Genomic DNA, 72,089 nt, shown 5'->3' on the forward strand with positions numbered 1-72,089 from the left:
CAGTAGCAGTGGGTGAGGACACTTTTCTTACCAGAAAATCCTCATTTTGCAATATGTTGATACTGTAATCAAACAAGGTGTGTTATCTTGATATTCCATGGCTCTGCAATCTTGAAGAACAAAGAGCCCCTTTTTAAAGGGTAACTGTAGCTTTCCTTTGTGTAGACAACTTTGATTTTTTCCTCATTCTGTACTTTGTGGGCTGATTTGTGAAAACAGTTGGGAGGGGAGTTTAATAGACCATGCTATGGCTGTCAGGAGTCTTTGAACTGTTATTTCTTAGGATTTAGGAGTTACTTGGAACAGCCATGTGTGTGGTGAGAACACAAAATCTCTGGGATGCCAACACAGTAACTTGGCATGGAAATTCTTGAGTCCCCCTGATGTTTTGAAAGCCATATTCTTAGAATACAACAGGTCCTCATTCCTATGATTACACCCAGTGTTTACATAGTGCTTTGATAATTCTCAAAGTGCTTTCACATAGAGTATTTCATTCAGTCTTTTTATTTGGTGCCCTTTTAAATAAAACTGTCTGATAGAGGTGTCTATATTTGTTGTCTTACATTTCCTTCCTCTCATTCTCTACTAACCCCCCCCCCAATTATGCTTTTTGTCCTACCGCTCTACTGAAAATCATCTTGTGAAGGGTTACCTTGACTGACATGACTAAATCCAGTCATCAATTCTCAGTCTCTGCATCTTACCTGGTGATTTCACCAAGTCCTGTGCTTTTAAATGTCACTGATTTGCTAAAGGTACGTAAACTTTTATCTCCAGCCTAGACCTCTCCTCTGAATTACAGATACAAAGATCCAACTACCTACACAACATCTCTATTTGAATGTCTAAAAACCTCTCCAAATTGAGCCCTTGAACTTCCCCTCCAAACATGCTCCTTCTGCATCTCAGTGGATGCCAGTTCCATCCTTCCGTGTGCTAAGGCCAGAGACTTAGGAGTTGGCTTTGACTCCCTCCTCTCACAACCCAGAGTTGTGACCCCATCCCACCACCTCCCTTGCCCTCATCCTGATCTGAACCTACCTGGATCATCTCAGTCACCTTCACACTGGTTTCCCATGCCTACCCTTGCTCAGCACAGTTTGATCTCGCTGGAGTATTCATAGCAATCATGTTAAAGTACAAATCAGATCATGGGCCTCCTTTACTCAAATGGATCCTGTTTATCCAGAGCAAAAGCCAAAATCCTTTTGCTGGCCTCAAGGACCCTGTGCCAGGTGGCACCCCCTCTGACCTCACTGACTGCTCTCTTCTACCCCTTTCTATACTAGCCCTACTGACCTCCTTGCTGTGCTATTCAAATCCAGGAGACATGCCTGCCTCGGGGCTTCTGCTTTTCTTGTAGACGATCTTGTGCTTTTCTTCCTTCCCACTCTTAGCCTGTACTCAAATGTGTCCTCTCCATTGAAGCCTTCCCTCACCAGCCCATTTCAACATGCAACCCCTGTCCCCTAACTTTTCTTTTCTCTCTTCCCTACTTTATTTTTTTCTCCATTGAATTAACATCATCTAATATGCTGGATATTTTACTTATTTATATTTTTTATTGTCTGACTCATTTTAAACTCTTAAGCTCCAGGAGGGCAAGGATTTTTATTTTTGTAGTTATATCTCCCAGCATCTAGAACATGCTCATGAAATATTTGTGAATAAATGAATGAACAATTCTATTAAAGAAGCATTGTTATTATTATTTTGTCCATGCTAAGAATGAGAAAATTGCGATCTCAATAAGACCTTAAGCAAAAACAAGCATACACACACACATGCTCATAGACATATACACATACAAAATAGAACTTAACTAAGCACAGGTAAAGCATAACTAATGTGTCTGAACTGGCAGAGCTGGGTCAAGAGAGTATAGGCTATTTGATATGGTAATGGTTGATCTGGTCACCAGAGGGTCATAACTAAACAATAATCTTAATACAAAATTCAGGTTAATATTTTATTAATGTTACTTATTTTTAAACAAACTAGGAAACTTTTCATTAAATATTAGCTTTCATGCTGTCATCAAAGCAATAGTTACCAACAGTCTAACTCCAAGTACAGTAGCCAGCTTTACCTACTATGAGGAAAGTAGAAACTATAATACATTGTTATAAAGCAATTAAAGTACAAAATTTTAAAAATCAAGATTAAATTAGTGAAACCTCAGGTCCTTCAGGTTCCAACAGTTAACTGCTGATTTCTGATCTATAGACATTGGCAACAGCCTGAAAAGTACCTCTTCCATCCTGATGTCATGAACACCCATTTTTAGATGATACAGATTAGAAAATAAGCTTCCAAGTCTCCTCTTAGAATTAGCAGTTGGCTCTTCCTGTGGGCTAGGCTGGCTTTCAGGGCATGCAATTTGTCTGGTCACACAGCATCCCCCACCTAGCAGGGCCTCAGTCTTGGTTAAGGCTCTGCTGTCACCATCTTAAAATTCTTAATAATTTTCCAAAAAGGGGCCCATATTTTCATTTTGCACTCAGCCCCACAAATTATGTAGGTGGTCCTGGCTGTAGTGCCCATTCCAACCATACTGACACATCAAGGCCAGGTGAAGTACAGGAGGTCAAGGACAGTGATGAATGAGACAATAGCCAGCTCCAATGATGTTTAAATGATTGTAGATGAGGTTGAGTTATTTGGTAGTGTGGGCCTCCTCTTTGCATACATTTCTTTCACATGTTTGTTTGTTGCTTTATTAAATGATTCATTACATTTTGTTCCATATGAATAGCAGTTTCAAAGTTTATTTCAATGTGTCCTGTTTCCCAAACCTCATAAATCTAAATTTTGTGATACAGCATGTAATCCTTGGTAATACATTTTGACGTTAGGCTGTAATTCTGATGAAATAGGGCAAATGCAACATCCAAATTGCCATATTCTTTTTTAAAAAAGAAACTTGTGTTTGTCTCTGAAAGTAGCTTTTTCAAAGTTGAAATCTTTGGAACAGGAATCCCACACCTAAGGCCTATAAAAGCTAGTTGGGTCATGTGCATAAAGGAAAGAGACAGGCTGGGTGCTGGAGAATACAGCCAATGGGCACTGTGTGTGCCATTTAGAGGAGGCAACTGCTCCCAGCTCCAACTCATCCTTATTGTTTCCATTTCCCCCTAAAGGAGCCCCAAATCCAAAAATTTATGTGAAATCTCCGTAATTTTCAGTGTGGGCTCCAATGAAACACCATGTGTCTGCCGTTTTCGAGATATTTCTTAACATGATTCCTCTACTTTGTTCCAAATCTCTCTCAAATATTTTTCACTTCTCTAATGTGATGAGCTTTTTTAAAACAAAAAGCAATCTGTGATTTCATTTTGACCCTCTTTAGAAAGGATTTCTGTAACATTTAACACTTATGAAGAAATGTTAAATTTGAAATCCAAGTACAGTAACCCACCTGGTTAGCTGATCTCCTGTGCATGGGAAGAACCATTTTGGTACAATTTCGATGTTTCAGTAACTTCCAGAAGCTTCTCCATCATAGCTACTCATGCTAGAGGCTCCAACAAAGCAATGTAAAATAGAAATGCATATGTAATTAAGATTTTTCAAGTAACTGCATTAAAAAATAGAGGTCAAATTAATTTTAATAATGTATTTTATTTAATGCAATATATCTTAAATATTCTCTTTGAACATGTGATCAATATTAAAATTATTAACAAGATATTTTATATTCTTGTTTTTCATACTCAAGTCTAAAATTCATGTGCATTTTATACCCACAACACATTTCAGTTCTGGCTAGTCAATTTTGAGGGCTCAATAGCTCGTACGGCTAGTGGGTACTATGTTGGAAAGCTCAAGTCTAAATTCCCTATGCTTGTATGCCCAAAGTCACCAGTAAATTGGTAGAGACAATAGTTTTCCTCAATTTTTCAGACTCTGCCTTTCTTACTGCATTGATGTGACCATAAGTATTACGTGCAGAATCCTGGTATCTAGCTTGGGTCTGGCCTTTGCAAAGTTTGATAAGATTTGGGTAGGGAACCAATGGAAATGGAAAAATAAAAGATGGGACTAAATTTGAAAATACTGCAGTCATGACAGAGGTCACATTTAGAATTTCCAGGTGACATATTCTCATCGAAGCAGAAAGAGTTTGCCTCTTACTTACAGTGAGAGGTAGATGGGGCTAGACATGTGCAACCATGGAGGAGACAGGGATAGCTGAGAACCCTGAAATTATAACTCAGGTGGTTTGGATGTGAAGCAAGCAGAGGCTTCTGCAATGGGGCAGATAAGCAAGAAGAGCAGGCACCTTCACCTCTGGTTCGAGAAACCAGCTCACCTTGTCTTTGAGGTTGTACAACTGGGTGAATTACAACATCTAAGATGTGTGGAAAACCCAGGTGTTGGGGTGGAGGTGAAATGGAGGTGCGCCTCAATGCAGTGGTCAGGAGGTGACAATAGGAACTTGGGTTGGTGGGGCAGCAGCCCTTGGTCCTCTGTCTCTGGGTAGAGACTCCATCTAGTGGGGTCTGGGGAGAAGCCTGTGGTTTGGTATCTCTTGGATCTCTCCACATCTGGTGCAGATGGTGGGGTGTTCTCTGACTCCACACTGACATCCCTGAGAAAACACTTCTGAGTGCTTTTGTGGTTCATTAGTCTAAACAGTTGAACATTAATGCCTCCATGGAGGAAGCTTTTTCCCTTGTTCCAAAAACATGAGTACATACTACCTTTCAACACTTTTTGCTGTTGCTTTCAGCATTTGCACAGTGCTGTGCAATAGTTCCCATTAGTTGTGCTTTTTACTAACTTCCTCCTACCTTGTGCTGACATTAATGGTTTTGCTGCAGACTGAAAACATAAGTATTTGCTGAAAATACCTTAGTTGGGTGTTTGAATCCTCTAAACCCTGATGGAATGGCTAAATCTAGGTAATTCCTGATATAGGATATGCTTAGGGGGTTAGATGTTGATCTGGGGTTTTGGGTCAGGCTGAGGAACAACTCGAGGAACTCTGATCCAAGGATGAGCCACTAGAGTTGGCCACATGAGGTTGCAGGGGAAGGGGCATTATCATGACCCCAGAGAGAATTCAGGTTTCCTGAGTACTTTCACCCCTGTGATTTCTATTGCTTGGGTCTCCCTCCCTTTTCTCCAACACTAATTTAAGAAATGTGTATTTTCTCCCATAGCAATTTAAGAATTTCCTCTACAATTCTTGTTAAATCCACTCATTCATTCCCATATTTATGCAATATATTCCTTTACTCTGCAAAGCTCTTGGCTTGGTCCTAGAGATTTGAAGCTGACAAGACCCTGGTCTCCATCTTCAAGGAGCTCACCACTCTGTGAATTCTTCCTGCATGAACCCAGTCAATCCAGTCCTTCCTCAGTATTCACGTAATTGGTTTTAGGGTCAATTTGTTATTTTTATTCCTACCATATTCCCTGGAATAGCCTGCCTCTTTTAATTGACTAGACATGTTCATTAGCAAAAAGAATGCTTTCTTTATAACTCTCCATAGGACCTGATACAGCACTTTGCACAGAATGGATTCTAATGTTCACTGTTAACTGAAGGGCTGCTTTTCAGGGTGTCAGTGGACTTCTATTTTCCCACATGGCTACTGATATCAGTCATAAAGATCTGAGGGTTGTTGGAGAATAGAGGCAATTGGTATGAAAAGGGTCACCCCAATATAGCCTCGACTGGCAGCCTGTAGACTGACACAGCCTCTGTTGTCCCAGACATACCAAAGTCATTCCCTTCTGGAAGTACCTACCACCATATGTTTGGTATAGGTTTTTAATGATGGGGGATTAAATGAAGGCTCTAGCTATATGTGTATCTGCTCCAGGTGTTGCAATGTTCAAAAAGTACAGCTCTAGGGAGTTCCCCTATGAAATGCATCAACAATAACTTTCCTTTCATCTGTCAGTGAGGACTGCTGTATTACTCAAATGAGTTTCAGTGACCCCTTACTCCAGAGAGAGCCAATTAAAAAAAATAATAATCCACTGTTTGCTTTGCAGCATTAATAATTTTCTCCCATCTCTGAGTCTGTCAAATAACCAGGAGGCTTGAGCTTAGGACAAAGGTATTTGCAGAGGAACTGGTCAAACTATTATTATTAATAATCTCATTACTGAAGTATCACCAATGCTTTGTGCACTGGAGGCTACTAAATAGATTAAAGAGTTATTCTGAAAACCAGGGAGACATGCAGGAACAAAGCAGCTTGCAAGTGCAGTGGGGTGGAGGGTCTCTCCTGGCAAAGGCACATGTGTGTTTGGAAGAATTGCTGCCCTCTTCCTGCAGGAAGGCAGCTCCTTTGGTAATGGGTCTTCTACACAATTGACTATGGAAACCTCTAAATGTGGTCATTACTATTGGCTACCATTGTAAATAGCAGGGGCACTGGCATGCTTCTCGACAAAATGGGTGGGGATGGCTCATTATAGCCCTAGGCTGAGGCTATTGGCAAATGCAGAGAGATTGTGGCCCTTATTTTGATGGGGATCATGAGGAAGAAGGGAATGGTGAAGGGATGTAGAGAAAAGCTCTTTTCTCCATTTCCATATTGATAGTATCCACATACACAAACAGGGTAATGGACTCAGTGGACCAATTCTCATTCTCACCCGGGGATGACAGATAATGGAGACTCAGGGCTAGTACCTTCTTGGGCTAGAAAAGGTCAATCCTGCCCTGTGTTTTCCCTGTTTTGGACAGGTACCTAGAAGATGGGGTCAAAGAGGCTGAGCTGAATTGCCTTCCATAGGGAATGGTGAATGTCACCTGCGTCCTGCCCCAGGAGGCTGCTCCCACGTGGAGCAAGCAACCTTCAATAGAAGGGTGGCTGCGTAAAATACAGGATGCCCTGTCCAATTTGAATTTCAGATAAACATTTTTTTAAAATAGAAGTTTGTTCCAAATATTTTGTGGGACATCTTACACTAAAGAAAAAATTATTTATCAGAAATTCAAATTGAACTGGGTGTTTTGTATTTTTACAGGCTAGATCTGGCAACCCTACATAGAGAATATGAGAGGTGAGGGCTTTAAATGCACTCTCACCCCCTAACAGCTGGCCATGGACCACCTGTTGCTGACCTCAATCTTCACTATACATTGCCTTTGGAGCGGATGAGGTAGGCAGACCCTCTTGTCTCCAGGAAGCTTCTGTAAAATACCCTTGTGTTTCTTGGGCTTCCTCTCACTACTCATCACCACCTCCATGTGAATATGGGTGAGAGATTGGTTGAGAAGGCACCTGGCATGGCTCAAGGTCTGGCCTTCTGGACAGGTGTTTCAGTGCAGAGGGTGGGTGGAGGCAGCAGTGACAGCCTGGGTGGCTGGGGCAATGCAGACTGTGAAGTTGGGGAGGCTGATCTAGGTGGGTGTCCACTCAGCCCACTGAGTCTGGGGGCAGTGGGGGGCTTTGGGCCAGGGAATGCAGCCCGAGAATGCCTTGGGTGCATCAAAAAGAGACAGACCTATCTTCCCTCCCCCCTTTTCCCTCACTTTCCATTCATCCATTTGTACTTTTCCTCTCCAGTCTTTTTTTCAATGTGCAATGAGTACCTGAAGAGTGGATCCCAGGGTTTAGGGAAGACTCTGTTTCAATTCAAGCTCAGTGTTCATTCCAAAAGTTTGTAGAGCCCATGGGGTGGGGTTGGATGGAGTGGGACTTGGAATTTCTTTTCACTATTTGAGCCCTAACTCCCTTACACAGTGAGCCTGGCTTTACAATGCTAAAAAATATAACTGGACATCTGTCCAGCCCTTCAAAGCTTATAAGCCAATCCCCCATATAATATTTCATTGAATTCTACTGATTTAGGAATTCTTCTTTAGAAGAAGGGGTTAAGTGACTTGCACAAGACCATCATCAACTTATGAGTGGCCTGGCCAGCTGATTTAAAATATTCAGGCCAATATCATTATTCTCCAGGGAGATGGGCAGAGGCTGCAAAGGGGTGTGAACTGTTGGAGAGGTGCAAATGGAGCCTGAAACCCAGGGTCAGGAGGGCTGGGCAGGAGAAGGCATCCCTATTTTCAGTTCCATGTAGAGTAAGCCTTGAGCTCTTGCACACCTGGCCAGCTCACAAGACCGTCTCGGGCAACAGAGGTCACGCAGAGTCTTCTAGGGAGAGAGACTGCTCAGCATGGGCCTCCTTGACTGACTTGGAGCAGCCCCCTGGCTCAGAAGGGCCAACACTGGGTCATCTGGAGAGCAGTTACTTGTTTGGGTTCTTTTGCACCCCTAGATGAAGCTGACAGTGGGATCCCAGGGTCCTGTCTGGATTTCCAGGGCAACAAAACTTTGGGGTCTCTCCTTCAGAGTGGGATTGTTGAGAGAACTCTTTCTAGAAGCAGACCTGGCCGGGGAGAGAGCAGAGCCATCCAGGGCTCTCTGTCTTACTCACAAAGCCTCCTTTGATTCTGTTTCTTTCAAGGAAGTACCAGGTTGGAAACCAGATTTTGGGGCTTGGAAAAGCACCTTGCAGTTAATATTTGGCAGGAGCTCTGCAGAGATAAGGGCTGAACCCAGAGTGGGGCCAAGCAGCAGGGTGTGGATGTGACTCAGGTTCCTGGGGGCTCCGACCCTCCCTGCTTGGTCACGTGCCCCTTGGTCGCTTCCTCTTTCCTCATAAATGGGCCTTAGGGAAATCCCCCCTGGGCACTTTAAAGAAGCTTCTGGGCTTTGTGCAGAAGCCAGCAGCTCCAGACAAAGGGTCAAGATGAGGCCCTGCCTCTCCTGCCTGATGGCCCTTCTGTTGCTCCTCAGCCCGGCTGCTGGAAATTTGGGGGGTTTGAAGCTTGTGACACCCAACTCTGACTCCAGCTTCTTCCTGGGCTCTGGCTTAGGCTTCAACTCCAGCTCCCACTCTGGCTCCAGCTCTGGCTCCCACTCTGGCTCCCAGGTGAGACTTTCTGGGGAGAGCCTGAAGGGACTACATGCATTCCCTTCCTCTCGCCTTTTGGGGCCATGAATGTAATTTCACGGATGGCCGTATCTGGACACTCTAAAGATTTATGATTTCTATTGATAACTGTTGTAGGTGCCATGGGAATGAATGAAAACCTGGGTGAAATAAATAAATAGTTAGGAAGAAAGACAATTCTGGGTTATCCACCTGGGGGCTTGTAGGAAAGAATCTGTGGTTTAAAGAGGATCCCAAACTTGGCTGCCCATTAGAATAGGTTGGGAGGCTTGCAAAAGTACAAATGCCAGGTCTCCACCCCCCACAGATTAAAAAACATCAGATACTTCTAAAAAGCTCCCCTGAGGTTATTCTAATATGCAATCCAGGGCAAGAACTGTTAGGGAAAGTCCTTCCAGTAGTAGCTCCTGGAAGGTCTGTCAAATTAATTGATTGGCTGCTCAGCAGGGACCCTGTGGGGGTCACACAGCCTTCCTAAGGCCAGGGGGACAAGCCCTTGTTTTTGTCTCCCATTCCCCTCATTGTGCTCACATTTAAGCATTCACCGCAGAGAGAGCCATCACCATTAGCTTCATTGTCTTTGAGTTTCAGGAGCAGAAATATCTCTAATGGGAGACACTGATCAAACTTATGGACCATTTTGATGTCAGCTGAGCATGCTGGGCTGATAAGCAGGATGGAAGCCAGGGAGTCCATGGCATTGAGACAGAGAAGTGCAATAGAAGTCAGGTGGAATGGCTGTCAGCAGGGCTCGTAATTATTTGCCTGCCTTTCAGGTGAACTTCAGGATGGAAAGTTGCTAGCTAGTGGTTCCTAGTTGCTTGTCTAGGGTCTGCTTGATGATATCCACTGGTTTTTGAGTTGACAGAGGTTTTCAGAGAATTCTAAGAATGGTCCAACCCATCTGGTGCAGCTAATTAACCTCCCTTTGTCAAAATGCAATAGAAGAATTTTTTTTTGCTAGACAGTTATTATAATAAGTTATTTCTTCAAAAGTCAATGATATGTTGGTCCTTCCTGTAAAAGTCTTGGCACCCTTCAGAGGGAAGGATGGAGCTGGTTCCCTGGGAAACCAACCTCTCTGACAGCTCCCAGTGTATCTTGTCCAGTCTTTATCTATTGCTGGCTTTCCCAGTCCTCCTTGGCCTGGAAGCCCCCCATCCCTTGTGTTCAACATAAACCTACTTGTTCTACCTCCTTACTTTTCAGTTCTTGCAGGTGTGGCGGTGTGATTGGAAAAGCAAATTGAGACAAATGTCAAGAATATACCTGGAATAAAGAATTTGGAGAGACATATGTATTTCTTTCTGCTCATCTTAAAGCTTAAATTAAAAAGCAACCCAGTTGCCAAAGACTTGAACTTGTCCAGAGGTCCCACATGGAATAGGTCTTGATTATAGAAGCATGATATTCCAGCTCATTCTGGCAGCATGGAGGCTGGCAGACATGAAATGCATGGAACATACAATCTCGTTTGCAGCCAGCTGACCTCCTGAAATTGGAGATGTGTGGCTGGAGTCCCTTCAAACTCTGAAAGCCACTGCTCTCTCCTTAGTAGTCTCACAAAGAGACCCTTCAGGCTGATGTCCTATGGGGTGAGATTTGGGCTGGCTGTCAGATGAGATCATTGAAAGGCAGAGCCAGTGGGCTGCCAAGAGTTACTCTGGAAGTCAATAGTAGTAAGAAAAAAATGTTAATTGTGGCAGGATCCCCTTGAGGAAGTTCAAAGGGCACAAGAAAAAAAAAACAGCATCATTCAAACCTGTCATTTAAAAATATGCAGTGGCATTGAAGTGTGAGCCTGCATATCTTAAAAAAAAAGTCATATATTTTAAAATGATTTTTCTGCAGGTGGCAACCTGCAAAACTCTCATTTACAATTTCTGCACCAAATTTTCAGGTGCACTCATTGTACTGGTTCTAACCATTGGCTGGTTTGTCGCTTCCCTTTCCATTTTGAAAGCTGTTAATGATACAATCTCCCAGGTCAAGTAAGGATATGGATTTGCATTTGTTGTGACATTTGCCCCATTTCCATTGGGAGGAATTGGGTTGGGGTTGGGGTAAAGGTAAGGGAGAGAAATGAGTAAGTAGAAGGAGAGGGAAAGTAACATTTACTGTGCACCTACTATGTGCTAGGAACTTGGCCCTTATTACTCCTGCAATCCTCAGGACAAGCCTGTGGAGTAGGTTATCTCTGTTTTACAGATGGCAATGCTGAGACTTCAGTGAGCTTTCATTCTTGTAGGTGAGAGAGTAGGAATTCAAACTTGGGACTCTCGTTGCTTCTTTATTTCCTTTCCTTACACAGAGGCAGTAACAGTTTCCTTTAAGACTCCTCAAGAACAGAGAATTTTCCTTTAGGTAAAGGCTGCTGACACAGTTGCCTAGTCCAGCAGCTTTGCCTGCAACTAAATGCAACACAGAGTCACCACCTGTGAAAACCTGGGTTTTTGCCCTTTTCTATGAGTCAATTCATTTATATATTGAACTCTGCTTGCTTCTAAGCATTATTTTGACAAGCCAATTTTTACCATGATGGTTGCCAAAACGAACATTTCCAGATTATTACTGATGTCAGACTTATTTTTATTTGCAGCCTTTTTCCAATTTCACTGGCTCCGTGGATGACCGTGGGACCTGCCAGTGCACCGTTGCCCTGCCGGACACCACCTTTCCCGTGGTGAGAGTGGAGCAGTTGGAATTCACAGCTCACACTCTCTCCCAGACGTTCAAGACAGAGCTCTCTAAGGTGAGCATTTTCTTCTTTTCTCTTCATTGTCTTTATGAAAACAAACTATGAAACAAGCAAGGAACTTTCTTTTTTTAAGAAAGAAATGCCTGGGATACACAATGCTTGTATCCCAGGCATTGTGTTTGGAGTTCTGCATAGGGAAAATGAGAAGGGGAAGAAAATGCAATTGAGTACCATGGATGATACTTACTTCAATATCCCACAATCCGTGTGGTTTAAAAGAAGCCTCAGACTCTGCCTGCAAACCCCAACCCTGCAGTTTTGATTTTGCTTTGTTGTTTCTTCATTCTTTTTGTCTTCTTCTGGTCTTTCCTCCAGTTTTGCTATTTTTTTCCCTCTCCCCTAGCCTCTTTAAATTCTATTCTCTCATCCTTCTTTTTTACCTTTCCTTCCTAGTTGTCTTAATTCCTCTTTCTTTTAGTTTCTTAATTCTCCCCGGTCCTCAAACCTTTTCCTGGCTCCTAATCATTTTTCCCTTTCCTTCTTAATTCTTTTCCTTTTTGACCCTTTTTGGTCTTCTCTTACTTTTGAATGGCACCTTCTCCTCTTCTTCCACCCTTCCCCAAATCATCTTCCTCTTTCCCTCCTCCTCTGCCTCCTTGTTTTCCTTTCTCTTTCTGTCTCTCTCTCTCTCTTTTTTTTGCTCTTTCTGATTTGCTCTCTTGCTTCTCTCTCTCTTTTCCTTGATTGTGTCAGCAGGAGCTTTGCATTAGTGGCATCCGGCATTAGAGCAAACCCAAAGTCTGCCCTGGGAAGTTGAATCAAGACTTGCCTTTATTGAGTGCTCATCCCTGGTGAAAGCCCTGCCTGAAACCCTCCTATTACTGCTTTCCTCCGGCCACAGAAAGCTAACTGATGGTGTGCCAGAGAAATGTAACTCAGCCTTCCAGTTTTGACCCCTTCCACCTTCTCAGCCAAGCTAAAAATCAATTAGAAAAGCTCTCATTTTCTGCCCAGGTGCAGTCCAGGCAAGGCTAAAATCACATTATGCATTATTTAATACAACTGCATGAATTTACAAGGAGCTGCAGCTTTATTGTAAGATTTGAAATATGGGCTCCTGAGAAATTTAAGCATAGACACCTCAACATTCACCAGAGATTCCCTTTAAGACAAAAAAATTATTGTGAGCCTGAGACCCTGCTTTCAACATGAATTGGTAGGTAAATATTCTAAGTTTAAATGAGGGTACAGGAAAGTGTGTTTGACTATTCTAGGACCAAAGCTTCTTAAGAAATAAAATGTCCTTGAATTAATCAGAAGAAAAGGCATAGCACTAAATTATAAATTCCATCCATTAATATTCATAGCCTTATTCCAGCATAATCAAGCACAGATAAGAACTTATGCATAAAAACATAACAAGTGGAGAATAATCCTAGGTAAAGATATTTTCAGTTAGAGTGATTTGCTTTGAAATAGCAGAAGCTACTGATTTGCATGTCTTCCTTGCTGGCAGGAGTGTGGAGGGCAGTATGAAACCCCATGCTGCTTCCAGGGAGCTTGTAGCTTGGCAGGTTTGTGAAACATTGAGTTTCAGTCCTGTGAGGGGGGAAGGTGGCATCTGCTTTGGTAATAATTGGCAGGAAAAAAAGGTGGTGTAGGGTAGGTGGGAAAACTTAGTTTTCAAAGTGTCAGTAGCTGGTCTGGAAAAATCTGAGATTGAGACCCAAGGAAGGAACTGACTTCCAGCTGATATTTGCAAAATAGATTAGGAGTGACAGTTGATGAAAGCAATATTACTAGTGAGATTTGTGGTTTTCCAAATATTACAAATTCTATTCTCAAGCAGCCCATTAAGGTAGATGGACTAGGTGCTCCCTTTCCCATTTTAGCTATGGAAAAACAGGTTTTTCTGAGGTAACTGAGGTAAGGGGACCCACCCAAGGTCACACTTCTGATGGTTAAGCCAGATCAAGAAGCAGAGTCTTCAGAATCATCTGCATTCTCTTCTCTCAGCCCTGCTGTTAGCATCATCCAGCACAGTCCCACACAGAGGGGCAGTATATCAGTAAAGCCTTCAAATCAAAGTTATTTTTCAGCTGAGGGCTTTGGAATTTCCAGGTGAGTAATTATGGCTGTCCCCAGTTTGCCTTGGAAATCGCCCTTTCTCTAAAGGCCCTGGGGGGAATGCTGTCTTGGGCAGGCAGGTAGGAGAGGATTTTGACTGCCTTACATTGATTCGCTCTCTGTCAGTACAAGAGAAGACAGTGTGCTACATTGCTCAGGAAGCTGAAAGCATTTTATGCTTTTCTGTTGTATATGATATGTCCTCTCCCAGCTGTACTTAGGAAGGGTATGACCCAAAAGGCCGCTAGGGATGTTCTCTTTCCCCAGAGGCTTATGGTCTTTGGGGCAATGTATTTAATAGGACACATTTGCTAATAGATCCTCAGGCATGAGAAAGTTGAGGCAGTGCAGGAGACATTTAGGCAGCCCATAAACAAACAACACTGATAGAGCAACTGTTATGTGCAGTGAAATATAATTAATGAAAGGGCAGATGGAGAAACATGGAGATCACTGGTTCTATATTAATTGCTGCAACTGGAGGGCATCCATTATGCCAGATGCTTAATTTGCTTTCTCTCTGGTCTTTACAATAGTCTTGCAAGTTTGGTATCATGAACCCCAGTTTACAGAAGGAAATGAAGGCTTAAAGGAATTAAGCAGTTTGCCTACTGGGTGCCCAGGTAGTCTAGCTCCAAAGCACTGTGTGCTTTCACCATGCAGGCACGTTGCTTCCCCAGTATTTTCACTTTCCTTGATGGTCACTTCCCAAAGGCTCAGGTAACCTCATGTATTTATTTAATTAATTAATTTATTTATTTATTTACATTATAGTAATGTTATATGCCATAAAATTTCCCCATTTAACCACTTTCAAGTATACAATTCAGTGGGATTAATTACATCCATAATGTGCTACCATCACCATCATCCATTAGCAAAACTTTGTTCAATACCTTGAACAGAAACTCTGTACCCATTAAGCATAACTTCCCATTTATTTTTAAAGATAGATCAAAAATAGCAGTAGATTGCAAAGTATATTTAATTATTTCAAGTAACTGGCCACAGTTGTGATCACAGGTTTTGAGGGATCAGCAGAAATACGAACCAGACTGTTTCTTTAGCTCCATCACCAGTTAGGCTATACTCTTATTTATTCAGAGACCACATTTATTGTAAGGAGCAGCAAAAACAAGAAACCACCAAGCAAACTTTGATTCTTAGAACACATCAATGGCATGGCAAGTGCATCACAAACAAAATAAAAGGGAAGCACTGGAAGTTAGGCCCATGGTTTGAAGGCAAGAGATTTCTAGATGTGTCTTCTAATGCTCAAACCTGTAGTGAGGAGGAGCTTCCAGGTGAGGATGCTGACACCAGGTTGTGTCCTCTCAGGGTTAGACCCATATTCTTGCTTCACCTCCCTGGGCAAGTTTGGCTCCCTCTGCTGAGACTGCACAACCCAGGGAGAGTTGGCACCTTCTCAAAATTGTCCACTCTGTCTCAATGCTCAGATTCATTCTGGTGATACATTTATATACTAGTAATTGGGTAAAATTAAAGTTCATGCTGTGAAGTCTTTCTTGCCAGTCTCAGATTCCCTCCTGCCTTTACACAACTCCATGGTTGAATCTGGTCTTCTAGAATTTCACTGAGCTTTCCTTTAAATGTCAGCTAGGAAGAACCTCAAGTCTTTTTCCCCAAACAGATCTTTAGATGCCCTTCACTTCATGGCTGATATGGGGCAGGCACACTGCACATTCCCACAGGCAGCAAATTACCGCTTATGCCTTGGTTGCCTGTGAGAATGTGGGAGAGCCACATTTTATGTAGCAGAGATGATGATTGAATCACTCATTTTTGTAGAACAGCTGTGATTTGCCACCAAAATATTCCAGGAGAGCTGAGGGTGTTTCATTTGTTCCAAGAGTTGGCAAGGCCAAATGCCAACAAGCATTATTAATTTCTCAAACTTCCATTTCTGCAAAGCACTGGCACTTTTTTTTTTTTGTTTGTTTGTTTGTTTGTTTTTTGTCATAGGCAAGGTTTTGTGGCTGATTTTTGTAGAAATTGAAACCAGGGCCCCTTAAAACTGTATTTGTACATCTGAGGAAGATGTGCTACATTTTATACCTACCAATTATCTATCTATCTATCTATCTATCTATTACCTATCTTCCCACCAAAATGTCACCAGCCTTATCAGCCTCAGAGTGATGGCACATCTGATGGCAGTGAGATCAGTTACCCCAGAAGATATACTTGCAGGTGCCAAGAGCTGCATTTTCAGTTTTCATTAAAATCGTCTTTGCCTGAAGCTCTTACCCTTTAGATCTGTGGCCTCTCAGTTGGCTCTAATTTGCACAGTGGGGTTAAGTGGAAGGGCTGAAATGACAGAAGTTAGGGTTGCCTTGGCATTACAGGGGTTAGATGCCAACATCTGGCTCAAAATTCATCCAGGCACTGGGCATCGGCTACTTGACATAAGTGCAGTTTGGGAAAAAGTGTCGCTTATGCTCTGATACTTAATAAGGTTGTAAAACCAGTAACTTTTAATGAGCAGACCCTTAAAAAAAAGCCACAGTATTTCTTTTCAAGATTAGATACAGAAAGAATCATTGTGTTTATTGAAATATCTCTTTGGAGACTCCAGTTATACCCTGAACTACCAATGGAATTTTTGGAAATATTTTAATGTAATGATCAGACTTCAAATATATGCAACAAATGTGTAATTTAAAGGTCTGATTGCAATAATCAGTTCTTGGCATAAATGCAGGTGCACTTAATGAAATGTGCACTTTACAGCTGTACGTACACTTACACATTGTGTTTAAAGTTGGGTCTTTATGCCACTTTGTAAAAGATGATGTCACAGCTCATGGTGTGTTGTGTCAAAGAAGGGATTTTACTTAGTACATCTCTCCCTCTTCTAGAAAATACATAGATTTGGAGCAGTGGTTCTACTTTTCCTCCCACCCCAGGGGTATTTAGCAAAGCCTGGAGACTTTTTTAGTTGTCACAACTTGCAAGGCATGGGGAGGTGTGCTACTGGCATCTAGAGGTCAAGGATGCCACTAACAGTCTACAAGGCAGAGGGCAGCCCCCCAAAGAAAGAATGATCTATCCCCAAATGACAGTAGTGCTGAGATTGAGAAGCCCTGATTTAGAGCATGTTTGTGGGGGAGGAGGGAGATGGGCAAGAAACTCTGACTCAAGGCAGCTTAGTTTGGGGAGCTAATGCTCTCAAACATTGCTGGTTTCAAAAGGCACTCATGAACGATGAAATAAGTAGCAAAATTATTTTCAAACCAGGAAGTGCAAACTCTCCCCTCCAGCCCCCAATTGTAGTAGCAAGTTCTTTTTAATTCTCATTTGGATAGATAAAAAAATCTAGTTAGATATATTTTTGATCCATTTCTTTACAATTAAAATCACTGGCAGGAATCAGTCCTTGAGAGCCCAAGCATGGTATTAGTTTGGGAATTGACATGGGCTTTTTGATTCCCCTTCAGGTGAGGGAGTATGTCCAACTAATCAGAGTATATGAAAAGAGATTCTTCAACCTCACTGCCCGAGTAGAGATCATGGAAAAGAATTCCTTTTCCTACACTGAACTAGACTTTGAGCTGATCAAGATAGAAGTGAAGGAGATGGAGAAACTAATCATACAGCTGAAGAAGGGTTTTGTTGGGAGCTCAGAAGTTGTTGACCAGCTGGAAGTAGAGGTAAGCAGTGAACTCACTTATCAGTATGCCGATAGTAAATTCTCTTAAGTGACTGAGCGAGTGTTGGGACTGAAATATGAATCTCTCTCTTCCAATTTCTAATTCTGTTCTCAATCATGACCACATGGCATATCCCGTGTTCTGCTTTGGATGGGTGCCTGTCTGCAAAAGATGCTAAACATGTTGAGAACATATTGACTGATGAGTATTGTCTAGTAGTCAGAATCCTGCCCCAGAAGCAAATGGCCTTTCAAAATCTCTAGAAAGGAGATGACATATCTGCATAATCATCCACGGTCAAGCCATGATCAGGTACCTTCTCTGCACTGGCTTTACCCTCATGGGATTAGAAATCCCCAATTTACCTGATTGTGGAATTGACAGGTCTATTTAAACTCCTGAATAATTATTTAATCCTCTATTCTTCTTGGAATCATTCTCCAAAAACTTGCAACCCTATTTAAATGTTTTTTTTTTTTGTTTTTTTTTTTTGTTTTGGCAAGCATGTTTTGGTGAAGCCATTTACAACCTATGAATAAAGACCATTGCTTGAACATTATGGGTGAGGAATTTACACGAATGAGAATTTACTAGCACAGTCATGACATTGGCTGTAATTGAAAATTCTTGTTACATAGCTTAGAATTTAAGTTTTCTGTGGCTCTCAACATTCATTAGAAACTTAATTAAAATACAGCATGAGTAATATGAGTTTACTGGGGAAGGTTATTAGAAATGAAAGTTAATGGACATTTGTGGATGCTTGCAACAGGCCTGTGCTCTGTTATTAAAGCTGTTACAATCTTTGCCATTTTCTTCTTGTCATACACATCTGTCTGAGATCTGACAGGCATTCATGCTAAGCCATAATATATATACTTCCAAATGAAACCATTTGGAACCATCTCTGGTGTATTCTTCGGAGATGTTTCACTAAATGACAAATTCAGCCCCAGAATGTTTATGAAAGAAATTGTGCAGCAATATAAAGTTGCTCCAAATTTTTATTTCCTTAGATAAGGAATATGACTCTCCTGGTAGAGAAGCTTGAGACCCTAGACAAAAACAATGTCCTGGCTATTCGACGAGAAATCCTGGCACTGAAGAATAGACTAAAGGAATGTGAGGCATCTAAAAGTGAAAATGCTCCCGTGATCCTGCCTCCTGCTCCAGGTGAGCATGCTGTATTTTTGCCCCTTGAGCCAGGCCCTGTAAGGTGTGGGGTGAGGGGAGGGACTTGGGATTGCCAGGGTGAAGGAAGGGTGGGAGTTTTGCAGTTCTGAGTTTACTCTTAGATGTTTTAAATCTGCTCACCTAGCAGATAGTTCCAGGTATGATCACATTCTGGGGTCCACAGAGGAAAAGAGCAAACAATGAGTTGATTTAAAACAAAATTCTCAAATTACATGTATTCCCTTTGCAACTAATCACAGGAAGTGCATCTCTATGGTGATATGGGAGCTACCAGTGGAATATTTGTGTAAGACCTACTCTCCTGTGGATTGTAAGGGCTGAAGGGCTCATTTGTCTGATGAGCTGAGTTTATTCCTTGCATCCTCCTTCCTTCCATCTCACTTTGCCTGCCACCCTCCCTCCCCTACCTCTTTATTTTTCCTTTACTCTTTCCTTAAATGCATATTGAACAACAGCTATGGTCTGTGTCCTGGGGTTCAGTGGGGATTAAAGGGATGGCCCCCTAAATCTGGTCACTTGTGGGGGTGTCTGGTTGTTCCTCTTGCCCTGGACATCAGGGACTGTGTCTCTGCTCTCTGATGAATCACCTCAGGTTAAGTACAACACAAAGCAGGGTGCTCTGTAAATATACCCTTGAATGGAGGTGGCGTACATAGGGGTCAAGAGCATGACTTTGGAATCCCAAAGACCTGAGCTCCCCAACTAAATGATCATGGGCAGAGTTCTTAATCTCCTCATCTGTAAAATGGGAGGATAAGAGTGCCTGCCTTGCAGGGTTCTTGTGAGGAATCACAAGACAAAGATTTGGAATGCTCCAACCTCTATGGTCGGCACTCATGCACTGGCAATTATTATTATTATTAATGATGAGTAGTGAGGTGACAACCTTGCAGTGAAAAAAAAGTGGTGCTAGCTCCCTGCACTTGGAAGGACAGCTTTCCAAGTGGTTCTTGGCAGCCTCTTGCCATAGCCTTCTGCTCTGTACTTCTGAGACATCATCCTGTCACCAGGAAGCTCTCTCTGCACCTCAGCCTGCACGGGGCTGTGTCTTTCCATCCCATTGCACTGCCCTGGTTATTTTTATTAATCCCTATTGCTCACAACCTGTTTCCTTTTGGAGCGTGGGTTTCTGGATCCTTGTCAATGTAGCTGGTTTCTTTGAGGCTTTAATTAGATGCTGCTATTTAATTAAATTATAAGCCTCTTGGTGTCATTCAGGGGACTCTTTCCCTTCCCTCTGCTTCTGAGAATCTGCCACCCTATGACATATAGAGGCTGTGTTCTCTCCTCTGTAATAAACTAAGGCTAAATTTGGGCTGGGAGCAGGAGTGCAAATGTGAGTTGGAAATGAGAGTCGGTTCCACTGTGCCACAGAGGGTTCAGAGCAGTGACAAAGACAACCCAAAATGAGAACCCCAGATAATACCTGAGCAAGTGTTTCTTTCCTTACCACAGCAAATCTTCCCCATGGAATAGTTTTTTCTGGCACAGATTTCTATGCACTGAGGAAGGAGCTTGCAGGACTGTCTCACTCAGCCCCTTCAGGTCACAGGGGAGGGGGCTTGGAGGGCAGGGGCACTGCCTTTCCAAGGTCATGCAGGTAGCTGGTGACCAAGCAGGGGCTGGTATGCAAGATCCTTCTTGGCTTTCTCAGGACTTAAAGCATCAGGCATCAGCCTCCCAAGGGGAAAATTCCCCACTTGGTGTCTAGGGAGAAAAACAAGTGAGTCTACTGGGTCATTTTTTTTTTTTTTTCATTTTTAAATGCAATTTCATTGAGAGATATTCACAAACCACACAATCCATCCAAAGTATACAACCAGCGTCTCACCTGGGTCATTTCTGTTAGATTTTCCTTTTCTTTTGAACTTTCCCCTAGGTCCTCACCCTGAGACTTTTGTGAACCATCCCAGCCCAGCAGTGTTGTTTAAGCAAATTGGACCCAGATTTCCTCCCACTTTCCCACAACCTTGGGTGTACTTGAATCCCCACCAAGCCACTTGGCCCCACTCCAGCTTTGTTCATATGTTTATATTAAACTGACTTTTTGTCATTTTTAAAATCAATTTTCTTTCACTTGTTCCTTTTCTGTTTGGATTGGTTGGTAATGCAGAACTGGAAAATCCCCAGGCACCAGAAAGTTGTGAGCCTGTGGAGACTTTAATTAAAGTTACTCACTATTATGGGACTTAAAATCTGGCCTGTCTGCTTTTTTTCTCACTGCAGAGTTGTACAGAACAAAAAAGACTGTATGCAAGTCTCAGCTATAAAGTAATTCTGTGCTCTCTCAGCCCCTCCCTTGCAGCTGCAGTTTGCTCACCCTGTAGTCAGCTTGAATGTAGGACCAGGACATGTATTTAGGGCTCAACAAAATGTGCTTTCTATTTTGTTTTTGCTCCAGGTGACATCTTTTTTCTGCTTCATTTCATAGAACTTTCTAATTGAAAATAATTAGCCTTCTACTCATTAGCTTTTTTCCTTTAAAACAACTCTGTTTTTCCCCTGAACCTGCATGACTGTGTATAGGCAAAATGTGATTGGAATGCTCAAGGGACAATGACCATTTTGCTTGGGGATTCTAAACATCTGCATTGGCACATAGTAAGTGATCAGGAAATGGTTGGTGACTGGATGGGGGATAAAAGGCACAGGGTGACCCACTCAAATATCAAGTCTAGAGAGAAAGAGTGTGAGTCCATATATCTAATAATTCAGATTCAATTTCATCTCAGTCATTTTATGGTTATGATCATTTAAATGATCTAATTCTCACAAGTCAATAGTATTCTCCTCTTGGCTCAAATAAATTTCAGTGACCTACCCAGGTGAGAGTGTATATTGGCATATTCAAGATTAAGTTTCCTCTTTAGATACATGATTTTTGGCTTTCTTTTTTTAATGCTACTCACCATATTTTTAAAAAGCCAAGTTAGCCTATTTTAAAGTCCCATGATGGTAGCTTGCCAGGTATTTTCAGAATACTATGGCAACCAAATGTACACTTGTGTAGAGGGTTCCTTGCATTATGCTCTGTGGAGTGAACACCAGGCTGTGTGAAAAATTCAGATACCTGACAGGGTGGAGGACTGGTGTTTATAAATAAGGGTAAGCTGGATTTAGGAGATTTGTTTAGCCTTTCATTCCTTTATTCCACAAGCATAACTTGGTACTACTGTGTGGCTGGCCCTGTTCTGGGTATTGGAGTTACCAGGGTGGGTAAAGAAACTTTGAAGAAACTTCCAGCAGGGGAGATAGTCATACAAACCTCCAATTGTAACATGGTGTGACTATAATGATGATAGTGACTGTTTTTGGGGTTTTGTTTATATGCCTTCTCTCTATTCTTCATAAGAGCACTGCACATAGTTATTTTTTTTAGCATGAGGAAACTGAGGCTCAGAGAGGTTAAGTAACTTACTCAAGGACACACAGCTAGTAATTAAAGGAGCCAGGATTTGAATTGGAATCTGTCTGACCTCACTGCTGGTAATATTTTCACCATACCAGGCTGTCTTCCATACATGCTCTAATTAAGGGATGCACATGTGATTCCTGGAGTGACAAGAAATGTCCAACAACACACCAACCTTGTTAGCACAAAATTATCTTTGCTTCCTTGCTTGTGAAGCAGCTAAAAGGGTACTTTTGCTCCTGATGGTTCTATGCTGGAATCTCTTCCACCAGAAAATGCAAAATGATTCATTGGTCTTTCCCAGTTCTTGGATCATGGCTGGGCCATGGGACACCATCCAAGTGTCTAGGAAAGGTTGGGATGGGAACTGGCTAAAGATGGGAATGTACCATCTCTGAGACTTGACTTGAAGGAACAGGCTGAGAAGAGGTGCAAGATAAGGCATGAGATGGGGTGGGAGTGATGGGGGCCCTGGCTGTGCTAGCCAAGAAGTGGGCACTGGGCTGGCTGTCAGTTTCAGTATCATTTCCAAGAGGGTTTTCTGCCAAGAGCCAGGGAAGCCACCATGGCCTTTTCATTGGACTGTCACTGCTGTGGCCACATCTGTAGACTTGGCAACAATGCTTCATTTTCTTCCGTGTTCCTACTTCCTTTTGAACATAGCCAGGACCCTAAAAATATACCAAAGGGGATATAGGTTAAAGGGGAAATAACAAAAAGGACCAGAAAGTGTTTAGGCATGGTTGGGAGATGAGGAAAAGAGGTTAAATTTCATTCAATTTTAATATTTATACCAGGTCCAATTTTAATTTCTTTGTCAACTTGTGAAATGAGGAGCTATTATTATTTTTATTAGTAGTACTACTGGTAATTTTTAAAGAGGAGTTTTCTTTGATTCCTTCATAACCAAGGATTTCCACATCTGGTGACAGAATAGCTTATTACCTACAATCTCATAATAATGTCTGAATAAGTTATATATATCCTAAATTTTCATTAAATATTTAGCTGCTATTGATTTGAGATTTTCCTATCCAGGAAGGCAAGATTCAATTAAACAAACAATTCCTAAGTCTTCCAGCCTGAAAGAAAAATAGTTAGTTTTTTTTCATTTCCTCCAAGTGAAATGCAGTTCAATAAATAAATTCTTGGGAAGATATTTTAACTAGAAAACCCAGTTTGTAGCATATGCAAATGTGAAATGTTTTTTGTTACCATTAAACTGAACACACTGCTAACTTTATTTTAATAATTCATGCATTGTTTCATAAACAAAAGCAAACAAGCATTCATGTGAGAGATCACTTTTAGGAGAAGAAATAATAATTTATAATTTTATTTATTATTTCTTTAGTGGAGAGCAGTCTCTTGGCTGAAAACACATTGCTTGTTTTTTTAATTTATGAAATGGTGCATGCATTATTAAAATAAGCCTGTGACCATGTTCTATTTAATGATATGCAAAATTATTTGAGTTTAGGTACAGAGTGGTTTCACTTCCCTACCTGTGGTATGGTTGGCTGGCTTTTCCACCAACTGCAGATTTATGGGAGCATTTAAGGAGCACATATTGAATTCTGGGACCAAAACACATCAGTAGATTGAAAAAATAAAAGCAGGATTTCTAGTAGTGTCTTCACTTCTGAGCTTTTTTGAGGGAAAAGGGTACAGAGAGGGGGCATTTAGGAGGGAGAAGACTAGATGTTTCCATGGTGATCAGAAACAGACACTCAGAGACAAAATCTTTGCTTTCCTTTACTCCCAACAGTGCTAATCTCAGGCATTGCTTTTGGCTCCAGCTCACCTCTTGAGCTCTCCATGGTTCCCTGATTCCCTCCAAGCACATAGAGCCAGATCCATCGATTCTGGTTCTGCTCCTTCCTTCCCTCATCTGTTCTGCTCCAAGCAGAAGGAAGAGAGAAAATTGACCTCAAATGTACTTGTTGGATTTTCTTTGTTATCCAACAAGCTATCACATCAGTTTTTTTTTTCCTTTTTTTTTTTGAGGATGTTTATTAAGATCCAAGAAATGTGTATTCCACACTTTGGGTAGTTATAAAAATAATGGAGGAATGTTATTTTGTGTGGCTCATAAATGATTTGGGTTGGCAGGCACTTTGAAGAGAAGGCCATTTGCCCAGCCTGAGTCATTTGTCCAAGTGTTACACAGGAGGTAGATTCAGTGGACCAGTGGCAATGAGATGATAGACTGGGAAAGATGAAATACTTGCCTGCCATTCTATGGCACAGTAGAATATGGATTACAAACAGCAAGACCCACCTTATCACTGCAGCAGTGAACTAAGCAATGGCCATGCACTGGGCATAGAGAAGGCAACATTGCTCTAAGGCTGAAATCCCACCACTGTAGGACCATTTCTTGGGGACCTGGAAGGCATTCACATCCTTAAAGTACTACATTTAAGACTTCCTCTTGTGGGAGTAGCTTGGAGCAAGATTGATGAGTTAGGACTTAGAGTCCCAGGGAAGGGCGGGGGTGGGAGAGCTGGGGTGGGGGTGGAGGGTGGTGTGGGGGTTGGAGACTTGACCTGGAAAATTCCCCTTCATCTCAATTTCCCCTTGGGGCTGGCCCTGGGATAGTACCTCTTGGCTTTATGGAATAGGGTAGGATTCTGGTATGCTCTTGCTTTATTGATTTCTCTAAAAGAAAAAAATGAAATAAGATCAAATATATTTGTAAAATGCTTTCTGATAGAAAAAATATATAAAATTCAGCAAGTCTTCCTTTCCTCTTTCTGAGCCCTCAAACCTTTTGAATATGATTCTCGGCATCTTCTTTATCCCCGTTTTCCAGATTGGAAGTCCGGGCATGAAAACAGCAGATAGTTCTCTTTAGAAACCACAGTGGGTTTGCATGGAGGCTGAAACCAAGAGGCAGTCTTGGCTCTTTTCCATTGGGACCACGTTGTCATTGAACCTTGACAGGAAAACTATGGATATTCCTTTGGCTCTTAGAGCCTTAAAGTGTGTGACTCTTGTCATTCATTTTCTTTAAAAATGTCTGTCATCTTTTCTTTTCTATAGGGAACTGTAGCCATGGAGGTGTGGCAAACATCAGCAAGCCATTTGTGGTTCAGCTCAACTGGAGAGGGTTTGAGTATAAGTATGGTGCCTGGGGTCGGGATTATTCTCCTGAGAATCCAGATAAAGTACTGTATTGGGTGGCGCCTTTGAACACAGATGGGAGATACTTGGAATATTACAGACTCTACAATTCGCTGGATGATTTGCAGCTGTACACAAATTACCGACAGTATCGGGTAATCTACGGCCAAGGCAGTGGCACAGCAGTGTACAAAAACAACATGTATATCAACTTCTACAACTCCCAGAACATCGCCAAAGTTGACTTGACTACCAACACGGTGGCCGTGAGACGCGCTCTCCCGGGTGCTGTCTATAATAACCGTTTTTCCTATGCTAATGTTGGGTGGCAAGACATGGACTTTGCTGTGGATGAGAATGGGCTGTGGGTGGTTTATGCAACTGAAGCCAGTACAGGGAACATGGTGATCAGTAAACTCAATGACACTACACTTGAGGTGATAAACACTTGGCAGACCAGGCAGTACAAGCCATCTGTTTCTAATTCCTTCATGGTATGTGGGGTTCTGTATGCCACCCGCACACTAAACACCAGAACAGAAGAGATTTTTTACTACTTTGACACCAACACTGGGAAAGAGGGCCACCTAAGCATTACAATGCCTAAGATGCAGGAGCGAGTGCAGAGCATCAACTATCACCCTTTCGACCAGAAACTTTTTGTCTATAATGATGGCTACCTTCTGTATTATGATCTTACCTTCCTGCAGAAACCCCAGTAAACTATTGAGGTGTCAGAGTGAGAGAGAATGCTTGTTGACAAATGATCTTCTCCACTGAACTTAGTTATTGGCAGGGGGACCCAGAAGTGTGTTTATTTAGTAGTAATATTTGGGAGCATGGTTGCACTACACTAGAGTTTTAGGATATTTGAGAAGGGTAGATGAGTTCTCTTGGAAGTCAGATATGTTCTGAGATGCATTTTTCCAACTGAAATAAGTCCCTTCCAGGGTGGGATTGTCAGAGATGTAGAGGCATTATGGATCAAATAGAGCCTACAGTGAGGTGACATCTGGAAATTAAGGAATTGAAGAGAACTCAGTAAGGCTTTTTGGGATTGTTTGTTCAAGAGAGAGGGCTCAGTGATGAGTCTTTTCCCTGAAGCCCTGCTAATTCTTCCATGCCTGAAAGGAACCTGGGGCTTAATTAGGCAGATTAGTATCTGAAGCTCCTTATGTGACCAGATATATTCAGCTTTGTTTTTCTCACTAGCACCTGGAACCACATTTTGTACATAGCAGATATGTAACTTTGGCATGCTTCTGGCCTACCTGTAAGATGCTCTGATTTTTCTGGAGAAAAGCCCTTTTATACATTAAATTGTACATTGCAAATCAGTCCCAGATGGATCTGCAGGTGAGGCACTTGATCTTTCTTTTCCCCATTGTCCATCTAATAAGAGTCAGTAGAACCCTCCTACCTCATAACTTCATTACAAAGTTGGCATGGAAAATTAGAACCAGACTTACCAAACTATTCCCTCCATCACCTCCTTATTCCCTGCTTTTCCCCCAATTAATGAGTTTTCAATGGAGCAGATATGAGATAAACAAAACTAATCTTCTTTTGTCTCATCATGAACTTTTATTTACATGACTCTAAGAAAAACAAATGGCAGTGATAAAATGGCATCATATCTGATTATATAGTAAAGCCATTGGAATGGATGGGAGACTTGTATTAAGTCATATCAGTTATTTCATGGGAATTTTTTTAAAGGTGTGATTGTTTTCTTCCTTTAAGCCTGGAAGTTATAAGAAAATGCAAAATTTACCTTTTTTTTGCCCTTAGGAAGAGATGTACAAAGCTATTGAGAATGTCAGTCCTATAGTTGAAAACCTTGCAGGTGTTTGGGCTTCTGTGATTTTGGTTGGCTTCACCATCTGTCTCTATGTGCCACTGATGTTCATGAGTTCTGGTCTATAGTATGGGTTCCTTAAATGCTATATCTCCTCTCCTTTCAATAAAATGATTAAAATGCTTTGTAAAAAAGTGTTGTCTTTCATTTTATCTACTTAAAACAAAAAACAAAAAACCAAGCCACTCTTAACAGGGCAGTTTTTAGCCTTGCTGTGATGTAGAGAGAATGGTGACCTCCCAGATACCAAGACCCTGGGGAGTACCCATGGCACAGCAGATAACATCAACAGTGTAAAGGAGACAAAGTCAGGGCTGGCTCTTTAATTTTCATTTCCCTTTAAAATCCATTCTTTCTGGCAGCTTTGTTGTACAGCATTGCCCTACTTTCTTTTGGGAAATGACCTTGTATACTTATTAATTTGCATGACTGATCTGATTATTTCCAATGTTAGATTCTATTTGTGTGACTTATGTTCCTTTTCCAATTGAGCTGTTTGCATGGGTCAGAAGCCTCTGGATCTTCCCCAGACAGGAGGTCTTGGAGACTAACTGGCCTTAATAGAGATAGTACCTTTACCAAAAAAGGATGTGGAGGAGGACAGGTGACTTATAGCTGGAAGGACAGATCAACTAAACCAGGGTAGTTAGTCTTACTGAAATACTCATTTTTAATTCATGCCAAGCTTTTTGAGGCATGTTGTGGCAACAATATTTAGCAAAATTATTCTCTTATCATTTCAGGGTTGAGCCTCAAGACAGGTAAGGCCTTCAGAGTTCAAGAAGATGTGAAGATAAAGACATGTATGTTGAGTGAGATATAGGTTAAAAATGATGATGTTAGATTTAATCTGGCTCTAGGCAAATTTCCAGATGAATGTTTCTACTAAGAACCCAGTATGACCCCTGAGGATTCAGGAAAGAAGGCAGGAAGCCAAGGTAACCCAGGCAATCAGCTTCTTATTTGAACTGCTACAGAAGCTTTTTGCCTAAAAATTCAACTTCACAACCTCCTTCCCACTGGACATGGTGTATCAGTGGCTGCCTGCAGGATAGCTCCCTGCTGGGAAGGTTGAACAACTGAGGGATTTAAGTGGTGGGCTTACTGCAATGCAGTTATGCAGTGGAAATTTTAGGTCAAGCTTCATCAGTTCCCTTTGAAAAATCAATATATACACACATATTAATATATATATACACACACATATATACATATATCTCTAAATCAGCCTTATTAAGGTATGCTTTACATACAATAAACTTTTGCCAGCTTAAAATTTGTACAAGTCAGTGAATTTTGACAAACATATACAGTTGTGTATCTACCACCCTAATTAGATATAGAACATGTCCATTGCCCCCCCAAAATTCCTCCATTTCCCTTTGTAGCCATCCCCTTCCTTAACCCTGGGAAATCACTCATCTGTTTTCTATTCCTACTGTTTTGTCTTTTCTGGAATATCATAAAAAGGGGATCATATAATATGTAGCCTTTTGAATCTGGCTTCTTCAGCGTTACTCTTGAGAAAGAGGATGAGTGGCTCAAATTACCCTCTTAAGATAACTGGGCATTACATGCATTTTAAATTATTTTCCTCTGGGGTAGGATAGGGGATTGAAGACAGCTGGAGTGACCTACTGTCCTTAGCAATATTCTCCAGTGGCCTGGAATTGTCATGCGCAGGGTCAAGTTCTGGGCATCAACCAGGCCTACCTTGAGGAGCTTCCAAAACATGAAAGTTCTCTTGTCACCAACACCAGCCTTATTCAAAAATGCTGTCTAATCTCTATGCCTGTACCTCCAGCATCTTTCTGCAGGGTGAGCCCAAAACTAATTGATGGGTAGTGATTAAAAGAGCAGGATTCAGAGTCAAGCAAAACCAGATGGGACTCTTGGTTCTACTGCTTATAAGTGGTGTGGCCTTGGGTAGTTTTCTTAACTTTTCTGAGACTCAGTGTCTTTTTCTGTAAAATGGGATAAAATGAAACTTGGTCAAATTCAATGATATGAAGAATATGAAGTGGCTAGGATAGCCTTTGGCACATGAGTTATTATCCCTGTGCCTCATTTTGAATAATAGATTCAGAGGAGTCATTGGGTTGACAAGATGTAAAGCTAATTGGAATTGTAGTGTATATTTTCTCTCCTATAATACTCATTGCAACTAGTGATTCTTTGAAGCAGGTGCCCTTTTGGCATGAAACATTTCCAAAGGCTTGAACATCCTGTCTTTCTCTTGAACTCCAAGATTGATCATCAGCTCTGATGTTTTCTGTGTTCAGACTCGAAAAGATAGGCCGACATGAGCAGCAAAAACTGAGGCTGTTTCCCCTTTCTTTTGAGCCACTGAAAAGCAAATAGATGCACATGCTTTTCTACCTGCTTTGCTGTGGTCAACAAAGGCAGCTGTCTTCTCTGAAGAGGGATAGGTAATTATTTGTGCTCCACTTTTGCTAAAATATATTTATCTTTTTGGGTTTGTTTACATCACTGGCCTTAAGAGTGTTTTTCTTCTCTTCTTGATTTCTGAACCACTGGAAGAGAAAGCCTGACAATGGTGGGGCTAAAGGTGACTGGCTCCTGAACTGCCTTCAGGATGATCTAGGAAAGTTCCAGATGTAAGCCCTTGGACATCACAGATAGATGTCATGCCGTGTAGCTTCCAGAATATGCTCCAGAATGCCCTGAAACAAAAGGGTGGATTGTAACACATCAGAAAATAAAAGGCAGGTATATTTCTAAAACATGCTTCCAGCCAGTGGGACAGAGAAGTTGGCCTGGCTCATCGGTGAGAGATGCTATTTGAATTGGCAGTTGAGCTGCCTGACTCCACAGCTGTAGCTCAGGTTTTGTCACTTATCTCTGAAATCTGCATCTGCATATTCAGTGGGTACAGCTCTGAAAATCAAGGTCCTTTGTGGAGAAAGATGGCTTTCAATCTATCCAGAAGGGGAACTTTTCTTGGGTGCCACCCCTGGACATCTTAAAGCCAAAAGTTCCACTGTGAAGATGGTCTCTTTGAGCTCAACCCCTCTGAGGATGATTAAAGGAAAGACCAATATTGCATTTGGGTAATTCTGATATGGATACATGGAGTGGCAGAAGATGAGGATGAAACAATGGGTTTATATGCCATCAAAGGGATCTGCTTCTGGAGCCTCCACTTAGGAAATTCATAATGACTCCAAGTTTCTCATATCTCTTCTCTTTTTAACTGGATTCTGTTAGCTCATGTGTTATTTTGGATGTGGCTAACAGTGTTGTATTTTTTTTTATTAAATTCAGTTTTATTGAGATACATTCACATACCATACAATCATCTGTGGTGGACAATCAGCTCTTCACAATTCCATCATATAGTTATGCCTTCATCACCTCAATCTATTTTTTTTAAATTCAGCTTTATTGAGATATATTCACATGCCATACAATCCATGGTGTACAATCAACTGTTCACAATACCATCATATACTTGTGCATTCATCACCCCAATCTATTTTTGAACATTTTCCTTATACCAGAAAGAATCAGAATAAGAATAAAAAATAAAACTAAAAAAGAACACCCAAATCATCCCCTCCCATCCTACCCTGTTTTTCATTTAGTTTTTGTCCCCATTTGTCTCCTCATCCATCCATACACTGGATAAAGGGAGTGCAATCCACAAGGTTTTCACAATTAGACTGTCATCCCTTGTAAGCTACATTGTTATACAATCATCTTCAAGAGTCAAGGCTACTGGGTTGGAGCTTGGTAGTTTCAGGTATTTACTTCTAGCTATCCCCATACATTAAAACCTAAAAACTGTTACCTATATAGTGCATAAGAATGTCCACCAGAGTGACCTCTCGACTCCATTTGAAATCTCTCAGCCACTGAAGCTTTATTTCATTTCATTTTGTATCCCCCTTGCCAACAGTGTTTTTGCAATAGAATTATCAGTGACTTATTTTTTCTTTACTTTGGTGGCTGTCATCAGTCAGTGTTCACTATAAGAAACAGAAACAACTTCTTTTAACCAAGGTGCTGCAATCTGCTGTGTTAGATAAATCTCACAATCTCCTTGCCTTAGCATAAGAGCATGTTTCCTTCTCCCCTAGTTCAGTGACCACTGTTTTCCCCATTTTGTCCTTGGTATTTACTTCCTTTAACATCTCCATCATCCCCAAAACTCTTTTTTTCATCTCTCAAGTTGTGGTTTTGCTTGGTGCCTGGTGATGGGAGAAGGCTTCTTTTCCAAGGTGACTCTTCCAAAAGGTGATTCAGGGACCTAGGTACAGCTTTCCCACCTAGGTACAGCTCTACCATCTTTTGCATATGGCTTCCTAGGTCACTGTGCTTGTTTGCATCAGGCAGTGAGAAGGGAGATGAACATGAGGATCTTAGGTGGGAGGTTTGTTTAGGTCAAGTCCAAAAGTGGTGCCCAAGGCTCCTGCTCACAACCCATAAGCATAGAGTCACATCTAGTGGCAACAGAGGCTGGGAAATATAGCATAGCTGGTTGCACAGGAGTAAAGGCAATGAGTAGATGAGAAGCCACTCATTTTGAATAATAGATTCAGAGGAGTCATTGGGTTGACAAGATGTTTTGCAAAGAGAAAAGGATTTAATACAGAGAATTAGGTGCTTATAAAATCATTGGAAATGCTGGAGGTGAGGAAATTAGATGCTGTCATTTGACATTTGGCTTTAAGGTCACACCACTGCCTAACAATCCAGAAATCAAGAAACTGCATGTATTCCCCACATCCACCAAACTGACACTAGACAATGGAACAGAGTCCATCTGCTCACAACACTCACCTCTGCTGGTGCCCACTTACCCACCTGCTCCCCTAGTAAAATGGCATGCCTTCCACCTTCCAGATCCAGCATACATGGATCTCATTGACCAGACGTAAAATACACCCAGACTGCAGCTTCAAAGGAGGCTGGGAAATGCAGTTTCACCTTTCCATCTCCTGGGAATCAGGAAAGATGATAGAAGAGGTTGGAAATGGATGCCAAGGCCAACAGACAAAATCTGGCTCAGCCAACTCATTCAGTGACAACTGCTTTCCCCATTTGTGCTGCCTCCATTTTGTCCTTGGTGCCTGCTTCTTTTAACATCTCCCTCATCTTCATCCCTAATCACCCATCACAATTTAAAAAAAAATTTGCTCACACTCTGGTAACAGCTTTGCCTGATGTCACCTTAATGGGGGTGAGTTTCTCCCCTGACTGTGGCCACTCTCAATGAATTTGCAAAGGGAAGCTGATTTTGCAACTTGATAGCTTCCCCCCACTTGTCAGGCTCCACCAGAGGGCATTTGAAGGGCACCACATGGGGAATCATTCTCAGGTGACCAACTGGATCGTAGGAAAGGCTGAGACTCCTCAAGTCCTTTATGCCTCTGAGTAAGAATCTCTTCTTCTCATGGGATCAACCAGAAACTTCCAGAATTTGGGGTATGCACTGTCCTCTATTTTTGCCCCTGTCCATCATCCCTGAAACACTGGCTGATATTCTCCCAGGCAGGCCTACAGGGTCCTTTGGTTGACAGGTTGCTCTTGGGAAGTGGTGCTTTGCTTGGATCTCCCAAGGTAAGGGTGCCAAGTGGGTCCCCCAGTGCTTTCAACAGGCTCAGATCCACACCAGAAGAGAACACTGCTGTGTTATGGTAGCACTGTGCTCTTTGAATGATGCCACACTGTTCATCAGTTTTCTCAGAACCATCTTGGGCAGGGCTGTATCACAGCAAGATCCCAGCTCCACTGCAGCATCTGCCTCTTGCTGAAGCTGCAGCAGATTTCCTAGCAGCATCTCAGAAGCCAAAGTGTGAACTGCAGAACTGCCCTGGAGAGGAGGAATTCTGGCAGAATAAACCCAGGGAATTAGTTGGGGAAAGGAAGTTTATAATAATGGCATACTAGTTCCTGCTGAATAAAACATTCAGAGAGCTTTCCTTCTCCCAGCAGAAAGATAAAATACTCTGGTGGCAATAGGATGGTTGTTCTTTTTAAAAGTTGTTTTTAATAAAAATCAGATGGTTGCAGCCCTTTTGACCCCAACACTGTTCCCTGATTCTATACTGGGCATCCAGTGGGTAGGCATGAGACACCATGTCCCAGGGCCAAAATGAGGCTCTCATTTAAGCAGATGGGAAATGGCTGTTAGAATGAATGGGGCAAGAGCCCAGAAAAGGTATAACCAGCTGCAAACAGACCAGTAAATATGGCTGTTACACCCCTGGTAGGTAATTCCACAGTGAAGTGGTTAATGGTGTTGGCATTTAAGTGGCTCTTAGTAGACTCGGGATTCCATGCACCCATTTTAGAAGTACCCTGGAAGCTCTTTCTGGGTGCTGCCCCAGTCTTCATTTGGCTGAAGAACCAGCCAGCAGCAAAGCTCTGATTTGCATGGCTGTGGTCACTGCCTGCAGGGAGGAAACTTCATTTTTGTCAATAGAAGAAAGGAGATTCTGGAGCAAACCCCAGCACCTGTGGGGCATCCAAGAGGTGGTGCTTCCCTTAGCCCTTCCCTGCCTGGTTGAGGATGCCAGCCTGGCATGTCATGCATTCCCAGCATGCAGCTATCATTAACCCCAGGTGGACAAAACCTAGAATCAGTTAATCTTAGAGGTTTGATGTGTTTGTGTCAGGTTCTTCTCTTTAAACCCTCTGATGAAGTTGAGAAGGAAGGGTGCTTTTCCTTATGAATGGAGCTCACCAATGAGAGGATGGAGTGGGCTGCTGGGTGCCTGGTGTGTGGCCCCAAAGCCGAGCCACTGAGATCCACTCTCTTGCCTTAGGGATTTGTTCAGCATTAAAATGCAAATATCTTTGGCAAGGAGAACTTATTCAGAGTGGTCCATTTTTTGCAGCTTGCCTGAAATATCTGAATAATGGGGAGCTTCAAGACTTTGGGTAAGGTGGGGGTAAGTGTAGAGGAGGGATATCCCTGACAGTTTACAGGATGCAGAAAGGAGCAGGAGATGTGTGAAGGACACACTTTCCCTGACATCAGCTCCCACCCTCTCCCCTGCACATCCGGGAAAGAAACTCCTGTTTTTTTCTTCTTGTTTCTCATAGGTATTAAAAACCAAACAACAGTCACCATCTCTTAAAATGCTACTTGCTGCACAGCGATACTGTACCCTGCTCACTGAGATCTACCATTCTGTGTAGGAAGGGTGACTAGACATCTTCGTGTCCTGGGAAAAACTGCTTTTGCTGGTTGTGGTGATCTAATTATTAATAGTAGCCCTTTTCACTCTCAATATGGTCCCAGTTTGAACAATAAATTATACAGTCACTTTATACATAGGCACTTCATAGGAAAATATCATGTGTTTTGTCTCTTTTAGCTGTTTTTTTTTTTTTTTTTCTTGTTTTGGGGGAGCAGCAAGGAGACACCTGCTTCTACTTTCACATAGCAGTTTAGTGACAAGCAGAAAAGTGAGTTGATTGGGGATTGTTCCAGTTTGCTAATGCTGCTCTTATGCAAAATACCAAAAATGGATTGGCTTTTATAAGGGGGGCTTATTTGGCTACAAATTTACAATTCTAAGGCCATAAAAGTGTCCAAACTAAGGCATCAACAAGAGAATATTTTCACTGGAGAATGACTGATGGCATCTGGAACACCTCTGTCAGCTGGGAAGGCACATGGCTGGCATCTGCTGGTCCTTTGCTCCCTGGTTCTGGTTTCAAAATGGCTTTCTCCAAATGTCTCTGGGCTTGTCTCTCTTAGCTTCTCTGGAGCAAAACTCCAAATGTCTCCAAGCATCTCTAAGCATCAGCTCCCAAGCATCTCTCTCAAAAAACTTTCTCAGCTGCTCTCTTATAGGACTCCAGTGATTTAATTAAAACCACCCTGAACTGATGGGGTAACACCTCCATGGAAATAACCTAATCAAAGATATCACCTGCATTTGGGTGAGTCACATCTCCATGGAAACACTCAAAAGTTTCCACCCTAAGATTGGGTTGAAATATCATGGCTTTTTTTGGGGGGGGACATAATATACCCAAACCAGCACAGGGATAGGAAAAAAAAAGAAAAAAGAAAGAGATCAAGCTGCATCCAACAATGCAGATGAAAATGGAATTCAAGTTTCCTGATTCCTTGCAAGGAATGCTCTGCTGCTCACTGGCTCCACTACTCAGTACTGAAGCTGCTGTAGCCCGGCAGCAGGGGAGAAGGCTTGGGAACCTGGTGCAGTGGGTTCATCCACTGCAGATCCAGTGGCCTGAGTGGAACTCTTTTGGCCTAATATGCTAATGATGTGGTTATGTGGAAAGGGTATCATGTGACAGAGCTCAAGGGGGTAGAACACAGTCACATCTCTCCCCAGCCCCAGCAGTGAAGTTAAGGCCAACAACTCATCCTGGCTACTGCAGCTGGGAAGGGTGGGCCTGTGGAAGCAGGTGTCTTAGTTTGCCAGGTCCTGCTATGATAAATAACACATAATGCATTGATGTAACAGTAGGAATTTATTGGCTCATGCTTTGGAAGGCTAGAAGTCCAAAATCAAGGCATCAGCATGGCCAGGCTTTCTCCAAGTTCTGGTGCTGGCTTGCGGCAATCCTTGGGGCTCCTTGGCTTGAATCTCTGTCTCTGCCCCATGGCAATGTCCTTGGTCTCCCCCTGTGACTTTCTCTGACTTCTGGCTTCTTTTTTTAAGGCCTCCAGTAATCTGGATTCAGGCCCACCCTGATTCAGTTGGACCACACCTATATAGGATTTTAGAAGTTCCTATTCAGGAATGAGTCTGCCCCTTAAGTGATAATGTATCTTTAAATTTACCATTTACAAATGGGTTCCCACTCCAAAGACATGCAGATAATGATTTAAGAACATGTCTTTTGTTGCTGTGGATGATCCAGTCTAGCACAGCAGGGATTAGCAGACAGAGCATGGGCTTGGGCAATTTGTTCTGCTGGATGGACCTGAGTTCAACTCCCAGCTCTGCCACTGGATAGCTTTGTGACTGTGGGGGAGTACCAGCCTCTCTCTGTGCCTCAACTTCCTCACTTATGAAACAGAGAAAATAATACCTACCCTGTAAGGGTGTTTTTGTATATGAATGCACACACACACATGCACAAACACACTTACATATTTTCTTGCACAGTAACTACTAAACAGCACAGATTTGACATGTGCATTGGAGGAATTGCTTTGAGATAATGGAAACAGATTGCTTCAGGGTGGGGGTGGGGATTGAACATGAACTCAAATCCTCCCAGATCCACAACTGACCTGGGTGAGGGTTCTTCAACTCTCCAAGACTCAAGACTGTGTTCTTAACAATGAAGTGTGATTGTGGTGAGAATTAACTGATAAAACATGCCCCGCTCCTTAGCACCTGGTCTGACCCATAGGATTAGTCAACAAATGTTAGTCCCTGTTTCTTCTCATCCTTTCTCCCAGCTTTAGTGTCTAAGAATCTTTAAGTTGAGCAGGGGGAAGCTTGCAGAAGAGGAAAATATAGGAGAGTGCCCACAGCCAATCTTTTATTTAGTTGCAGTTTTCATATTCCTACAGACAGCATCCAGGTCTGACCCAACTTCACCCAGCTTTGTGTGCTCTACAAGGTCCAGCACATTGTTTGGTTGCTGAATGAAAGACAGGAGCTGGGGAAGGAGAGGGGAGAGGGTTAGGATGAACAGCGGCTACACAGCTCAGTTTTATCTTGTTTTTTTTGGAGGGGTGGTTCTGCTGGTGGAGCCTGTGGCAAATTCACTGGGGTGTTTTGTGTCTCCAAGATGCAGCAGAAAGCATGCTCACCTTTCTGTTCCCTGCTTTCCACACACATGATAGGAGCTGATGACAGCTGCCCCTTGGCAAACAGCCTGCTCATGGCCTGTTTCTATTGTGCATCATCGGTAGTTGGCCTGGACCCTCCCATGTGCTGCTCTGTGAGCAGAAAATCAATTGATGTGGGGGAGAAGCCAGCAAGGCACTGCCAGCCCTGAGCATGAGGCATCAGGGGGCAAACCACGCTACACACCCAGAACTCACTTCCTTTTCTCATTTCGCTAAGTAGCTCAATGAGCCCTTGGTTTATAAACTCAATTCCCATTGATAGCACTTAAAAAGGGGGAAAAAATTCAGACTTGCAGTGTGTGCAGCAGTTGCAAAAAGAAAGCATCAGGAGGATTTGGATGTGGCAACCCTTAGAGCACCCTAAAGTTCCCCATCCTCTCAGTTGTTCTCCTTAGCAGCACCCCCACTTTTGCCACTTTATTGCAAACAGCTTCAGTTGAGGCTGGGGATGGGTGGAGTGGGGGTTCCTGCTTTCTAGAGGAGGAAAGTCAAAATAAAATGTTGGATTCCTGTGCCTGGAGTCTTGCCAGCCTTTTCAGATATAGGTTTATGTTTTATACTGATTTTATCATCGAAGCATCAATGAACCAAAACACTACCCAGACAGACTCCTCTGTTCCATAGATAAGGAAATGGAGATTTGAGGGGGTAAGCCACTTACCAGGGGTACACAGCGGGCTGGCCTGGGCTGGGTCTGGAGCCCCTTCTGTCACAGAGAGGCAGTTGGGGGTCCCAGAGGGTCCATGGGTAGATCTTCCCCATTTTTTAATTCTAAAGTAAAAAAAAAGCTCACATTCCTATTTGCTCTACATCTACTTGTAAATTCTAATGACTAGTTCTATTGTTAACTACTTAACATAGCTTAATTTACTTAATTAGCTAATCACTAGCAACAGAAAGTAGTTTTCTTTGACTTCTTATAATCCATGTTCTTTTCACAGCAAAGAAGGTCGTATTGTTGATGTTGTGGTTAGAATTGGCATAAAAGGTGAATTACTTGGCAGATGATGAGTTCCATTCCTGAAGGCACTCTTCTCCCAACTTAACACCCTATGCTTTCTTATAAAGTAAAATGGAGGTGGAAAGGAAGGTCACATTTTAATTAAACACATTACACCCATCTGTGCTTACTGATCAGAGAGGAGAGTTAATGTAGCAATTAAGTGGAGAGCCATTGAGGTTACAAGGACCTGAGTTCAAATCTCAGCTCCACCCTTTCCCTTTTCAGGTGACTGAGCAAACAACTGCTCTAAGTCTCTGTTTCCTCAGCTGTAAAATGAGTATAATAAGTGTGCATATTTTAGAGCTTATTTAGTGCAGATTTTAGAAATAGATTTTAGTTTGCCAAACATAAATTAGGTATAAATCAACATTGGGATATTATATCATATACATTGTTGTGAGTATGAAGCATATAGTGAGTCTTTGAGAAGTGCTTATTATTATTATCAATACATACCTGTCATAGAAAAATACAAATTTTAATTCTGAATTTCATAAAATTGTGAAGAATGAAATAAAATCTGCCTCAATTCCACCCATCTAGATTGCTAACTCTTCCCTTTGTGGCCAGACTGACAGAAGATGTGATGACTACATTCTATCATGGTATCATAATGTAGTTTTCATTTAACTTTCTTTTTTTTTCATTTTACATTTAACTTCCTTTCATTTATCATTTAACTGCTTTTCTTCATTCAACATTCTTTTATGAACATCTTCCCTTATTTTTCAAAAATGTGATTTTTATTGCCTGTAAGGTATTGCATAAATAGACATACTGTGACTTATTTAGCGATTTCTGTATTGTTTCCATTTAATTTGTTTCCCCCATTTTTTTTTTTGGCAATTATAAGCATCCAGGCATATAAATCCATGTCTGTACTTCTGACTCTTCTGTTAGATAGATTCCTAGTAGTAAAATTATGGGTTAAAAGGTAAACATTTGTCATACCCTTGACGATCCATACTGCCAGATTGCTTTGCAGGAAAAAAAGAAATAATCACTTTCCTTTGTAAAGCTCATTCTCCAAAGCTGCACATGTTAAGGTTTTCCACTGGGCTGTCCAATAGGCAAGTTATTTGTGAAAAGGATAGTCAAATGCTGAAGCAACATCCTCTTTCAACCACGAGTCAATTTCCTCCTTCCTCTCCTGGGCTGCACATGGGGACTACCTTTGGAAATGCCCCTGATGTGAAGGTTCTTTGGAATCTCCTCCTGCAAAGCCCCCATATACCCAGGTTTTGAGAGTTACAGGCCCCTGGACCTTGGCTGATAAAATCCAAAGTCTTCTGACAAGTGGAATTACATCCTTGATCATGTCCATCTTGAAAAGCTGTCAGTGCTATTGAGCCCATGGGTTCTTTGGCTTGCCTATTGCTTTATGGATTATCTCCCTCATTTCTAGAAAGTTACTGTTTTAAGTTTAGTCCACAGATCCTTGGCCAATGTGGTCCTGGAGAGCAGAACTCTCCATGCAGGGTGCAGCTCTCCATAGGGGAGCTTTGTTGATACTCTCTGGGTTCACACAGGAAAGGCTTGCTACATGGCTCCAGAATTGCTGAGCTTCTCCTCGAGCTTCTCTTCCTTGAATCCAGAATCTTTACTTTTCCTGGAATCACCCTTTTTAGTCTCAGAGCTTCTCCTCCAAGTCCAGGGTCTTCTGTACCTTGTTCCTCAAGTGCAGCACACTTTCCTAATTGGTGTCTCTGCCGCCAACCCCTTCCCCTCCAATGCATCATACACACAGCAGCCGGGTGAGTCTTACTTCCACATGGTTCTGACATTGGCACTCCTCAGCGATGAGCTGATCAAGCACAGTTTCAAGACCCACAATGTAAACTCTGTTTTCTGGTTGCCCCATGACACATTCTGGCCAAACCACTTTACTAACTCTTCCCTGAGTGGACTCAATCTTCTCCAAATTCATTATTTGCCCTTTGCCTTAACTGTCCTCTCTTTCCTGCATCTCTCTATAGAAATGCTATCCAACTATCAATGCCCACCCCAAATACCCCTGTATGAAACCTACTTCAACCCTTTCACCAAAAGGGAAGCTCATCCACCACAAACATCATTGCACATTACTTCCCTTTTCTCAGTTTGCCTTATAAGAGAATGATTTGTTCGGCTATGTAATCCTCCTTTCCCCAATCTCTGGAGATAATAAACTCCTAGAGGGTAGAATTGGGGTTGTGTCATCTCTGGATCCCTTGCTTCAACCTGCACAGTGGTTTGTAAATAGTGGACAGGCACATCAAGCCCTGAAACAGACATACTCTGACCCAGCCCTCCCCTCATGCTGCCAAAGAGTGGAAGACGCACAACTGCCTGCATTGATTGCTTTCCCCAAGAGAGACAATTACAACACTTGAACTTCCCGCTCTTTGGCTTTTAGCCAGTCACTCTGCACCTAGTCTCTAATTTTCTTTTTGTTTAAAGGGATACTCTGCCTGCCCAGTCAAAGGAAAATGATGATGATAATAATGATAGTTGCTACTGTTTATTGAAAGCCTACTGTGTGCTAGACACTGTGCTTTACAAGAGTCCCATTTGTCAATTCTTACAATGATCTTATAAATTGGATATTATATTAGTGTCTTCATTTGTAGAGGTGAAAGTTGAAGCTCAGAGAGCTTAAAAGACCTACACCACAATCACTGAAGTAGGAGATTAGTAGAAGCTGGAGTCAAGATTTGAATCCAGATCTATTGGTCTCTGTCCTTTCCAGTATGTCACACTGGAAAAGGGTGACTTAAGGGTGGGGACAGATGTGAGGCTTTTGAAGTGGGAGGAGGGGCATGTCTCCATTGCAGCATAGTTATGCTAAACCCCTAGGTCCCCTTCATCTGGCTGCAGTGACTAGGAGAGGACAGAGAAAGAGGGTTAAGCCCCTGCTTGGGTCTGAGTGCCCTTGGTGAGCAGCAAGGAATTTATAGGACCTCAAAGGCCTATGATTCTCTGCATACTCTGTGCTTCCTCCAGAGATCTCCAAAGCTCCCAAACCTCTCCTTGCATCAGTGGGCAAAACATACTCTGGAAATTAACTTCTGGGAAAACTGACTCCTTGCTACACAATCCAGGCCTTCTGCTTGTTGAGGGGGAGGCAGTTGAAAATGTGCATAGCATATGCCAAGATCAAAGCAATCTCAAATCTCAGATGTCTTACTTTGCAATCACAGATTCAATAGCTGAAACACTTCTGAACTTGAACTGGTCCCCTCACCTGGCTAAAAACAACTGAATGCCAATAGAATGAAATAAACACTATTGATCATTGCAGCCTTTATCCTTTAGGGTTTGAAAATATCATACAGGTCATTAACTCATTTCTTCCATGTATGTGCATGGAGATCCCCCTATCTCTCAGGTATTGTATTAAGGATCTGGGTTTAGAGGCAGAAACAAACAGACACAGTTCATAGCTCCATGGAACTTAGAGTCTAGAGGAGAAAATTTAATAATAAAAGCTAACACTTATTTGTGGCTTGCTTATTAGAGGTTGGCTACAGGTCTGTATTAGTTAAGGTTCTCTAGGGAACAGAATCAATGAGAGGTATCTCTGACTATCAAATTGTAAAAGTGACTCACGCAACTGTGGGTATGCATGAGTCCAAATTCTGTAGAGCAGTCAGCAAACTGTCAACTCCAAGAAAGATGTCCAATGAACTCCTCAGGAAATGAACTGGTAACTTCAACAAACTCCTCAGGAAATGCTTCACTGGGCAGCTGAAGAAGAAGTGAAGGTCCTCTATCTGTCTCACTTATAAGTCTTCAACTGATTAATTGGATTAAATCCAGCCAATTGCATTCTCTCATTGTGGAAGACACTCCCTTTGGTGAGTCATCAGTCACAGCTGCCGTCAATTGACTGATGATTTACTAAACCAGCCTGTTGGTTTATTAACCAGCCACAAACATCCTCACAGCAATTGTTAGGCCAGTGTTTGCTTGACCAGACAGCTGGGTAGTATCACCTGGCCAAGTTGACACATGAACCTAACCATCACAAGGTCTATGAAATATATTTGCATTACTCCATGGAACTTAAAGTCTAGAGGAAAAAAAAATAAAAGTTAACCCTATTCATGGACTTGATTACTAGGGGTTGGCTATAGGGCTATGCAATATATTTGCATTTCATCAGAGAGTCAACAGCCTTGTGGTTGGCTTATTATTCCCAATGGCACAAGTGGTGTCAGTTTTGATCTGGTGCAGTCAAGGCTCAGAGAAGTTATTTGATACATTCTGCATGTGCCAGAGGAGCTAGGACAAGAACTCAAGTGTCTCTAGCCCAGATGACAGATGTATCCGCATAACATCTGGACATTTTCAACTGCATCTTAAGGATCAGCCCTATCTGTAGGCTATGGATCCCACATCTCCAGGCTGTACCTGCTGTTAGTTAACATTTTCCATCAGTGAATGAATTATTCAAATTTATTGCACAACTATTAGGTTCCAGGCACTGTGCAAAGTGCCAACTATATACTCCAGATTTCACATATATTATATCCTGTCCCTAGGATAGCCTAGGGATGGCTATCATCACTTTGTAGACAGAGACACTGAGGCTCAGAGAGGGTAACAGACTTGCCTGTTATCCCAGGCTCAAAGGTGGTAGAGAGAATCAGGAGTCAACCCAGCTGCGTCTGAGTCAGAACTCTTCCAAGGGGCATGAAGCTGCCCCTGCTAGTTACTGGCAGATCCAGCCTGTGGGCTTTCCCAGACCAGACATCCCCAAACACCACTGCAATAACACCAGGTTATGAAACCCAGGCAGTTCTAGCAGAGACAGACACTTTTGGGGAACACCTGCCCTTTCTTGCTGTGGCCGTACAATTTGCTGCTTTTACTCACCTTGTGCAATGAATTTAACAAACATTGATACAGCAACTTCCACATGGCAGGCCCTGGAGGTTACCAGGATGAGTCTAAAACAGAACCTGCTCTCCAAGGGCTGGAAATCAACAGTGAGAGAGAAACTTAGACACCATAGCAACTGTAAGGCAAGTAGATTTGAATCAGGACTGTACTAAGTTAAGTGCAATGGGAGAGCACAGAGAGAGAGAGAGGGAGACTATCTTACAGGGGAATCTGGGAAGGCTTTGGGAGGAGGTGTGATTTGTGAGACCCTTGAAAGATAGGTAAGACTCAAGTGCTAGAGATGAAGCAGGGAGGGGAGTGGAGGGAAAGAGGCGGGTGCAAAGGAGCCAAGTCAGGCGGGCAGAAGGAGGGGTTGTTTCCTCCGGAAACTTGCAATGTGGAGACATTGTTTTTCCAGAACTCTCAAGATCTGACCCATTTTCACAGAGCCTCTGGGGAGGAGCCACTTGGAGGAGCCAGGTGCAGCTGGAAGGCCTGCCTTGCTGGTGAGCCCAAGAAGAAAGGATGCTGCAGACACTTAGAAAGTCTCACCTGAAAGGGACCATCTGGTGCTTAGTACCAAGAAAACATGTTTTTGTTTTTTTCCAGGCTTCTGGGTTTGGGCATCTGATGTACTGGCCCCAGGGCTTTGTGAGGGGGGAAGGGTGGGTGGAGGCTCCCTGGGCTAATGACCAACTGTATCTCATGTTGAAGCTTGACTGGTCCCAGCCTCCACACCTCTGCAGAGAGGGGGTCAGTGAGCTGAAGAGCTGACAGCTGTCTCTCTCAGGGTCCCCCCCAAGTCTCCACTGCCTCTGCATGCATGTCCCCTTGTGGGAGAAGCACAGTAGGCTTTTAATCTTGGCCAGTTACATCTGGGAAAAACAACCCAAATGTTAATCCATCTGGAGAGAGAACTAATCCATATCTTCTGCTGCCTGTATCTTTTGTTTTTCATCTCTGGATCTTTAAATCTAATTATAAAGCCAAGTGAACCCCCTGCAAGCCTGTCTCCTGCCCTTCAGGCAGCCTTTTAAACATTTCTTTGTACTTAGTCACCTTATGCTCCTCACTAACAGAGCTCCTTTCATCTAGATGTGGCACAGCTCTTTAAATAGCTAAACAAAGCCTCACTACACCCCCCTGAGGAAAGAAGTCATCATAACTTGCTTTCCTGATGCATGAAAAGAGACAAAGGAACTCACAAAGAATTAAGGAGCCCCAGCAACCCAAGCCACCTAAAATGAGAACACCAACCAAAACATCCTGCCCTTTTCTACTTTCCCAGTGTGGGCTCACACATTCAAAAATGAATTTTGTACAGTCTTCCTAAACTGGCTCCTCCTCCTGTATGCTCTGTTTGGATAAATGACACCAAGCAATTACCCAAGCCTGGAACTTTTGACTCTCCTAGGCTTTAGAGACTTAAACCATCTCCAAATGGTCTTAGCTGCCCTAACTTTTTTGGGTATCCTGCTTGCCTGGGGTCTTCCTCTGCTTGCTTTCCTCAGTCCCTGTTTCTACTCTGTTTTCCTTCTCATCCACCCTCCAGGCTGCTGACAGAATAATCCTTCTACAACACAAACTCAGTTGGGTCATGCCTCTGCCTAAAACTTACCTTCTCTTTCAGGATATGATTTAAACTCTATAAACTGGCATCCAAACTCCAGGTCCAACACATTTTCCAACTGCACCCCTCCATGCTCTCTATAGTCAACAATTGTGAGCCATTCAACATTCTCTACATGTGAGGTTTCTCACCATTGCACATGCTCCATGAACTACTCTGACCCAGCTCTCAGGGGAAATCCTAACCATTATCAAAAACCCAGCTTGAGTGGTCTCCATGCTAACATCAGAAGGCACTGACCTCTTGCTCCTTTTTGCCATGATTGTATCTTCATTGATTTTCTGTTAGAGCACACAGTAAGATATTGTTCTTATTATTTGTTTATATACCTTCCCCCTCTATAGTCTGTGCATTCCTCCTAGGCAAGCGCTGTATCTTATTCATCTTGCCCTTGCCAGGACCCAGGGCAGTGCTTTGCAGATAGTAATCACCTCAGTCATGTTTGTTGAGTGAGTAGGATCATCAGAACTGCCCATGGGAAAGGCAAGACTAACAGGGAAACTGAGGCAAAGGAAAGCTAAGAGCTTTACCCAGACTCATGCATGGACTAAAACCCAAGTCTTCTTTCATCCTTCAAACCAAGAAATCTAGGAAGCTGCTCTAGGACTAGAGTTTGTACTCATACACATACTACATAAGACATTCATTTGTATATCCAAACCAATTTTTTGAGTTTAGTCTAAGCCCGACACTGTGTTAGATATTGGGGCTGCAGAAGAGGACAAGACAGGAAATACCCCTTCCTGCAAGAAAGTTTCTACTTGGGGAAGCAGACACAACAAGTGATAAAAGATAAAGAAGTAAAAAAATAAGACATGAAGTGAGTAAGCAAGGGCTGGAGGAGGTAGAAAGCTGTAGGTCATTATAAGGAACTGGGTTTTATTCTTAGAGCAACAAAAAGCAACTGACAGCTTTCCAGTCAGGAGCAGAGCTTGGCATAAGTGGATGCAGGATGATGAGGTAGGAGCTTCTCCTGGAGAGAGATGGTGGCTTGGGTCAGTCGGTGGCAGTGGAGAGGGGGAAGTGGACTGGTTAGAGATTTGTCTTAGAGGTAGCCTGCCAATTTGATGGATCAGTTGTGGTTAGAATCCTTGGTTTGTAAGAAGCCTCGTAAGCCATTGCTTTCATCTGCCTGCCTCACAGCATCCAGCTGCTGTAAGCAGAGGCCTTACATCAGGAGTCTTGAGTCATCAGGAGTGTCCAGCATTTGGCTATCATCATCTTTTCCTGTGAACCACCCCCCCCCCCAGCACTCTACTCTCTGCCTGATATTCTCAAAGCCCTCGTTCACAGGTCTTGCAGGTTGGACACAAGCGACAGCAGGGACAGAAAGAACCCAGGATTTGCAGCCATGCAGTCCTAGTTGCAGGTCCTTGCTCAACTGCCCACTAGCTGTGTGGTCTTGGGAAGCCTTCATTACCTCTCTGAGTCCATCTGTAAAATGGGTTCAAGAATACCTGTGTCACAGGGTCTGTGTGAAAATTCAATGACATACGTAATGCACTTCATAGGAACTCAGTCATTCTTGCTATTTCTTCTCACCAGAGTCAAGAATGGGGAAGTGGGGGCTGAGGTAAGGGCCATCCTCACATCCCCTGACATCCACTAGGGCCCTCAAGTAACTGCACCCCAGGTCCAGTATCTTCATATTCCCACATGGCTGCTCCAGTTTGGGGGAAGAAAATTATTCCTCCTGGCTAGGGAAACCTGTGGGGGTCCAGTATGGGATGCAAAGTAAATGTTTCAGCCAGCTAGTGGTCTGCTCTTTTCTCTGTCCCTGTGAGGATGACACAATGGGGGGAATTGGGACAACACAATGAAGAGGTAGCTCCTCAGCCAATACTGGTGGTGCTCTGGATCTGGAGGAGAGGGGGACAGAGATGAGACTCCCTGAGGATGCTCTGCTTACTGACTCCCATGGGAAAGGGTGGTCTCGAGCTGGTGAACGGAGAAGGGCACCTCCATGGGCCAGTGTGGATGGCTCTGACACACATCATTCCTGGCAGGTCATTCACTTGGGGACAAGGCAGTTTTGAGACAGGAAACCAGAACCCAGAGGGAGGGCCTCAGGCAGGCAGGGAAGGGAACTCTCTGGCCCCCTCTGTGTTTGCCCTTTTTTGATAAGACCCCTGAAGCATTTACAGGAGGGATCACATGCTGTTTAACTTTAACTGATTGGGAGTTCATCCCTGGAGTACTGAAGCTATGTCTTCACCCAGTGGATAAGGGTGCTGAGGTGGTTAGTGATGTTTGCCATAAGCAGCTGAGCATTGGCAGCATGGAGGCTATGCTTTGGCCATTGCTGGGGCAGAGATTTTCAAGATCCCCCTAGGATGGCAGGGGCCAAACTCAACCTCCAGCCCATGGAAGGAGATGGGCAGCCAGGCAGGGAGGTTGCCCCACCAGGCCCACATGCTAAAGATGGGCAAACCACATTGTGTCAACCAGATGCTCTGGTTGCTCATTTCTTTTTGCATCTTTATCTTTTCCCATCAGTTAACCATTACTGCCATCTCTGCTTTGTTGCAGGGCACCAAGGGGCTGGAGGAGGGGAAGTGCCTGGGCCCAGGTACCACAGAGAAGAGCAGAGCCCTGGAAACAGTGCACTGGCAGCAATGCCACCCTAAGACCCCAAAGAGAAGGCAAACCTCAGGCCCATCTGCCCCTTCATCATATAGGGAGTTTTCCCTCTGTTGCCAGCTGTAGGCAAGTGGAATTCTACTTTTCTGTAGGTCTCATTTCATTCTTCTTTTTCAGAATTTTGCCTAAGACTATAGCCAAGATGCTTAACAACCCATTTCAATTCTTAATTCCATTAGGGAATGAAGGGAAAATTCCATAGAAGGGTGAAGGAAACAAAGATTACTTGAATTCACTGAGCACCTCCTACGTGTCTTTATATATTTTATCTCACAATTCCTCTGTGAGGTAGGGACTGCTGTAGTATCTCTTAGATGATGATACTGAGGTTCCAAGAGGCCCCACGTCTCACACACAGCAAAAGGCAGAGTCACACCTCAAACTCCTGCAGTGCCAGTCCCCAGAGTGCATGCACGGCTTTGCACAGAGGGGAGCCTGAGGGATATGGGCTCTGTGAGAGCTGAACACGGGCAGGGCCTCAGCCCAGGGAGGAGCTGGGAAAACCCCCTCCAGTGGCAGCAGGCATCTGTGGAGACACAAGACAGCTGGATATCCTTGGGCTCTTTGTGTGGGGAAGGGAGCTTCCTCCTTGCTGAGTGGTGGACGTCACCAACCATGGTGCCCATGGCTTGGGGCTGATGCAAGGATAAGAGAGACCAACAGCCCTGAATGACACTGTGTTCAAGGGACCCCCTGAGGCCCCCTGTCCTGCTCTCTTTGCCAAAACTACTTTTTACTGGAGATTTGCTCTATGAATTTTTTTATTAATAAAAATTTCAAAGCACTGCATAGGGTTCAGGTACATGACTTCCACTGTGTTTGAATAGGAATTGTGTAGTGAAATCACCAAACACAATGTCCTTTCATTCTTCTAGTGTGATATGTGTGTGTGTGTGTGTGTGTGTGTGTGTGTGTGTGCATGCTTTGACTTGATGTCACTATGAATATTTTTAGAGACCTTTTGAATTCTCTGTAATTACACTATCTGTGCTTTGGTACTAGTGCTATTGTTCAGTTGACAAAATACTTGCTGTTAATTACAATAAACAAAGCATTTCATTTCTCTAAGGAAAGAACTCTAAAGCTTCTCTCTGCTTGAAGAGGCCAAAATATCTACCCCAGATTTAAAAAAAAAAAAATGCCTAATACAGGCACACCCAAGATAGTTCTTATCACAATTACATCTGTATAGCTTGAAATCAAGGAAGACTCTCTTCACACCTTTGGTCTGAATGTGGTGGCAGAGAGAGATTAGAGGACTTTGGTGTGCAAAGTTTAAACCAAAGCCTGGATTTTGTGTGTCTAAATAGCAATGCTTTCTTCAGCACACTTCCCTTCTGATTTCAGCGAGCTGTGTGGACAGAAGCTTGCAGAGGATTTTTCTATGAATTATGGATAAAGGAGGTGGGATATGCCACTTCCCATTTCAGATAAGAGCAGAGAGAAAGCACAACTAACCTGATGGCCTGTGTGGACTTGGGAGCTAAGTTCTTTGGGTGCAAGACACACCACAATGCAGGAAAATTGGGGCTCTGGAGTCACACGGACTGGCTGTTATATTTGTTCTGCCATATACTGTGTGACCCGAGGCAAGTTACCTGACCTCTCTGAGCCTCATGTGCTAAATGGAAAGAATGATGGTACTTTCCTTCTAGCCTTGCTGAGAATGGATGGAAAGCACCTGACAGTGTTTATACAGTGAGTGTTCATACAGCGCTGGCTATTATTAAGATATGCTCAGTAAATCTGTGGTGAATGAATGAAGAATATTTGTTCTGAACACAAGATGCTTCAGGCAGCCTTTTCAATTTTAAGTTACACCAGGAAGAAAGCCTAATGATGTGCCAATCTCCCCAGGATCCATGTAATTTCTGATTGTCTCCAACAAAGAAGGCTTGCTGATCTGCCTGTTTAACTGTGAGCCACTACACAGCCTGAGTTCTAACTGGAGGCACAACAGACTTAAAACTGGGGCTGGGAGAAGGGACCTGAGGGTCTGGTAGGTGCTCCCACGGCTCTATATAGCTAACAGTGACCTCTTGCCACATGCGGAGACTCTTCTAAGCGCTTTATGCTTTGAACAACAACTCTACCAATGGGTGCTATTAGTATTCCCATTTTGCAAATAAAGCAGGGGACAGAGAGGTTCAGCTGGAACTCTCCTTGAATCACACAGCTCAAAAGGACAGAATGGGGGTGCAAGCCCAGGCAGGCTGGTTGCAGAGTTAACTGCTGTGTTCTGCTGTCTGTGTCTTCCAGGGAGCCCAGAATAAGATTTATATAATGAGTGAGGATGCAAATTGGGAACAGGACATTGGTTCTCTGATCTGCAGAAATGCTGCTGAGAAACATACCAAGAGTAGACAACCCATCTGGATGCCAGGAGTGGTTCTGGCTTAAATCTAAGGCAGGGTACAAACAGAGAGCACTATAACCACAGGAGAAACCCTGCATAACTAAATTAAGGAATTTTGAAGACAAAGGAAGAAACTGATATTCAAATTATTTGTGCTTGCTGGAAGGGCCATTCTAATGGGAATGAGATGATGTCTGATTGTTTTGATTTGCATTTTGGTAATAGCTAGTGAATATGAGCATCTTTTCATGTGCTTTTTAGGCATTCATATTTCTTCTTTGGAGAAATGTCTATTCACATACTTTGCCAATTTTATAATTGGTTTTTTCATGTTTTTTCATGTTTTTATTGTTGAATTGTAGGTTTTCATTATATTTTCTGGATATCAAACACTTATGAGATACATGGTTTCAAAATGTCTTTCCCATTGTGTTAACTGCATTTTTCACTCTTTTGTAAAAGTTCTCTGAAGCATGCAAGTACTCAGTTTTGAAGATTTTTCATTTATCTATCTATAGCTACTTGCACTTTGGGTGTTAGTTCTATGAAGAAACCTATATCACTTGTTCATGAGGATGTTTCCATATATTTTCTTCTAGGAGTTTTATTGTCTTGGCTCTATATTTAGGTCTTTGATCCACTTTCAGTTAATTTTTGTATAGGGTGTGAGGTAGGAGTGCTCTTTCTTTGTTTTTGATATGGATATCCAGTTCTCCCATCCCCACTTACTGAAGAGACTATTCTGTCCCATTTCAGTGGATTTGGGGCCTTGTCAAAAGTCAATTGACTGTAGATCTGAGGGTCTATTTCTGAACTCTTAATTATATTCCACTGATGCATACGTCTATCTTTATTCCCATACCATGCAGTTTTGTCCACTGTGGTTTTATAATAAGATATAAAATCAGGAAGAGTGAGTCCTCTCACTTCATTCTTCTTTTTCAAGATATTTTGACTACTTGAGGTCCCTTTCCCCTCCAAATAAATTTGGTAAGTTGCTTCTCCAATTCTGCAATGAAGGTTGTTGGAATTTAGATTGCTATTCCATTGTTTCTGTAGATCAATTTGGGTAGAGTTGACATCTTAATGATATTTAATCTTCTATTCATGAAGGCAGAATGTTGTTCAATTTATTTAAGTCTTCCTTGATTTCTTGTAGCAAGGTTCTTAGGTTTTCTGTGTAGAGTTCCTTTACATCTTTGGTTAAGTTTATTCCTAAATACTTGATTCATTTTGTTGCTGTTGTGAATGGAATTTTTTCTTAATTACCTCTCAGATAGTTCATTACTGCTGTATAGAAATACCACTGGTTTCTGCATATTGTTGTTGTATCTTGAAACTTTGGTATTGATTATTAGCTCAAGCAGCTTTGTCATAGTTTTTTTAGGGGTTTTCTAAATACAGCATCATGACATCCACAGATAATGAAAGTTTTACTTCTTTCTTTCCAATATGGATGCCTTTTACATCTTTTCCTTCCCTAATTGCTCTAGCTAGTACTTCTAGCCTAATGTTGAATAACAGTGATGACAGTTGGTGTTCTAGTTTGCTAATGCTGCTGGAATGCAAAACACCAGAGATAGATTGGCTTTTATAAAAGGAGGTTTATTTGGTTACACAGTTACAGTCTTAAGGCCATAAAGTGTCCATGGTAACACATCAGCAATCGGGTACCTTCACTGGAGGATGGCCAATGGTGTCTGGGAAACCTCTGTTAGCTGGGAAGGCACATGGCTGGTGTCTGCTCCAAAGTTCTTGTTTCAAATAGCTTTCTCCCAGGATGTTCCTCTCTAGGCTGCAGTTCCTCAAAAATGTCACTCTTAGTTGCACTTGGGATATTTGTTCTCTCTCAGCTTTTCCAGGGCAAGTCTGCTTCCAACAGCTGTCTTCAAACTGTGTCTCATCTGCAGCTCCTGTGCTTTCTTCAAAGTGTCCCTCTTGGCTGTAGCAAGCTCACTCCTTCTGTCTGATCTTAGATAGTGCACCAGTCATTTAATTCAGACCCACCCAATGGGAGGGCCAACACCTCCATGGAAATTATCCAGATTCATCACCCACAGTTGGGTGGGGTGCATCTCCATGGAAACACTCAAAGAATTACAATCTATTTAACACCGATAGGTCTGCCCACACAAGATTACATCAAAGATAATGGCATTATGGGGGACATAATACATTCAAACTGGCAGAGTGGGCATCCTTGTCTTGTTCCCAGTCTTAGAGGAAAAGCTGTCAGTCTCTGCCATTGAGAATGACGTTAGCTGAGGGACCTTCATATATGCCCTTTAGCATGTTGAGGAAGTGCCCTTCCATTCCTACATTTGAAGTGTTTTTTTCATAAAAGATACTGAATTTTTTCAAATGCCATTTATGTGTCAATGGAGATGATCATGTGGCTTTTCCCTTTCGATTTGTTAATATGTTACTACATTAATTAATATTCTTGTGTTGAGCCTCCCTTGCATATGTGGAATAATACCAACTTGTCATGGTATATAATTCTATTAGTAAGCTGTTGGATTTGATTTGCAAGTCTTTAGTTGAGGACTGTTGCATCTATATTCATTAGAGAGATGGATCTAAAAATTTCTTTTCTTGTGATATCTTTATCAGGCTTTGGTATTAGGGTGATTTTGGCATCACAGAATGAGTTAGGAATGAGTTTGAGCAGGAATGGTATTAATTTTTCTTGGAATGCTTAGTAAAATTCACCTGTGTAGTCATCCTGACCTGGGCTTTAATATTTTGGTAGATATTGGATCACTGATTCAAGCTCTTTCCTTGTGATCTGTTTGTTGAGGTCCTCTACTTCTTTGCAGGTCTGTGTAGATTGTTCATTCTTCTAGGTTGCCCATTGCCTCTAACTTGTCCAGTTTGTTGGAACACTGTTGTTCATAGTAATATCTTATAATCATTTTTATTTCTTTAGTATCTATGGTAATGCCCCTTCACATTTCTGATTTTATTTGTTTACAGCTTCTCTCTTTTTAACTTTGTAGTCTAGCTAACTGTGTGTCATTTTTATTGACCTCAAAGAACCAACATTTGGTTTTATTGATTCTCTCTATTGTTCTTCTGTTCTTTATTTCATTTACGTTCACTATAATTTTGGTATGTGTTTCTTTCTCCTTGCTTTGGGAATAGTTTGCTGTTCTTCCTCTAGTTTCTCCAGTGGGTCTGTTAGGTCTTTGATTTTAGCTCTTTCTTCCTTTTAGTGTAGGCATTTGGGGCTATAAATTCCCCTCTCAGAACAACCTTCCCTTCATCCTCTAATTTTTCATACATTGTATTCTCACTTTCATTCATCTTGAGATATTTACTGATTTATCTCGCAACTTCTTCTTTGACCCATTGACTGTTTAATAGCATATTTTTTAACCTCCATGTATATGGGTTCCCTGGTGGTTATTGATTTCCAGCTTCTTTCACTTATGATCAGAGAAAGTGCTTTGTATAATTTCATTCATTAAGACCTGTTTTGTGACTCAGCTTATGGTCTATCCTGGAGAATGTTAGATGAACACTTGAGAAGTATGTATATCCTGCTCTTTGGGGTGCAATCTCTCTCTCTCTCTCTCTCTCTCCATATATACACACACACACACATATATACATATATATATATATATATAATTTATCATGTTTTTAGTTTTGCTGTTTCCTTATTGATCCTCTGTCTAGATATTCTGTCATTGGGAGAGTGTTGTATTGATGTCTCTCACTATTTCTGTAGAGATTTTGACTACTTACTTCAGTTTTGCTAGAGTGTGTCTTTTGTGTTTGGAGAACCTTGATTAGGTTCATAAATATTTATGATTGCTATTTCTTCTTGGATAATTTCCCCTGTTAATAACATATAGTGTACTTCTTTGTCTCATAACATCTTTGCATTTGATGTCCATCTTATCTGATATTAGTATAGCTGCCCAACTTTTTGTTTTTGTTATTGCTTGTGTGGAGTATCTTTTTCCATCCATTCACTTTCAACCTCTTTGTATTTTGGGGTCTAAAATGAATCTCATTTAAACAGCATATAGATGGACCATACTTTTTCATCCCTTCCCCAATCTGTGTCTTTTGATTGGGGAGTTTAATCAATTAACATTCACTGTTATTACTGTAAAGCCCTCCTTATTGTGACCTTTTCATCCTTTGGCTTTTATTTGTCAGATCTACTATTTTTCTCTCTTTTTTATCATTTTAGTTACCCTTACTGAAAATCATGATTTCTATACAATTCTTCAAGTCTCTCTCTCCTCTTTTTTTTCAGCCAGCAGTTGGATACAAGACAAATACTTCTTCTGTCACCAATCAACAGCCATGAGAGACTTGGGGCAGACTCATCCATGAGGAGGCAGAGTAGAGAGCAAAGATTCACTGAGATGATGGGGAAGCCACATAAAGTGGCCCCTGGCCCAGCCATAAGACAGAAAGGGCAGTGGGCAGAGCAGTGGGAAGGGAGGAGCTGTCTCTAAAGGGCTCAGGTCTCCATGTCACACATGGCTGTGTCTGGCCTGGGCACCAGGGGGCACTCAGGGCATTTTCCTGAGGGGTCTGGGGAGACCCATGCTGGGAGCAGCCACCTGCACTGCCTGGTGTCATCTAATAAGGCTTGTGAGGCCACAGCTGTGACCACTCCCACCCCTGGGGTCCACAGGCCCCACCCAACACAAACTTTCACCTTTCCCCACCCAGAGGGGGCTGACCCAGGACCCGGTGTGGGGATCAGAAAGCTGGGGGATCCCATTTGCATGAATGGACCCTCCCTTCTCTCAGAGTTTAAAGAGGGGCTGGGGGAGAATTGAGGAAGCTCCACCTCAGCTGTGGGCTGACAGAAGCAGGACTCAGGACTGTCACCAACATGGCCCTGTCCCCTCTCCTCTTCACCCTCATTGCTCACTGCACAGGTGAGAAGGGGCCAGGGAATGGGCTCTGGCAAGACATGTGGGGCCCTGTTTTCTCCCTTTGTCTCAAGGAAATCATCATCTCTCTCTTTTCCCACTTCCAGGATCCTGGGCCCAGGCAGTGCTGACTCAGCCACCCTCAGTGTCTGGGGCTCTGGGCCGGAAGATCACCATCTTCTGCTCTGGGAGCAGCACCAACATTGGTGGAGGCTATAGTGTGCACTGGTACCAGCAGCTCCCAGGAAATGCCCCCAAACTCCTCATCTATGGTAACAGCAATCGACCCTCAGGAGTCCCCAATCAATTCTCTGGATCTAAGTCTGGTAACTCAGGCTCCCTGAGCATCACTGGGCTCCAGCTGGAGGATGAGGCTGATTATTATTGCCAGTCCTATGATAACAGCATCAGAGTTTGCACAGTGCTCTAGGGCCATGGGGAAGTGAGATAAGAACTCCCCTCCCCTCTGTCAGGAGGTTAGATGTCCCTGTAGCTGCCTGCTGCCTCCTCCTGGGGCTTCTGTTTATCTATCTGTTGCTGCCTCCCTGGGCCCAGGCTCACCACAGACACCACCTTGGAATTTAATTTCCTCCCTTCCTTTCTATCATCAAAGTCCCTCAGAGCAGCCTATTCCAAGGCAAATGAATCATTAGGGGTGATGTTGATGCTCATTGTCCTGATTGTGGTGATGGTTTCATGGGTGTATATATACCTCAAAATCTATCAAGCTGAACACATTAAACATTGTTGGGGACAATTAAGGTAGCATATATAATATTCACCTTCAGCGATACTGGTGACATGCAACATGGCCGCCAGGGCTGATGCAAGAACAGCTTAAGCTATAATTAGCCTTCTTCAAGGAAGTAACAGTAGTTTCCACCTAAGCAGTAGCTAGTTCACACCTAAACAGTAGCCGCCATTGGCCATCCACCCTAGCAACAGCAATCACCAATCCCAGACCGCTACCTGTCCTTATTAGCCACCCCCTCTCCCTCCAGGGCATATATATCCTGCCTCTTCAATAAAGTTTTGCAGCTTGATCAGAAACCTGTCTTGCTGTCGTTCTTCATGTCTCTTGTCCCATACCATTCCTCCCTCACAGGATTTGGAGCCTCTGTTGATCGTCCCCCGGGCCGGGACAAAACATGTGCAATTTATTGTAAGGCAATTATGTTTCACTAAAGCTGTCAAAAACATAGTTCAAATCTCTTAACTATCAAAGAGATTTCTTGTTTTTTTCACATTCTAGATCCAATTGCCCTCATCATCCATCTCTTTAATGGTATCAGACCTCTGGAAAGTTCTCCCATATGTTTTGCCCTCCCCTCTACATTCCATGTTATTTAATTTTTCCAGTTATTTGTACATACTTCCACATCCTCTAAGAACTCAGCACCTCTCTTAGGAATATTTGCTTGCCCTGTTGCAGGAAACCCCCTCTCTACTCAAACCAGATAACCAGCTGCCCTGCTTATGTGGCCCCTGTTGAGCAACCTGCTCAGGTGTTTGCTTCCAGAGCCCTCTGCATCCTCCTTCCACACATTAGTCACAGCGACCAGGCCCTATATTTTCCATATCACTTTCCTCTATTAATCCAGGAACTCCTCAGCAAAAAGAGAATTTGTTAAAATCAGTTTCCTTCTAGCCCCAGGGTGTCTGTAGACTGAGAATGACCAGGTTTCTGGTCCAATGTCCCTGATATTATTTCCAATTAGAGGCTGGAGTTTGACCAGTGAGAAGCAGGGTGGCCTTGTATGTCTTCCCCAGAATCTGCACTGTGGGTGCCCACAGATGTGCAGTCCCCCAAACTCCCCATGACTTGCTGAAGAGTCACCTCTTCAGTTGGCTCTTGTTGCTCCTTGGAAGATTTGATCTGTCAATGTCCTATCCTTCTCTTCAGTTGAAATTTTATATTTGTGCCTTGCTAAATTATTCTCAGAATGGTGATCAGAAATTCATTGCTTAGATTAAAAATCCCTAATTGGGCCTCTGCCTCCTCTGCCACTGGTGGGCATGCTGCAGCCACCCTCAGCACCCAATCTCCCTCTGCCCTGGAGCCAGTCAGCCAGCAGGGCCTGCAGTGGTGGGTAGGAGGCCTCTCTGATGGCAGAGCAAGGCTCCAGGATGAAAGGCTTCTCTCTGGGTGAGCTGTGCTGGTTCTTCTGCTGCCTGTCCTGCCAGAGCTGCATCACTGCCAAGCTGGCCTTCCTGTCTCCAGAGCCCACCTACAGGGTGCTGGCTCCCAAGTCTCATGGCCCCAGTGCCTCCAGCACCACCCCCAGACATTGGTCCTGGCCATGGATGTGGCACAGCAGGCACAGCAGGAGCCCAAGGAGGGCCCAGGTCCAGGGCCCAGTGAGTGCAGCCTGCACCTCAGCTAGCATGCAGACTGCAGTTCTCAGTGTGAGCTGGACACAGCCAAGGCCTTCTCATTCAGGGCCTGGGACAACCAGCTGGGCTGCATGTCATGCACTGTGCACCCTCCAGCTGCTACATGCTTCTCTTCTCACATGGCAATGCTGTGGACTTGGCCAGATGTGCAGCTTCTACATTGGCCTTGGCTCACACATCTGCAAAATCTTCTACAACTACTCAGGCTATGGTGTCAGCTCCAGCAAGCCCTCTGAGAAGAACCTCTATACTAGCATCAATGATTCATGGTAGGCATGCACACTTGGTAAGGCATGAATCCTGAGAACATCACCCTCTATGGCCAGAGTATTGGGAGCATCTCCACAGTTTGCTTGGCCTGGTGGTATGAGTGCACAGCAATCATTCTCCATTCTCCTCTGATGTCTGGTCTGCATGTGGCCTTTCCTGACACCAGGAAAACACACTGCTTTGATGCTTTCCACAGCATTGACAAGATCTCCAAATTCACCTCTCCCATATTGATCATTCATGGTATAGAAGATGAGGTCCTTGATTTCTCCCATGGCTTGGTGAGGTGTGAGTGCTGCCCTGAGCCATGGAAGCCCTCTGGGTTGAAGGGGCTGGACATAATGACAAAGAACTTTATGCACAATATCTTGAAAGACTAAAATAAGTCATATCTGTGAACATCCCAATTCCTAAAGAGGACAACTCAATTTTACCTCACTTTATGTGAACAGATGAGGCCTCTGTTGTGCACTTGCTTTGACTGTGTATCTCTGATGGCTTGATAACCATGAACAAGTGCCTAACCTTTAGGGTGAAATCTCAATCATTTGTATCTGGAGGTTGTTCTACTAATTCATATGTTAATCCAAACAGTCATGATTTCCAGCGTCATTAACCTGCAGGAATGGGAATCACAGCTGAATGTGAGAAAAATTTTCTAGTGCTGTATAAAGTATGCTCACAACTGTTTTCTTTACCTTACCCATCATTTATGATTCACATATACAGGACTCAACCCTCTCTCCACCAACATTCTCAGTATTTGATGTACAGCTCTCTCTCATCCACTGGATTCAAGGGTTCCATCCATTTGTGAAGCTCTGTTAGTGTAAATGGAAAACTATTGTGGTGAAGACTCCTTTGTTAATTTTTTTCAACATGCTGACTTTTCCCCAAACAAATCATTTGAGGGTAATTTACTGGAACTATCATGAACAGCTTCAACAACTGTAACCATGTAAATATAACTGGAATATTCATAAACAAAATGAAACTTTTTAAGTGAAAATGTATTACTAGCCAACAGAGTTTTAATATTTTGATTGCCTAGTTGACCTATCAAAGAGCTAGCAGACTTTCCTTTTGTACAGTCCTCCTTATAGACTTTTCTAAAGTGCTGTACATATTTCCAATTACATTGTGCATAGATTCTTAATGGATAGTTTTCTTTTGACAGGCTACAATAATGAATTGCATATTCTTTGTTTGTAATATAATGATTGAATACATTTTGTTCATATGTTTTTATTCATATGTTATTCTATTAAAATTTTATAACATTCCCAAGACAAAATGAAAACATTATGCTTGGAGAATTTATGTAATTAAATTTTCACTAAACTGATCTTTTCTGTTTAGGAATAATTTGGTTTCTGACACTTGAATTGTGCCCAATAAGCATACAAAATGTAAATTGTGTAAAATTGCTACACTACTTGTATTGGTTGGGGGGTTTCAGTTTGGGGTTTCTTTGCTTTTTTTTTTTTTCAAATTTAAAAGCCTTAAATGTACTGGAAACCTCAGATCATTGTACAACTGGAATGCACTTGATTGTCAGTTTGTGTACTATTGTTTTGAGGCATCATTGTGGTTGGTGATGGAATAAAGGATGCACAGATCAGAAAAAAATCCCTAAATGGAGACATTGGTAGAGAACAAAGGAGGGTGATTCCATCCATACCCTCCTCAGGGTCTAGGAGTAAATCTAAGATGCTTCTGGTCTAGTGCTTTGATCTATATTTTGGGATAAAATACTAACATTTAGAAATGATTACCTTCTATATCCAGCAATGAACAATCAGAACTTAATATGAGCTTGGCTATGGGGAGAGCTTGGTGCCAGGGACTAAGCCTGTTAACTGTTGGTCACAGTTAATCAAGATGGCAACATAGGATCATGCATGGTGCTATCTCTCCCACAGCTGTTCTGGCTTGCTAATGCTGCCATTATGTAAAATACCAGAAATGGATTGGCTTTTATAAAGGGAGTTTATCAGTTACAAAGTTGCAGTCTTAAGGCCATAAAAGTGTCCAAGCTAAGTTGCCAACAATAGGATACTTTCACAGAAGAATGGCCAATGGTGTTTGTTAGATGGGAAGTCACATGGCTGGTGTCTTCTTCCTTTGCTCCCAGGTTGTATTACAAAATGACTTTCTCCCAGGACATTTCTCTCTAGGTGTCTGGGGGTATCCTCTTATTTTCTCCCAGGCAAACTCTGGAGTATTAAAAGTCTACTTTCCATGGCCATCTTCAAAATATGTCTCTAAGTTGCAGCTATTCTGAAGTCCTTCTGTTAGTGAGATTTTATAGGGCACCAATTAACTAATCAAGACCCACCCTGAATGGGTGGGACCACACCTCCATGGAAATAATCAAATCAAATATATTACCCACAGTTGGGTGAGTCACATCTCCATGGAAACACTCAATCAAAGGATTCCAACCTAATCAACACTATTATGTCTGCACCCACAAGACTGCATTAAAGAACATGGCATTTTGCTGTCATATAATACACCCAAACTGGCACACTAGCAAAAACCTGCAGAAAACTCTGAGAAACAGTTGAAGAGTTTCAGTTACTGGGTACATGCTGAATCAGGAAAATGCAATCTGATAGGTGGTAGGTGTAGTCCCTGATGCCTTAGCTATACCCTTCCCCATCCCTTATCTGGCACGGTGTTGCCTGTACTCACATTGTTTGTCCCTGATCCTGTTCTGGTGGGAAAATATTAACTCCTATGTGCCTACTGGCATTCCTGAATATCAGTGCCAATCAGCAGGTGGAAGACTGAATGTCTGAAGCAGGAAACTTGTCTTGGACTCTACTTCTCAGAACTTGTCCTGAAAGAAGCAGCAGCTATCAGAGCTAAAACAGTGTAAGAAATAAGTAAGTAAAAGTGGCCTGGAGCAAAGGAGTACCTGCATTGTGTCATACATTAAAGCATGCAGTAGGGTGAGAAAGCCTATTTCATAAGGAGTAGAGGGGGTATTCCAATTCCTGTCAATAGGGAACCTCTAAGGGCACAAGCAAGCACAAACCCAGGACAAGGTGCAGTCTATTAACAGGCTCACATAAGACTGAGAGGATCCTGCATTTTGCATTTCCTCAGGCTGATCTTGAAAGGAGGCCTGTGGTGGTTTGCAGCTGTAACTACCCCAGGAAAATATGTTCTTAATTCTAACCCATTCCTCTCAGTGTGACCCATTGTAAGTAGGAACTATTGATGAGGTTGTTAAATTAAGGTGTGGTCCACTTCAATCAGGATGGGTCTTAATCCTATTAGTGGTGTCCTTTATGAATGGAGTGAAATTCAGACACAGAGAAATCCCCATGAAGCAAGAAATTGAACATCAGTGGAACCCAGAAAAGCTCAAAGGGACCAGGAGATGCTAAAGTCTGTCTTTCCATATGAAAAGCTAAGGACCAAAGATCACCAACAGCCAGGCCCAGAATACTGGAGTCTAAGAAGAAAACATCACCTTTATGACACCTTTATATGAACTTTTTCCCAGCCTCAAACTGTGAGTGAATAAATTCCCATTGTTTAAACTGCCCCACATCATGATATTTACTCAAGCAGCCAAGTTAACTAGAACAAGGGGTAAGCTCTCAAGGAATCCATCAGCCAAAGCAGAAGCAGTTTGGAGACTGTGAGATGTGTTTTGTGCTTTGGTTTCTTTGTATTCTTACTGCCTGTGTCTCAAGGATATTTCTGTTAATCATTAGCTGAATACAAACTTAAGGACAGACAGCACAGGAAGGAAATGTACAGTGTGCATCAAAAGATTACAATGTAAACAAATAAGCCAGAATTGATGGTCTGTCTAAAGGAACAAGATAAAAATCTAGAAGCCATCAATCAAGAAGAATAGATTTGGGTTATACTGGAAAAATATTGTTAAAAAATGATCCTCACTATGCTCAAAGATATAAAGGAAATCATGGAGAAACTACTATAAGATATTAGGAAGTCAATGAGTGTATGACATGAGAATCTCAATATAGAGGTAGAAATGTAAAAATGGGATGAAACAGTATTAGTCACTGAAGACCACAATAACTGAAATGAAAAATTCCCTAGGGAGTTTCAAGAGCAGAGTGGAGTAGGCAGAAGACAGAATCAGTAATTCCAAAGAAAAGACAACTAAAATTTTACTCCGTGAGGAGCAGGTAGTATAAAGAATTTAACATCAATAAATTGAACTGTGCATAGGAGAACTGTGGAACACCGTCAAGAATAGAAACATACTCATCATGGGAGTCCCTGAAGGAGAAGAAAGAGGCAGAAGGAATGTTCAAAGAAATAAAATTGCAGAACACTTCTCAAATTTAAATAAATAGAAAAATATGTACATTGAAGAAAACAAACAAACCCCAAACAGGATAAACTGAAAGAGAATCACACCATGACCCATGGTAATTAAACTGTCCCAATGCCAAGGAAAAGGAGAAAGTTCTGAAAGGTAAGAGAGAAAACACAAGTGTGTTTCAATAAGATAAAGTTCCAATTTCTCATTAGAAACCATGGTAGCAAGAAAGCAATGGGATGAAATATTTAAAGTGCTTAAAGAAAACAATTGTCAAAGAAGAATTTTATATACCTGTGAGACTTTTTTTCCAAAAATGAGGGAGAGATTAAGATATTCCCATATAACAAAAACTAAGGCAGTTCCTCACCATTACACCTGCCCTACATCGATTCTTAAGTGAGTTGTTCAGAATGAAAGAATATTAAAAGAGGCTAGGCAGTGGACCAAAGTGGCATAAAGAAATATATAACTCCAGTAAAGGTTATCATATGGGTAATTATAAAATCCAGTAGTATTGTATTACATTTTTTGTTATATAACTATCATTGTTCTTACAGATACTAAAATGCAAATGAATAAATTAATGAGTGTATGTTGTCAGACATGGAATGCATAAATATATAATTGGTAAAAAATTGAAAAAAATGGTGGGGTGGCAGGATGTATAGGATGAATGTATGTATATGCCATTTTAGGTAATTTGGTATAAAATGAAAAGTGATTGTTATGGATTTAGGTTGCTAAATTTAAGCTCCCAGTAAGCACAAAGAAAATATATGTAAAATATGTTCAGAAAGAAATGAGAAGTGACTTAAAATGGTAGAACACAAAAAATAAAATAAATATGAAAGTAGGCTTCAATGGAAGTATGGATGGACAAAATGGTATAAGATTATGAACACCAAATAGCAAAACAGCAGAAGGTCCAATGTATCTGCAATTGCTTTAAAGGTGATTGGCTTAAACCCCACAGACCAAAGATAGAGGTTGACAGAAGAGAGAAAAAAGTATCACCCAACTGTAAGCTGTTACCAAGAGATTCCCTTAAATTCAAAGATACTAGTGGGTTGAAAGTGAAAGCATTTATATATATTTATAATGCAAATTGTAAACAAAAGGGAACTAATATGAGATAAAACCAACTAAAAGACACAAACCATTATATACTGAGAAAGGGGTCATTTCAATAAGTAAACATAACAATTATAAATATATATGCACCTGATGCCTAAATCTCTAAATGTATGAAAAAATATTGAAAGGTTTATTGGGTGAAATAAAGGTTCAATATTAACTGTAGGAGTCTCCAATACACAACTTTCAATAATGGGTAGAGGGCTAGACAAAAAGACAAAAAAAAATCTTGAATGAAAAAATAAGACAAATAGACCTAAGAAACATATATAGAAGACATCACAAAAAGCAGCAAGATACATAGTCTTCTCTAGTGCACATAGGCCATTTTACACAACAGACCATATGTTAGGTAACAAAACAAGTCTTTATGAATTCAAAAGTATTGAAATCAACAATGTATCTTGGCTGACAACAATGGAATTAAGCTGGAAATCAATAACACAGGGAATACCTGAAATTTCACATATGGGTGGAAACTTCAGAAATGGGTGGAAACAACATTCTCTGATACAACCAATATGTGAAAGAATAAATCACAAAATAAATCAGGAAATAATTTGAGGTGAAAGAATATGAAAAGACAACATACCAAAATGGATGTTTTGTCTCAGGCAGTGCTGAGAGGGAAATTTATACCTCTCTATGCATACATTATAAAAGAGGAAAGATCTACATTATAAAAGAGACCTAACTACAGTGGAAGGGTATGGAAAATAAGAGCAAAGTAAAGAGATGAAGAAATAAAAAAGATTAGAGGAGAGAGAATTGAAATAGAGGATAAAAAAACAATAGAATCAACAAAATTAAAAGTTGGTCTTTGAAAAGATCAATAAAATCTACAAAAGTTTTGCTTGACTAGCAAGAATAAAAGAGAGAGGAAACAAATTACTAAAATCAGAAATGAAGGTGTCATCACTACTGACCCTACAGAAATAAAAAAGATTATAGGATATTGTGAAAACTGTACTAAAACCAATCAGATAACCTAGATGAAATGAACCAATTCCTGGAAACCCACAAACTCCCTACACTGAAGAAGGAAAAGAAGACCTCAACAGCTGAAAGCTAGTAAAAAGATTGAATCAGTAATTGAAAACCTTACAACAGAAAAACCCAGTAGCAGTTGACTGCACAGGTGAATTTTACACAATATTCCAGGATGAATTACACCAATCTTTCTCAAGCCTTTCCAAAAATTGAAAAGGAGGGAAAGCACTGTAACTCATTCTTTGTGGCCCACTTCACCCTAATATCAAAGCCAGATAAAAAAGCCATAAGAAAAGAAAATTAGAAACCAACATCTCTCATGGATAAAGATGCAAAAATCTTCAACAAAATATTAGTATAGTGAACCCAATAGCACATTAACAGAATTATATATATTGTTCAAGTGGGATTTATCCCATGTATGCAACAGTCATTCCACATAAGAAAATCAATTAATACAATTCAGTGCATTAATAGAAAAAATGGGAAAAGAAACCAAACATGGTCATTGCATTTGACTTTGGGATGGAGAAGGCATTTGACAAAATCCACCACTGCTTCTTGATAAAAATTTTTGAAAACTTGGAATAGATGATAACTTCCTCCATATGATAAAGAGCATATATGAAAAATCCACCCCTAGCAACATTTTCAATGATGAAAGACCGAAAATTTTCCATCTAACATAAGGAACAAGACAAAGATACCCACAGTCAACACTGTTATTCAACATTGTACTGAAATTTCTATCCAGAGTAATTGCTCAATTAAAAAGAAATAAAACTAACCAAATTTTAAAGGAAGAAGTAAAATGTCCCCTATTTGCAGATGACATGAAACTATACATAGAAAATCCTGACAAATTCACATCAAAGCTGTAAAGCTAATAAGTAAAATCAGGAGAGTAGCTGGGTAGAAAATCAACAGAAAAAATGTAGCAGTGTTTCTATACACTAATAATGAAGATTCTAAAGAGGAAATAAAGAAAAAAATCCATTTACCATAGCAACCAAAATAATCAAATATACAGGAATAAATCTAAACAAGTTACCAGACTTGCACATAGAAAATTATAAAACATTCCTAAGAATATCAAAGAAGACCTAATATATGGAAGGGCATTCTGTGTACATCAATTGGAAGACTAAATATTAAGATGTCAATTCTGCTCAAAGCAAGTTATAGGTTCAATGCAATCCCAATCAAAATCGCAATATCCTTCCTTGAGAAAATGGATAAGCCAATCATCAAATTTATGTAACATTTTATCATCTTGATAAAGAAAAATAAAGTTGGGCAACAGACAGAAAGTGAGGTCTTACTTGAATGTAGCAGCTCCTCCCCCACGACTGTTTTCAGAGATGTTCAGACACTTCAGGGAGCTCAGTTTCCAAACAGTGCTTCAGGTAGTAGAGTGCAAGTCTCAAGACTGATGTGGCTCCTGTCTTCCTCCCCTTACTCACCCATTACTCAGGTGAGTTCCAAACTTCTCCGGAAGGGATGGGAGATCCATACTAGTCTGTTCCATGCAACCCCTCCAAGTGGCACAGTGTGCTAAGGTCCTGAACTCACAGTCATCTCTGTCCCTCCTCCCAGGTCTGTGGCCCAAGTGGGGTGTTCTTGGATGTTATATGGAAGTTCATTGGATGAAGAGGCACAAACACAGATAACCAGCCAGCCAATAATGTATGAAACAGCTTTGTTAGAGCAAAGAGCCTGAAGGGAAGAGGGGAGAACGATGGTTGCAGAGGTGGGGCAGGAGCAGGGCTTACCATACCTTGGTTCACTGATGGTGTGTGGAAGAAGGTGGGTTGTGCAGGGAGAGCACATGTGGGCCTGGGCTTTTGCCTTTATTGTGACCCAGAGTGGAAGGGTAGGGCTTTCCCACAGACACTGGAGATGGGCAGTGCTCCAGTTTGCTAATGCTGCCATTCTGCAAAATATGGATTGGCTTTTATAAAGGGGGCTTATTTGGTTACAAAGTTACAGTCTTATGGCCATGAAAATGTCCAAACTAAGACACCAACAGTAGGATACCTTCACTGAAGAACACCAATGGCATCTGGAAAACCTCTGTTAGCTAGGAAGTCACATGGCTGGCGTCTGTTTGCTCCGAGGTTGCATTTCAAAATGGCTTTCTCCAAGGTGTCTCTCTAAGCTACAGCCTTCAGTGGCCATCTTCAAAATGTCTCTTTTGGCTGTAGCTCTGAGGTCCTTCAGTCTGTGAGCTCTTTTATAAGACTCCAGTGAACTAATCAAGACCCACGCTGAATGGGTGGGGCCACACCTCTATGGAAACATTCTATCAGAGTTCACACCGTAACCAAAGGTGTCACTCATTGTTTGGTGGGTCACACCTCCATGGAAACAACCTAATCCCAATATCCCAAAATATTGGATTAAAAGATCATGGCTTTCTCCTGGGGGACATAATATATCCAAACTGGCACAGTTTTAAACAACATGGCATGGAAGGCAGAGTCAAGGGCCATTAAAGAAGCAGAGCCAGCTCTTTTACAAGCCATATGGAGGTACAAGCTTTGCTAGTACATTATGCAACATAAATGAGCAGAATCATCAAGGGCCACTCAGAGAAGCTAAGGGTGGCTCTTAGCATTGAAATCATATGGAGATGCATGCCTTGCTAGTTGAGGTTATGCCCAGGACATGTATAGATATGTGGTCATTTAAAAGGGGAACATATGAATAGGCAAAATGATGAGGCCCCAAAAAGAATTTCTTTGATACCATTACACTGGTCTGCACAGATGCCCTCAGTCTTTACATTGCTGGGACATATGGCCATAGACTACTGCAAAGGTGATGGCCACAATGTCAGCTTTGAAGGGCCATATTGGCTATAGCAGTGTCATTGCGGCGTCCACTCATCCTACAAATCCAGCCTTATGCATCACACATTTGAGTAGGTTCCTTTGGCCCAAATCTCCAGGGAAGACTCTAGAAGGATATGAACATTCTCTTTCTCCCTAGGTGCTCTTTTGGTGCCCTGACTGGTTTGTGGGCTGGGCCCAGACTCCCCATCCCATTGACACTATGTCTTCCAATTAATGGTCCTGGGCATGGTCTTTGCTGTCCCAGTTTTCCTCAGCATCAGATTCTCTTAAACAGATGGTCACCTTCTCTTACTCTGGGAACAGCAGCAACATTGGATCCTATAATGTGTGTTGGCACCAGCTCTAAACCAGGTGCTGCCCCCATAACTCTGATTTTTTGATATGCTAGACCCTCCAAGATTCCAGATCAATTCTCTGGCTCCCAAATCAGGCAGCATGTCCTTGATGACCATCTATGGGCTCCAGACTGAGGATGAGGGTGATAATTACTGCTCAGTGTGGGACTGCAGTCTCAGTGATCACACAGTGCTTCAGGCCCACGGGGATGTGAAACCCCATCAGTGAGCTTCCTGGCCTCAACCAGCCCGTGGGGAACTCATGGTGCACCGTTTGCTCTTGACCCAAAGAAAGACAAGGTCTGGGTTCCATAAAATCCTGTGTAAGATTTAGAGCAATTACATATTAAAATATGTTAAAATGCCTGAACTGCACAATCAACAAATATTTATAGGCAGCATCATTCTGAATATATTTTATGCTATATAAATGTGTGCACACACATAGGTATCAAAAACAAGGATAGGTATTCTTAATGTTCAGTCCCTTTTCAAAATACAGTTGGTAATAAATGATATGCATTTTCCAAAATTACTCTTTCAACCCATTTGGAGATTCTGAATTCATATGCTCAGATGGGCCAACTTTCCTCTTTTTCTGTCCCTGGCACTTTCCCTGAACAGTCTGGAACATCCTCCCCCCACACACACACCTTTGCCATGGAGACCAACTGACTCATTCTGCAGATTCAAACATATACATAACACCTGTGCACAGGTTTCTTGAATCCCAATCTGCCATGCATCCTCCAGCACATGCACAGGCAATTTTCTCAGTTGAGCATTTCTGTTGCACCTTTAACAGTCCTTTTATGAACCATGGTCAGTGTCTGGCAGCCATACACAAAAGTAGAGTGGAGATTCTATAGATAGAAATTGTTATTATGAAAAAAAATGATAAGTGAATGTAAGAATAGTTTCCTGTGGCAATAAAAATCCAGATATGAGAGCAGCCTCAGAGCTTACAGTAAGTCTTGGCCCCAGGGAAATGTGTCAAGGCCTCCCCTCTGCTCTCCTTACCCAGCCCATTGCTCCCCTGTCACTACCCATGACCAACTCCAACTCAGGGGGAAGTTTCTGCTTTTGCCACCAGCACATGTGGAGCTGAGGCCACTCCATGCTCTTGGGCCTTTCAGAATGGCTACTCCTTTGCTCCCTTCCAGGCTCAGATTTAACTATTGATTTCTTCTGTTAGATTGCAGAGCAATGTGGAATTATAATGGACAGACTGGACAACTTCACCTTTTCCTGATCTCAGTGGAAATTACCTTCATTATGTAAGATGGTAATTTTAGGAATAAGACATGTGTGTCATTGTGTGCATACAATATTTAAAAAGTTTCCATCTATTTTTATTCTGATAAGTGGTGGCTTTTATTAGGAATTGGTGTTAAACTTTGTCAAAGGGGTTTTCAGAATTGAGAGAAAAATGTGATTGTTTTTCTTTTGATCTATGAATACAATGGATTATACTAAAGGATTTTCTAATATTGGACTGACCTTACATTCCTGGAATAATCCCATTTGTGCATGATGAAGCAAATTTTTCAACATACTGTTAGATTATATTTGTTAATATTCTATATAGAAATGTCACATCAATTTAATGATATTGTCTGTCATTTTCTGTTTTATACTGTGTTAACTGAAGGTAACAGTTATACTCAATTTAAAAAGGGATTAGGAAAATTTCATATTTTTCAATGCTTTGGAATAAATTATGAAACAAAAAAATTGGAACGATATGATCTTTGAACATTTGAAGGAAATTCCCTAGAAAAATCTGGGTCTTGTGCTTTTCTGTGGGGTAGTTCCATCATAATTTTTTATGTTTTATTCTATTTAATGTTTTTATCTTTAATAAGTTCAATTTTAGTAACTGTAACTTTGTAGATGAGTATGCATTTTTTTCTAGTTCTTTTATACAAGCTGGGAAGATACAAAATGACTTTAATTTTAAATTTTTCAATGGATATTTTCCATTTATCAGTTTCTATTTTGTGTATTTTGCTTTTTCCCTTTTTTTGAATAGGTTAGCAATTTGCTTTTTTTCTTTAAAAAGGAATTTTGGTTTGTTAGTTTGATCTGTTTTTCTATTCTTGGTTTGTTAGATCTGTCTTTCTATTCTGTACCTCATTAACTTTCCCTTTATTGTCATGGAGAGTTGTGGTGTTCCTTCTTTGACTTTTTGAAATTTTTCTTGGGTCAAGAAGAAATCTAATTTTCTCTTTCTTCCCTTTTTATCCCTTCACCATATGGTTTCTGAAGATCATCCCTCTCTTCCTTTTAACCATCTTCTTCCCCAAAGCATTATCTTTCAAGACATCCTCTTTGCATCTTGTATGTAATTTAATGCCTCTTCCTTGTAAACAGAGCTTGCTTCCACCTGAGCACTGGTTTTCAGACTTATGGAAAATAGTCTTATGGAGTTTGTAAGTTTGCTTGTTTATTTTCTCTGATAAGTAGTTTGAAGTTTTAGTGCTACCTGTCTTAAGAGATTAAACAAGTTTGTCAGTTTTCAGTAGTTTCAGTTGTCTTTTTCTTTATTATATATCTGTTTTTAAAGAGAAATTGTGGGTCCTTCAAATTTCCTGTTGCATATGAACTCAGCTATCCAGAATTCCCCATTTCAAATTTTGAATTAAGAGCCATAATTCAAAACAAAGGGTATTTCCTTGAAAACTTAGTGAAATCTATTCTTTTAACTTATATCTAACATTGTTAACATATCTAACATTCTTATGTTAGAGAAATACAAATTATATGATAAGTCTCAGTTAATATTTTTTTCTGGAATCCCTTATCTATACAAAATGTATGTCATGAAAGCCAGCAGTATAAAGATTAGTGAGAAAGAGCCACTTTTCTCTCTAACCAAGAGATGCCATGTATCACAGGACTCTCAAGGGAATTTAATTTAATTTTAAAAAGTCATTGGGTATAAACAAATCTATAAAACAATATGCTCATATTTTTCCTGTCAATAATTCCAATACTACTACTATTTATTATTCTTTTAATGCATTAAAATAATCAAAATTATCCAATCGTATTAACAAAAATCTAAAATTTCTATGAGTTAACATTACAAGACTTGTAAAACTCCTTGTGAAATATCAAAGAAAATATATAAAATTGATAAGCCTGTTTTTTCTTAAATAAGAAAACTGAATATAAAGATTTAAACAGTTAGTAGATATCTTACATATGTTATTTCCAGATAGCATTTATTTTCTAGGTTTAGAGTAAGGATGGAGGAGATTTTCTTATTTTGAGGACACAGGAAAAGTTTGAACTATCAAGTTTCAGAGAGGATGAGACATACAAAGTTGAGGGTGATGATGGGAGCCCTTGAGGGGAATGTTCATAAATTTAAAGTGAGGGAACTAAGCATAGTTATGTGTTTATTTCCAGCTTCATTCACCTGGGTAAGTTCAGAGTCAACAGCATGTGATTTACAGAGATCAGGGTATATCAAGGTGTGCAGGACTAAACCACAGAGGGAAAGGACCAGAATGTTTTTAGGGGACTGATGATATGTTTTTAGGTGACTTGATGATATTGATGGATCTTTATTGTAAGCAGGAAGGTGAGGAATTCAGTTACTGGGAAGACTGAGAGAAAGGGAAAATATCTCATATATTCACAAATATTCTTCCTCAATAATGTCCACAGGCTGAGTTGTCTGGACACTGCTTCAGTGATTGGTGCCCCTAATTTCCTGTCTGGTATCTTATCTCCACTTCACTCCATATCCCCATCCTCATGTCTGGTGGCGTTCCACTGTCTCCAGTCCACACCCAGCCCTCACTTTGGGCAGGAAGGAGTAAGTATTCCTGCCGAACTGTATCTCCTACCTTTTAATCAGGACCCCACAGCAAAGTAGCAATAAATACACTGCAACAATAATTATTAAAGCAATAAATGAGATGGGCTTCTGCATACACTCAAGTAGGTCCTCATGTTCTTCTAATTATTCCTTAAAAGTTGAGGCTTCTCAGTCCTTGACTCTTCTAACTCAACACTGTCCCCACCGATGACTGCCCTTCTCATGTGGCTTTGCATTAAGAACAGTTACTGACTCGCTGCCTGTAGTCACGGACAGCCCACACCTTCCATCGCCTTTTATTGACCCTAAATTTTGTACTTACAACTGATTCCCTTTATGCTCCACAACTTTTGGAAAACAGAGAAACAAATCAATTATCTACTAACCTATGAAACCAAATGACAACAAAGTTTCCCTGAACAGAATCCTTAAATTCATGACTAGCTTTCTCTCTTCCTTACCAGAAAGGTCTTTGTTAACAGTCCCATATTTCCTATCCCCTAAAACTCTTTTCAATTATATCTTCCCCCTCATTGCCCCTCCTTACATTTTCCTTTATGCTATGTCATGTCCCCTCATGCTCTCTGCAATGCTCTCCCACAGACATCTCTGCCTCTTCTAGTAACAGCCTCTTCTTCAAGGACTGGCGTGATTCCTCAGAATGCTGTGCCCTTCCTCATCCTTCTCTATCAGCACAGGCTCCTTCTTTAGCTAGGACACCCCTTCCCATTTATTTCTCTCTCAAGAAAAACACTTTCAAGTTTCAGGTTAAGGAAAGCCTCATTTAGGATACCTTCCCTAAATTCCCTACTTAGGGGGGTTTCTCAGGCAATACTTTACTCTTAAAGCAACTTTCATATTTGCTTTTTATTTATTAAAATTTATCCTTTTAACTACAAGTGTCCCAAACATGTGGTGCCTGTCAACATTGCCTACATTAGAGCTGGTCACAGTGCTGGCCATGCAGGTTGCCTGTGACAAGGTCAGATGAAGAAGTCCATAGGACCATGGAGGGAACTGAAGACAGGCTGTGGCCAGCAGGGGGCTGATATGGGGGTGCACCGTGGGACCTGCAGCTGAGTGTGTCTCTAATGCTCAGCACCGTGTTCCCAAGGGGGACCCAGTGTTGGGTCCTCTCTGGGCCTGGAAGGGCCTCCTGCACAAGGCCCTCCTGATCACAGCAGCTGCTTCCTCTTGGTGCTCCCCAAAGGGGCACACATGCAGCCCTGCCCATCAGTCTCTAACTAAAATACACTCAGCTCAAGGAAAGTAGGGCAGAGAGCAACTGGATCCAATTTGCATGACCAGCCCAACCTTGGATGCAGGCAGTAGGGAGGGAATTAGAACAGCCTAGGTCCCATGGGTGCCTTAGGAGCTGTGTCCACCATGACCTGGAACCCTCTCCTCAGTGTCCTCCTCTCACTGCACAGATAGGGACAGGCTGCAGCCCCCATCAGCCCTCTCATTCAGACCTGCAGTAACTTCTCCTTCATCCTTGCCCCAGCACCCATGCTGGTCTGTGTTTGCAGGTTCCCACTCCCAGTCTGTGCTGGCTCAGCCACCCTCCATCTCAGCACCCCCAGGGACTCCAACCAGACTCACCTTCACTCTGAGAGGTCACATCGCTGTGGCAGGAAAAAGCCTACACTGGTCTCAGCAGAAGCAAGGGAGATCTTCCCTGTTTCTCCTGTTCTATCATTTGGACTCAAACAGGCAGTTGGGATCAGGGTTTTCTAGTTGCTTCTCTGAATT

General features: G+C 41.9%; 1 protein-coding gene, 1 pseudogene and 1 gene segment (V, D, J or C); all 3 read left to right on the top strand.

Moving 5' to 3' along the window:
* Nucleotides 1–7,330: 7,330 nt before the first annotated feature.
* On the top strand, nucleotides 7,331–27,093 carry LOC119524954 (olfactomedin-4-like). Its single transcript, XM_037823689.1, has 5 exons — nucleotides 7,331–8,904; nucleotides 11,525–11,677; nucleotides 17,209–17,421; nucleotides 18,438–18,594; nucleotides 25,073–27,093. Exons 1-5 carry the CDS (start codon nucleotides 8,635–8,637, stop codon nucleotides 25,873–25,875), a joined length of 1,596 nt encoding a protein of 531 aa, XP_037679617.1. The 5' UTR covers nucleotides 7,331–8,634; the 3' UTR covers nucleotides 25,876–27,093.
* Nucleotides 27,094–54,175: 27,082 nt separating this feature from the next.
* Nucleotides 54,176–54,645, top strand: LOC119524952. The segment is given in 2 exon segments: nucleotides 54,176–54,221; nucleotides 54,323–54,645. Coding segments are annotated over 2 exon segments (369 nt in total).
* A 1,676-nt stretch (nucleotides 54,646–56,321) lies between these two features.
* LOC119524951 lies at nucleotides 56,322–57,264 on the top strand (annotated as a pseudogene).
* Nucleotides 57,265–72,089: the final 14,825 nt, after the last annotated feature.

Source organism: Choloepus didactylus (genome assembly GCF_015220235.1).
Source record: "Choloepus didactylus isolate mChoDid1 chromosome 23 unlocalized genomic scaffold, mChoDid1.pri SUPER_23_unloc10, whole genome shotgun sequence".
Classification (NCBI taxonomy): Eukaryota; Metazoa; Chordata; class Mammalia; order Pilosa; family Megalonychidae; genus Choloepus; species Choloepus didactylus.

Excerpts from the sequence above, each read along its gene's own strand:
- LOC119524954 (XM_037823689.1), top strand. The coding sequence starts at position 8,635 with ATGGGCCTTAGGGAAATCCCCCCTGGGCACTTTAAAGAAGCTTCTGGG. Across the intron at positions 17,422-18,437 it reads TTGACCAGCTGGAAGTAGAG|ATAAGGAATATGACTCTCCT; the intron begins GTAAGCAGTGAA and ends TTATTTCCTTAG. Across the intron at positions 18,595-25,072 it reads GATCCTGCCTCCTGCTCCAG|GGAACTGTAGCCATGGAGGT; the intron begins GTGAGCATGCTG and ends TCTTTTCTATAG.